This window comes from Rosa chinensis, chromosome 3 (assembly GCF_002994745.2).
Source record: "Rosa chinensis cultivar Old Blush chromosome 3, RchiOBHm-V2, whole genome shotgun sequence".
In the NCBI taxonomy this organism is placed as follows: domain Eukaryota; kingdom Viridiplantae; phylum Streptophyta; class Magnoliopsida; order Rosales; family Rosaceae; genus Rosa; species Rosa chinensis.
The window spans coordinates 27,855,168-27,927,256 of NC_037090.1; the positions used below are offsets into that span (position 1 = coordinate 27,855,168).

The 72,089-nt window shown below is 39.4% G+C and overlaps 2 protein-coding genes, 2 long non-coding RNA genes and 1 pseudogene across 5 annotated transcripts in view; 2 read left to right on the plus strand and 3 right to left on the minus strand.

Moving 5' to 3' along the window:
- Positions 1–16,509: 16,509 nt before the first annotated feature.
- On the plus strand, positions 16,510–18,933 carry LOC112193690 (zinc finger AN1 and C2H2 domain-containing stress-associated protein 11). The gene is made up of 2 exons (XM_024333915.2): positions 16,510–16,831; positions 17,960–18,933. The coding sequence occupies exons 1-2, from the start codon at positions 16,733–16,735 to the stop codon at positions 18,731–18,733; spliced, it is 873 nt and encodes a 290-aa protein (XP_024189683.1). The 5' UTR covers positions 16,510–16,732; the 3' UTR covers positions 18,734–18,933.
- A 4,175-nt stretch (positions 18,934–23,108) lies between these two features.
- Positions 23,109–24,940, minus strand: LOC112193272. Its single transcript, XR_002933819.2, has 2 exons — positions 24,744–24,940; positions 23,109–23,829 (listed from the first exon to the last, which is right to left on the minus strand). It is a non-coding gene; the product is annotated as an uncharacterized LOC112193272 (long non-coding RNA).
- A 1,275-nt stretch (positions 24,941–26,215) lies between these two features.
- Positions 26,216–28,554, plus strand: LOC112194920. Of its 2 annotated transcripts, XR_005808607.1 has the most exons (6): positions 26,216–26,451; positions 26,536–26,637; positions 26,723–26,808; positions 27,609–27,650; positions 27,762–27,829; positions 28,020–28,554. It is a non-coding gene; the product is annotated as an uncharacterized LOC112194920 (long non-coding RNA). The 2 variants fall into 2 exon arrangements; XR_002934196.2 differs by having other exon boundaries at positions 26,220–26,637.
- Positions 28,555–30,954: 2,400 nt separating this feature from the next.
- LOC112194382 lies at positions 30,955–42,451 on the minus strand (annotated as a pseudogene).
- A 26,206-nt stretch (positions 42,452–68,657) lies between these two features.
- Positions 68,658–72,089, minus strand: part of LOC112193625 (insulin-degrading enzyme-like 1, peroxisomal) — a 22,025-nt gene continuing 18,593 nt past the window's right edge. The window contains exons 25-26 of the mRNA XM_024333833.2: positions 69,702–69,824; positions 68,658–69,273 (exon numbers count right to left, since the gene is read on the minus strand). Of these exons, the coding sequence (XP_024189601.1) occupies positions 69,022–69,273; positions 69,702–69,824 (375 nt within the window). The 3' untranslated portion in view covers positions 68,658–69,021. The remainder of the gene's footprint in view (positions 69,274–69,701; positions 69,825–72,089) is intronic.

The following is a 72,089-nucleotide window of genomic DNA, read 5'->3' on the forward strand; positions in this document are numbered from 1 at the left end:
AATACTGACGTGGCGCGAGTCCTAGGGCTTATGTCAGCGGGCTTCTAGGCTTGGGTCAGTGGGCTTCTGGGCCTTCCTTTCTTCTCTCTTTCTTCTTCTTTTCTTCTTATTTCTTTTCCGCCGGTTCAAGGTGCAACTGCTCAGGTGGCCGGTTCACGTCTTTTTAGGCAGGTTTTTGGACTTTTTCTTTCGGTTCTTGAAACTTCAGATCAACAGGCTTCTGCTACCAAAATTTGGTGGAAATTGGAGGTCTGGAAGATGGTGAACCGATGAAATATTTGCTGTGAGTTGTATGGAGCTTCCGGTAGCCGGTTTGGTAGGTTTCCAGCCAGTTCTTAGGGTTCTGCTGCCAGTTCGGGATTCCTGGAATTGAGTTCTTCAAGGTGTGAGGTGGAGGCAGAAAAGGCTTCAAGATTTTGTATTCGGATTCAAGGTTTTTAGTTTCTTGAATCAGGGTTTGGCTATTTGTTTCAGGATTAGGGTTTCATACTGATAACGTGTTTAAGGAAAACTGAATTGGGAGAGAATTGAGTCGTACTTTCATTGATAATAGGGGCCTCTTTATATAGATGATTACAAGCATAGAGATAGAGTTGTACATGGAAACATAATCGTACATTGATTGGATATCTCCTAAGATTCTCCTAGAATATCTCTAATATAAACCTTATTTCAACTAGAGCAAGTAATCTCGAGTTTGGGCCAGACACATATTCTGGATTTACTTAAACAAGATGGATATATTTAGCCTTTGACTGTAGCTTCACCAAGGTTCCTTAATTCCAAGGTATAGGAACTCCATATCCAAGTTAAATGATCTTTGGGACTCACTCTGTTCAATCAATGCTGCTAATCTTTTGTTAAGGGAAGAATTGATATCCTCTATCAAGGGACTCATTCCATGGCTTCATGATCCACATGTTTCAAAGAAGAGCCAACTAACATCTCAAGGAAAAAGTTGATATCCTCAATTATATGACTTCACGATATAGATGTTTCAATGACTGATATCTTAGAAATAAGAATGTACAACAACTAGTACTCTATGAGTTGAACTCAAGGCATTTCATTTGCAAAATGCTGTAAGCGCTAATACCACCAGACCTAGCCTTAAGAGATTATTAATTTAATAGTTGTTTCTTAAGAGATTTTAAACCATGATACTCTCCCAAAGTTTTCTTCTAAATTTAGGTTTCATGGTTTTTTGTATGTCTCTCTTCAATATTGACAACATTAATGGGTCAGATGAAATATGTTTGCATGTTTACCATCTAAGTTGGCGTAGGTGGATTCATCAGTAGTACGTGCGTTTCTTCTTTGATCAGAGGGAAAGAGTTCTTATTTGTAGCCCTTGGAACGTCAACTATAAGATGGTTCTTGTGGGTGCCTACGTATGATTGAAGGTGTGAATGATTCATGGACTTCTTCAAGCGTTGTATGCTAAGATAGTTACTCGTTGGCCCTATTTTGATCTTCAACAAGAGCCCTATAAATGGTTAAGGGCTATTAAGAGGACTAGCTAAGGCTATGTTTCAAGGACTTTTTTAGCTCTTCCACTTATAAGCAATTAACTTGCAGGTGTTTGGTAAAGGTGAAATCATATACTTTCTATTTAAGTCAAGGCTTTTCTAAGCCAGAAGCATATGATGGAAAATAGGTAAAAAGAAAAGTAGAAGCAGCTTAGCATAGAATTAAATAAGATTTTTTAAATACAGAGTATAACCCTCATGGACTTGGAGAAATTACAGCCTGACCATCCTATTTTCCCCGTCATGGATCTCGAATCCTTATCGTCGTCTTCATTATCAGACGAGCTCAGGTGTTGTTAATTGCAATCCTATGACTCACTTGCCACACAAAATTCATACTCTATATTGGATGAAAAACAGTCGAATTTTTTTGTTAATTACGGTCTTATGATTCACCTGCCACATATAATTTTTTTCCTTTTCAGTTTTGTCCAATTAATTGTATATTCTTGCATTCCTATTATACCATTTGTAATAAATTGCGATAAATTGTCATCATAATTGACATAATAAGATATGTCAAACAAGATTTCATGGAATAAAGAATTTAATTTATTTTCTAAACAAGGTTTCCTAATATTATTATTTTTAATCAAAGTTTATTATTAGTGCATTAACTTTTATAAAATCTTTATATATTGATTTAAACACCTAACAATCCCAACGTTTCCTTCTTTTTCCTACCAAAATTGAATCATCTCTATCCTCCTCTCCTTATTCCATGGCTATCTTTTTTCCAACACATGCTTCTCATTTCTTTATTTTTTGGGTGGTTCTAGTTGGACCTCCAAATTTGCTATTTGGACCTCTCATACTTATTACACCTCTAATTTGCTTTTTAGAATACTTGAAAAGCTAAGTAGACATTCTTATCTTTACCAAAACACCCTTGAACATGAGATACAACAATTTGTTATTCTACTTTTTATCTGAATCTTCAACCACGAGAAGAAGAATGAATCAAAATCATATGATATTGCTCTCTTATGAATAGGTCTCTCCTCCACCAAAATTAATCAGAGAGTTCGTTCTCGATCCAGATATGTTGCTAAAATCCCTATAAATTTGTTAAAAGAAGGATTTCAAGGGTTTTTGGTTGAAAGAACGAGTACTAACTATATCATAATATTGAATGAATTTAATTTAAGAAAATTTCATATCAGATTATTTCGAATTTACTTTTGTATTAAATGATAATTATTATTTTAGTAAATTATAAAACTACATAGGCAATATAAAGAAATTCCAAAAAAAAAAAAATTGAATGTTATATTTGGGGAGGTTAGAAGAGCATTTGTTTTGTTTTTTTTTTTCATTTTTCTCTCTTTGTCCTTATTTGTCTTTTCATATGATTTGACAAAGTCTATCAATAATTGAAAAAAGTTGGAAGTCCAAATATCAAATTTGGAGGTCCAATTAGAACCACCCTTATTTTTTTTCTCATATCTGTATTTTTTGTGGGCTTCTCGCTTTTTAGCTCATCTTCATTTCTTACTAACCCGACTTCTTCAATTCATAGCTACCTTTATTATGGACTTGGTAAGAAGTTTTTGCTTACCTTCGATATAAATCGATTATGATGTTAGTCAATATTTGTTCTAGAATTTGATTATACGTTTTTATTTCACATTCATACTTATTTGTAGGTTAGATTTCACAAGTTTTAAAAAAATTCAAATTTTAAGTAAATTTCTATATCTAACGCTCTCTCGTTATCTTTTTCTTTCAATTCTCTTTCATATTATTTACCTTTTAATTAGGTATGGGTTTAATGTTAAAACCACTTTTTGATTAGGAACAATATTAAAACTACCTTGCTTTTTTTTCACTACCTTGTGCATGATACATTTTTTTTTTTTTGAGAGAAAATAGGTCAGCCCTTTCATTAGATTCAGCTAGTACAAAAACGAAACACCCCTATGGGGTCGACAGAAAGCAATCGTTCCTTAGAACCTCAAGAAACCCTATTCTAGAAGAATAAAATCTCAAAAAATCCCGAGTACACCCACCTTTTAGGAAATCCACGCACCATTATTCTAACAAAAACCAAGAAACCTCGAAGCAGACATAAAAGGGAAACAACTAAGGCACTGGTTTTTGCGATCCAAACAAAAATTAAACAATACTATGGGTCATAAAGACCCATTCCGTTCTAACCCACAAAAAGGTGGATTCCCACTCCCTAATTCAGTGAGCCCAAGAAAAAAGCCCACAAAGCATTCCAAAGCCCAAGTGGCCCAGTCCATCCATAGTTTGAGTGGAGCAATGGAGACAATGGCAACGCCGCCGCACCAACCACCACCTCCACATCCATCTCACCCGTCCATGCAGCCATTTCCGACTCCGTCAGCAATAGCCACCTCGCCCTAGTCATCACCACCAGACGTCGAATCCAAACCAAGGCTTGCATCCTCTATAGCAACGCTGACATCACGAGCCGCACCACCAATCCGCCACAAACCATCGCTAGTCTTGCCTCCATGCTCCCCATCGTTATCACGACGCCACCACTCAGATCGGGAAACCTGAATACCATAGCCACCAGTGTAACAAGAAGAGGACACCAGTGCTTCGACTGCTGCCTCCAACCCATCACTCCAGGCTCCCTACCACCGTCGGAAGTCAGACGACCCCGATCCACAACCCAGTCGCGCCGATCCAATACAAACCCTACCAGAACCACACCATTAGAGCACAGTCTTAGATCAGCCACCCAAACATCAAACCTACCATCCCAAACAGCAACCCCAGGGAACCCACACCAAGGCGTCTGCGATCCAAGATCCAAACCGATGCCAACCAGTCAACCACGATCCACGATCCAGACACGTTGATCCGCCTTAAACCAATATAGCTCAACTCCCTTGGAGCTCGACTTCAGATCAGCCATAGCCCAACTAGCACCCCCAGACATCCCCATCCAAGGCGGAACACCTAGTGCCAGATCGAAAACAGCAAGAAGAAATAGAGAGGTAGCCACAAGGCTAGCAATGGCCATGAACAAAGAGGTCTGGAAGGTTTAAGAATTTTGTCGATGGAGGAGGCCAACGATAACCCTAGCAGAGCGCTAGGTCAAAAATTGATATTTTGTGCATGATACATTTGCACTTTTGATATATACCTAGTACAAATATAATATCTTGAGGGAAATGTAAGATGCAATGATACTTGTAAAAGTAAAAATGGATTGGAATGGTCTACTCATTTCATTCATAACCCCTTTATATAGGGATAAGATTACAACGGAAATATCAATTACATTGATGATACTAAATGCTGATTGAGCTGTGATTTGTAATTGCTTGATTCGCTCTTTGTCTGTTTCTTTGACGAAGGCACATAATGTGCTTTTCCTTTAACACTCCCCCTTGTGCCAAGTCAAAGACGAAATGGTGCATGAGTTGTTGCCTCACTAAAAACCTTGCCAAGTAACAATAAAAACCCTGTGAGACAAAAATACACCTTGGTCGAAGGAAAAGAGCACAACGCACCTTTTACATTTAAGTATGACATGTGTGTGTTAGACTCCCCCTGACGTCTACACCTCCCTCTGATACTTACATTAATCAGGGGAGCTTGGAAAGTCTTCGCATTCCTATGCTTTTCACATGTTTCTCAAATATGGCCTTAGGCAATTATTTGGTGAAGAAATCTGCCACATTCTCCTCAGACCTTACTTGATTCACTTGAATCTTGAGGAGGGACTGTTGTTGCTGATTGTAGAAAAACTTTGGCGATATGTGTTTTGTATTATCACCCTTGATATGCCCTAGCTTCATCTGTTCGATGCAAGCTGCATTATTTTTATTAATGTAAGTAGGCTCTTCAGTGGTAGAACTTAAACCACTAGTCCTTCGAGCATGTGTGATGATAGCTCTTAACCATACACACTCACAAACTGCCTCATGTAGAGTAATGTAATGATCTCTGAGTGGTTCGAGGAGGTAGCCACAAGGGTTTGCTTGGTTGATCTCCAATATATCGTCATGTTCCCACTGGTAAATACATAACCAGGTTAGGAATGACCTTTATGTGGGTCAGAGAGATACCCAGTATCAGCAAAACCAACCGAAACGTCATTTGGCGTTTAGGTGTAGGGAGTGGCGCTTTTGCCATCAACATTTCCTTTAGGGATTGCAGTTCCATCTGCGGTCCCTCTTGTCTCTCTGTAGGGAAAGAACAGTCCCAAGTCAATGGTTCCTTTAGGTATCAGAAAATGTTCTTGATACCATTCCAATGACGCTGCGTTGGCGCTGAGCTAAATGTAGCTAACAAGTTCACTGAGAATGCAATGTCTGGTCCAGTAAATTGGGCTAAGTACAATAATGCACCTATTGCACTTAGATAGGAAATTTCAGCTCCCAACACCTTTTCGTCATCTTCCTTTGGACGAAATGGATCTTTCCTTGCATCCAAACTTCGACCGATCATGGGAGTGCTAGCAGGGTGTGCTTTGTCCATGTTATATCGCCTGACTTTTGGACATATGCAGACTGGTGGATTAGTATTCCACAAACTCGGTGTTCTAGTTCAAGGCCTAGACAGAATCGAGTTTTCCCAAGATCCTTCATCTCAAATTCGGATTTCAAATAGCTCGCGGTTTCTCTCATTTCATCAAGAGTACCTGTTATGTTCATATCATCGACATATACTGCTGCAATTGCAAATCCGGAACTTGTTTTTTTTAATGAATACGCAGGGGCATAATTCATCGTTCTTATATCCCTTCCTAATCATGTAGTCACTTAGACGGGTATACCACATCCGCCCGGATTGTTCTAATCCGTAAAGTGAGCGTTTCAACCTAATTCCAAACGCACTCCGTGGTTTAGAGTCACTTGACTTGGATAATGTAAGGCCATCAGGCACTTTCATATATATCTCTGAATCTAGATCCCCATAGAGATATGCAGTAACCACATCCATAAGTTGCATTTCCAGTCCTTCGGAAACTACTAAGCTAACCTAGTAAAGGAACGTTATAACGTCCATTACGGGAGAGTATGTCTCCTCGTAGTTAATTCCAGGGCGTTGTAAGAAACCTTGCGCCACAAGGCAAGCCTTGTACCTCAGGACTTCATTCTTCTCATTACACTTTCTGACAAAGACTCATTTATGTCCTATAGGCTTTACACTTGGTGGGGTTAGCACTACCTGACCAAATACCTGTCCCTTTGTCAGAGAATCTAATTCTACCTGGATTGGTTTATTTCATTTAGGCCAATCTGCTCTTTGTTGACATTTTTCAACAGAGCGTGGTTCGATATCATCGTGCTCTATGATTCATTGAGCAACAGTATATATCATCAATGTGTATGGAAGATCTTTCTATCAACTCATACGCACTCTCGTAATCCTTTGAGATTTCTTTGTTCTCTGGAATCATTTCAAACATCGGAGTGTCCTCCAGTATTGATTCATGGACATAACTATAATCAGAGATAATCTCATGAGAGGAATTCTATACATTGATGATTGGTTTGTGCCTTACTCACCCTCTTCTTCCTTGGGTGAGTGTCAATCGAACCAAGTGACCTCCCCCTCTTCCTTGGGGAGCCACGGCCTCAACCACACCTCCACTAAGTGCGGTTTCAGTGTCTCTATCTGCGGCACCGTGCCCGTTGTTGGTGACTTCTAACCTTGCAGGCACATTTGCAGCTGGTATATGTGATCTCGTCACTTTTGCGATATCAGTAAATGTATCAGGCATCGAATCTGCTACGTTCTGAAGATCGATTATTCTTTTCACTTCACTTTCACTTTGTGAAGTGCGGGGATCAAAATGAGACAAAGTGGGGACAAACCACGACAATTCCTGTCATTCCCTTGGAAAATCCTTTTTCCTATCTCCCCCTAACGACGGGAAGACTGTCTCATCAAAGTGATAATCCGCAAATCTAGCGGTAGAGAGATCGCCTGTCAAGGGTTCCAAATAGCGGATAATTGTTGGGGATTCGTATCCAACATAAATACTTAATCATCTCTGAGGACCCAGTGTAGTGTGCTGTGGGGGCGCAATAGGCACATATACTGCGCAACCAGATATGCGTAAGTGTGAAATGTCAGGCTCATATCCAGTTACCAACTGGTATGCAAAAAATGGTTGGCTAGCAGTGGGTCTGAAACGAATAAGTAAAGCTGCGTGCAATATTGCATAACCCCATGCAGATATAGGCAGGTTGGTGCGCATAACCAATGCCCTAGCCACCATCAGTAGCCTTTTGATGGTGGCTTCTCTGAGACCATTTTGTGTATGCACATGGGGTACAGGATGCTCTACATCGATCCAAATAGATATGCAATAATCATCAAATGCTTTTGATGTAAACTCTCCAGCATTATCAAGCCTTATAGACTTGAAAGGGTGATCGGGGTGGTGAGCCCTTAAATGTATAATCTGTGCTAGGAGTATTGTAGCATTTCTTGTGGATAACAAAACGACATATGACCAGATTGTCGAAGCATCCACCAGAACCATAAAGTACTTGAATGGTCCGCATTCTGGATGGATAGGTCCACAGACATCTCTTTGTATCCTTTGTAAGAATGGAATGTTTTGTTTTGTATCTTTAGCTTAGGAAGGTCTCGATCCTGTTTTTGCTAAAGAGCAGGCTTTGCAAAACGAGTGATGTGCCTTTGAAATAGTCAATGAGGCATAATGGGAGGGAGGTAGTGCTTCTGGTACTTCAGAAAGCAATGACTGCATTTGAGCAATCCTAGAACCGACACCTTGCAGTATGGCGGATTTTTCTCCCATTTTTCACTCGAAAGAAGGGATGTCCGTGTGAGTTCTTGAAAAATACAGATCATCATGTCACGACCTCGGTGCCATAGGCCGTCATGCAAAAGCCTGTATGAGTCAATGTCCCACATTTCATTGTTGGTGACAGTATAGGATTCAATGATCCGAATCGTAGTGAGGTACAGTCCACTAGATTGACTCATAAGTTTCTCTAAGATGTGTTTCCTTCCACAATCATTAGATGTAATATTAAGATATTCAGTTCCATTCTCACGGTGTGTTTTTACATGATAACCGTTGACACAAATTGCTTTGAAACATTAACAAGGTTCGATTAGCTCTTGGTGCATACATAGCGTCTTTGACTTTAAATATATCTCAGATTCTTTAGAGTAATTCTATTTTAGTAGAATGATAATCTTTTCATTCTAATAATAATTTTTTTCTCTAGATGTATTGCTTTGCATCTTTATATTGCAATTTCTAACCATGTAAATATGTGTAGTAAATAAATTTGAATAAATTCAGTGCTTAAGAATAAAATTCAAAATTTATTAATGAGCCAACGATAATCAAATCAAGGTCTCGTTCTAATTCATCAAACTATTATTGAAATAAACTTTAGGGAAAAATTCACCAACGGTGTCTGGACACTTAGGGGACTTTCAGAATGATACCTGAACTTATAAAGTTATCAATGTGATACCTGGACTCATTTTTTCGTATCAACATCGTACCTACGACCAATTTCCGTAACGGCTCCGTGACTGAAATTGGCCGTAGGTATCACATTGATACGAAAAAATAAGTCCAGGTATCACATTGATAACTTTGTAAGTTCAGGTATCATTTTGAAAGTCCCTAAGTGTCCAGACACCGTTGGTGAATTTTTCCCAATTTTGCACATGAGTCACTTAATGAAGACAAAATGACTGATTTACCCTCAAATTCTTTCTTTCTTTTCTTTTCTTTTTTTCTTTATTCTTCTTTCTTTCTTTCTTTCTTTCTTTCTTTCTTCTTCTTCTTCTTTTCTGGTTTCTTCTTCCCCTGATTTGAATCATCAAGATTCAAATCATCTTGCTCGTCCGATTCCCACCGCCGATCGCCGATCAAACACCGCCGCTGCGTCTCAATTCACCTTCATGCACCACAGATGTTTATGGTTCCCCTAACTTCAAATCCTATAGCAAATTGAAATTGTGGATTGAGGCTTCACCGTTCACTCCGAGTTCATCCCCGCCGCCGCCAATGACTTGACCACCACCACTCTCATTCTCTCCTCCGACCCCCTTTTATACACCATTGATCAGAAACTCAGACCCCGCCAGCCCTGCACTCTCAAATCACAGCTCCAATCACACCCCTCCATCCTCTCATTCTTCCCGACATGCAACACCACCTCCACACCATCCTCACCTGCAACTTCATCGGTTTAGCCGACAACTTCGGCCTCTAGTCCAACTTCGATCAGAGGTAATTTTCGGCAGACAAAGATTAACAACTTCGGCCTCAACACCATCCTCACCTGTAGAAAATTTGAGCTGTTCTTATTCACCAGCTTCGCCACTCCGCTGCTACCCACCATTGTGCCTCGCCGATTAGTAAACAAAGGACTCGGAGCCTCCACCATCGAGAAATTGAGGCTCACGTTCTGCGTGTCCTGCGCGGCCAATCGACGACCTTGCTAGGCTGGTCGTATCCAAGCCGGTCCTGCATGTCGTAGAATTGAATGGCGGTGTGGGCGACGAGCCTGATACTGCGATCCCTGAGGCCTTTGGTGGTGCAAACCTTGCTGTGGCTGTCCTTCCGGCCGGTGGCCCTTAGAATGTGGCCTTGAGCCTCCACGATTTCGCTAGCGGTGGAGGAAGAAGCAGTCCTTATCCCCAAACCCAATCGAGAAGCAGCGGAGGATGACGTTGTTGTGCGGTGGTGGAGGTTGTTGTGGTCAAGTCATTGGCGACGGCGGCTGGGATGAACTCGGAGTGTGCGGTGAAGCCTCAATGCACAATTTCAATTTGCTATAGGATTTGAAGTTGGGGGAACCAGAAACATCTGTGGTGCATGAAGGTGGATTGAGACGCAGCGGCGGTGGGAATCGGACGAGCAAGATGATTTGAATCTTGATGATTCAAATCAGGGGAAGAAGAAACCAGAAAAGAAGAAGAAGAAAGAAAGAAAGAAAGAAAGAAAGAAAGAAGAATAAAGAAAAAAAGAAAAGAAAAGAAAGAAAGAATTTGAGGGTAAATCGGTCATTTTGTCTTCATTAAGTGACTCACGTGCAAAATTGGAAAAAATTCACCAACGGTGTCTGGACACTTAAGGACTTTCAGAATGATACCTGAACTTACAAAGTTATCAATGTGATATCTGGACTCATTTTTTCGTATCAATGTGATACCTACGACCAATTTCCGTCACGGAGCCGTTACGGAAATTGGTCATAGGTACGACATTGATACGAAAAAATGAGTCCAGGTATCACATTGATAACTTTGTAAGTTCAGGTATCATTCTGAAAGTCCCTTAAGTGTCCAGACACCGTTGGTGAATTTTTCCCTAACTTTAAGACCAAGTAATAGTCTAATTAAGAATGAGGCATTATGCCTTCACAACTGTTTTTGGAAAATAAAGTAAATAAAGCAGATCCGTCAAAATCTGGGGCATCGGTTGCCTGAGCAAGTTCCTTGTTGCCATTAAAGTCTACAATTGTGAGGTTGACGTCTGTGTGATGGCCTCCTTCTTCCATATAGTGAGCCTCTTGTTCTTTAGACTCCCTATACCTCTTGTAATTGGCTGCTACTCTGTTGCTTGCTTGGCAGTTCTTGTACCAATGCCCAATGACTACACACCTATAGCATGGTTCATTGCCAACTCTATTCTGTTTGACTGAAGGGTTCTTAGGTGCCCTTTGCACCTTGTTTCCATAACCACTAGGGCCAGCGCCACCATCTTTGCGCCATACATTGGGAGGGCCTCCACGGCCCATATAATGACCCCCATGTCCCTTGCCACGTGGTGCATTGTTGCCACATGGGTAGGTATCAGCACGTCCAACCCCCTTTGCATTGGGGTTCTGTCCACCTTTCACTTTGCCATAATTAGCCTCTGGAATTTTCTTTGTCCCAAAAGGCCTGGCATTGTTGTTCAAAAGAACCTCATTATGCCTCTCAGCCACTTGCAGTAGGTTGATCAATTTGTTGAAGGTTGTGATTCTTTTGTTATCGTACTCCAGCCTATACTGGTTTGCTAGTATGATTACTGAAGTAGGAAAAGTGGAAAGAGTCTTCTGGATCATATCATCTTCTGTGATTTCCCTTCCACATAAATTTAGACGTGCCTTTAGGCGCAACATGTCCTTGTTGAAGTCATTGACCCTTTTGTAGTCAAGCAAGTGGATTTCATTCCACTGAACGGTCAGTTCTGGGAGCAAGGTGTCATGAATGTTCCCAAAACGTCCCTTAAGGGCATCTCACAGTTCTTTGGGTGTCTTCAACTGAAGGTATTCCCAGCGTAGGCTAGGATCAATATGTCGCCGCAAAAACATTAAGGCATTTGCTTTCACCTTATCAGACGATCCATCATCTTTGGGGTCAGTGGGAGTTTTGATGGTGGCAGTGTAGTCTCTTGCCACAAAGGCAGTTTCTACATCGGAAACCCAACAGTGGTACTCAAGTCCGTCTGAATCCAAAATGTCAAACTCAGGTCGAGTTGGATCAGCCATCTACATAAAACAAGAGAGAAGATATAAATTACGCAGTCATAAAGACATCCACGTAAATTATTTTCCAAACATATGAATTAGATTTCAAGAGCAAGATTCGTAATGGTCACATTTTTTCGATGCTATGTGAAAATACTTTATCACAGTAAGTGTGTATATAATGCGCATGAATTTTCATTATCATGGCAAAATGGAATTTTATATGTTGTATTACAAAAATAACTATAACACATTTAATAATAAATAAAACATAGCATATATAAAAATAAACTACATGACATGCTCAAATTGCACAAATATACAACAAAATATATGCTACATATAATTATAGCAATAATATATCATGCGTAAAATAAAAGATAAACAATAGCATAATATAAAGACATGCTTAGGAATAATTATATAAGAGCAAATAAAATTCACAAAACATGCTCACAATTGCATAATAAAAACATAAGCAATAAAATATAAAGCATGCTTAAACATAATTATAAAGCATGCTTAAATATAATGATATAAAACATAAATAATAAGGCATGCTTAAAACAATCAAAATTATCTAATTAAACATGCTTAATAACAAAATAAAATAAAATTCACATGCTTTGTTAAAATCATAAAATATAATAAAAACATACTTGATTTCGAGAAAATTAAACAATCCTATCGCACGCGCGTGTTAATGCAGGCGTTTGTAGCGATTTTTTTTTTTTTTTTTCCGGGTTCTGTTGGGCTGAGAATTAGCACTTTTTTTTCTTCTTCTTCTTTTTCTTCTGGGCCGCAGGGCCTATTTTTGTTTTCTTTTGGGCCGGACCAGCCTTTTTCTTTGGGCCGCAAGGCTTCTTTTTTTTTGTTTTTTTTTTCTGACCCTTTTTATTTTATGGGCTCGCCCTTTTTCTTTTCTGGGCCTGCTTTTTTTTTTTTTTTTCTCGGTCCTTTTCTTTGGCCGGGTCACTTTTTTTTCTTGCTGGGCCGGGTCAACCCGCCCTTTTTTTTCTTCCTCTTCCTCTTTTTTTTTTTTTTTCCTACTTCCTCTCTTTTTCTCTCTTCCTCCTCTTCTTTGTTTTCTCTGTGTTTTTTTTTTTTCGCGTCTTCTTCCTCAATCTGTTCTTCTTCTTTCTGCTGCTGGTTTGCAGATGGGGGTATCTGCAGCAGTGGAGCTCCTTGGGTAGTCTGGAGGTTGGGCCAAGGCTGCGATGGTAGGTCGCCGGTGTGAGGTGCAAGTTTAGTTTGTTGCGGGGATCGGTCGGCGGGAGCGGTGTCACCGACGCGGCTGCTGGGATCGGTGGCCGCTGGGTTTGGTGGGCTGCTGGGAGGACAGGCCGGTCTGGCTGAGCAGCTGCTGCTGGGATCGATGCTGCACGGAAGAAGGCTGCTGCTGGGACTGGGATCTAGTGCTGCTGGGATCCTCCGTCTGATTTGCAGATGGGACTCTGGTGCTGCAGGCGATGGCTGATTCGAGATCGAGATCGGGTCTTAAGTGCAGCGCCTGTCAGAGGAGATCGGGAAGTTTGGGTGACTTGCGGTCGGTGAGGGGAGCGTCGGTGAGGTGGACGGGGAAGAACTGGGCAGATCGAGGCTGGGCAGCAAGGTCTCCGGCGTGCAGGGCTAGGCCAAGTTGAAGGGATTTTTTTTTTTTTTGACAATTGACTGGAAGACTAGGGTTTTTTTTCTTGACTATTGGCTCTGAGCGTGCTGATAACGTGTAAAAGTAAAAATGGATTGGAATGGTCTACTCATTTCATTCATAACCCCTTTATATAGGGATAGGATTACAACGGAAATATTAATTACATTGATGATACTAAATGCTTATTGAGCTGTGATTTGTAATTGTTTGATTCTCTCTTCGTCTGTTTATTTGACGAAGACACATAATGTGCTTTTCCTTTAACAATTCTTTATTTTTACCTTTTTATTAGGAACAATGTTTTTTATTATTTTTTTGTTTGACATCATTACCCCTCATATTAAACATATTTCCTATATTCTTTAATAGTTATGGGGTAGTTAAGTCAAAATATTCAGTTATGTTTGACAAACCCTCTTAAATATAGTACTAGACCTTATTTAAAATTTTATATATATATATATATATATATATATATAGTACTAGACCCAAAACACACACTCTGTGACTCTATGTGTGGGTTTAATTTTCAAAAAAAATAATAATAATAAATAAATAAAATAATCATTGGAGAAAATGTGGGGAGTTTGGAAGTTCTTTTTTTTCCTCATTTGCTAGGGAAGTGGGAAGTTATAGAGAGAGAGACTTTTTTTTTTTTTTTTTAAAGAATTATAGAGAGAGAGACTTCAGGGGGGAATAAAGTGGAATTTTTTCACGTTATTTTGTTTATTACGATTATGTCCTTTGTTTATTAAAAGATAATTTTAGATAGGGTTATTGGCCCAATGCCCAAATTTGGGCTAATATATTCCCACTTACTCCACTAAGAGTTTTTTACTCCTACTTACCCATTTAATAGCTAAAAGACTATTTTAGACAAAGTTCAAATAGAAAATTACAAGCATTGCCACACTCACTCTTCTCCTATCTCAGACGTCGGGCCTCTCTCTCTCTCTCTCTTGATTTCGCTCTTGTCTTCCTCCGATCTCCAGCTCCATCAGTGACAGATCCGACGAGTTCCAAATGACGTCATCTCAGAGCCGAAGGCTCCTGATTGCCTGCATTCGGACAACTCTGACGATCTGATACATCAGCTGGTCGGCGTCCTCGAGTCCGGTTCGATTGAAGAGCAGAAGCAAGTGGCGATGGAGATCGATCAGGCTCCTCGCCAAAAACAAATCAAAAAACTGCCTCAAAATCGAGGAATACGGAGCGATTCGGCCGTTGATTTCACTCGTCTTCCTCTTATCTCCGCCACGCATTCGACGTCTGTGACGCCGACCTCTATATAAATCGACGTCTGCAACTCCGATCTCCTCCCCAACGACATCGTTTGCTTCAGGTATATCGTCCTCTTAACCACGTCGACGAGCTTCCTGTCGTCGACAATAGCGTTATGCACGCTTCCTGTTGTGGGCCGAAACCGGACGAACAGAGATAGGTTGTTGCGCCAGGTTTCGGATTTGTAACTGGAAAGAAGAGAGAAAAGGACCTGGGAGCCCGAATCAATTTTTTTTTTCATTGTTTGTTTTAATGAACTTTTTGTTGTTTGTTTTGATGAACTTTTTAATGAGTTGGCATCTGATCGACTAATATATTGTGTATATGTGTTGGCATCTGACTACAATTCAGCTCTAACATTTTACTTCTTCTGTGGTGGTATCAAAAAGTATGTGAAAATATGTAAAAATGATGTTTTAATTCCAGTTATGTACTAGAATAGCATATGTTTGTTGGATTTTATAAATTCATGACTAACTCTACTAATGATTTATTGAAAAATTGTTTTGCTGGGGCAATAAACATTTTATTTGGGGTAATAAACTTTTTATTGAGGGGCAATAAACTCTTTATTGGGAGGTAATAAACCTTTTATTTGGGGGGAGGGCAATAAAATTTTTATTGGAAGGCAATAAATTTATTATTAGGGGGCAATAATATTCTCCAGTGACTTATGAGATCTCCGACGACTTTTTTTGGGACCTCCGGCGAGATTTCCAACGACCAATGACCGGTGAAGTCTCTAATGACTTCTATTTTTAAGTGATAAATGGAGGGAGGGCAAAATTGTCTAAAAAATAAACAAAAAACAAAAAACAAAAAGTTAATTGGGTATTGGGGCAAAAAATATGTAATTTGTTGGATAAGTGGTAAATCTTATTAGATGTTTGGGTAAATAAGGTTAGTGTAGCTTAAATTTGGATAAATGGACATTTTCATCTTTGATCTAAGGATTTAGTCGTCTTTTCACGTCCACTTTGGCTCAAAAACTTTCTTCTCATAGTAATGTGGAGAAAACTACTCCACATTTTTTGTTTTTTATTTTTTATTTTTTAAAATTTCTATTCTTTTTCTTTCATTTTGTGAATTGGCCCTTTTCTTCTTCTTATATATTTCAGTTTAAATGTTTTTTTAATATTTGAGAGATATTTTGGTCAAGAAAATTCTGTTTTGGTTGACAAACTCTCTTATTTTAATAATAGTATGGATAAATACCGAATAATCATATAAAAATAAATATAATATTTAATCATCATAAAAGAATGACCAAATTATTAACTGATCAGGATCAATCTAGATTCATGTATAATCCGCTAAATTAACAACAGATCCGAATAGTTAACGGATTAATGGATCGAAACATCAATCCAAAACCGTCCGTTAACAACAGATTTGGACCGGATCTTGACCAAAATCTTTTTTATTGACGGGTCTTTATAGCCATCATCTTTTTCTTATGCAGGTATGACATCCTGGCCAGGTACGTAAATCGTATTGCGTGGTTACTTGTTACTGTTAGTAAGCCCAATGGGCTCTGATAAAAAAAAACACCGCCCACCAAAATAACGAATCTTCCTTTTTCTTCAAAAGCGTCTTTCTTGTCTCTGGTTTTTTTTTTAAAGGAACTATTTGGGCAGCGACTCGCAAAACGACTCTGTCTCTTGGGAGACCTCCTCAGCGTGGACTCGTAATTCCGCGGATTCGGTCTCTCTCTCTCTCTCTCTGTATCCGCGGAGACCAAATCCTCCGATTTCCGGATTTTCGCAATAAATCCCGTGACTTTAAAATCCCGCCATTCCTCTTGCTGTTGTTCATTTCTTTGATTTTGGATGGGAACTCCGGAATTCCCAGATCTGGGTAAGCATTGCTCCGTCGTCGAATGCCAGCAGATCGATTTCTTGCCATTCACCTGCGATAGCTGCAACAAGGTTCTCTCTCTTTTATCATCATATGAATTTTCTACGTCCATATTCAAATGAATGTTTGAAATTTTAATTCTGTTATGTGATTCGTTTGGTTGCTGTGGAAAAGTAGAATTTTCCAAAAAGAAGACAAGATTGAAAATTCAAACTCAGATTGTGGTGATGGTATTATAGGGGTGAGTAGTATGAATTATCATTTCTTTGAAAGATAAAGGTGAAGCTGCCGAAATAAATCTATTTAGGTTGTTCATTATACTCGTGTTGGGTTCTTGCAAGAAATGACCAGGAAATTTGTGATCTTGGAATGTGCTTGAATTGAAAGTTTTAACTTTTATGGATGACGTTTTGAACTGCTTTTCTTGTGAGAAACAGAGATATGATTTGGACTCATATTTGTTTAATGTTGACTACTTGTTGACACAGCATGACTAGCTTTATGAAATTCATAGAATTTGGTTGAATTGAATTTATTTATAGGTTAGTCGAAGTGTCCTTTTAAATTGCTATTATAATTTTAACTCTGAAGGTGTGCATTCTGCTGTGCTTGAATCACATTACTTTAATCCCGAGTGTGTTGTGTATTTTAGGTGAAGAAAAAGATGTTTAAGGGTATAAATCTCTGTTTGTATTTTTGTCTGTTGGGAGAGAGAGGGTGTTCCTATATTGCGTATTTTGTATTGATTAGCCTTCTTTGACCTTGTAGCTTCATAAGGATCAATTATTGAAAGTGTAATGTTTTGGAGGATACATGGGGGAGAAATTTGAAATTGATAAGATGGAGGTGAAATATTGTTTATGAGATATTAATTCTTATATACCTAGTTCTGGAATCCTATCAAAATTCAACACCTTTAATTTGTAATATTTTCCCACTTTACTACTCATCTAAATGGCATTGTCATGGTACTGATATACCATTAATGTATGCTAAGTTGCTAACTTAAGAGAGTTGGGGCTTGATGTGTTCAATTTGATTCCAAAGTTCTTATTTAGGTATGCAAAAACAACTATACCACACTTTCATTCGACCATTGTTCATCTTTCCAATTTCTGGATTATCATTCAGTGGCACTAGTTCTGCTTCTTGGAAATAGTTTCTTTTTTGCATATTGACATAAGACTGACACTTTGCAGGTGTTTTGTTTGGTGCACCGAAGCTACATTAAACACAACTGTCCAAAAGGCGACAGACAAAATGTCACTGTTGTCATTTGCCCCCTCTGTGCCAAAGGAGTTCATCTAATTCCGGATGAAGATCCCAACATTACTTGGGAGAGGCATGTTAACACTGATTGTGACCCTTCGAATTATGAGAAAGCCACAAAGAAGAAAAAATGTCCTGTCCCTGGATGCAGGGAGGTCTTAACATTCTCGAACACAATCAATTGCAGGGACTGCATGGCAGACCACTGTTTGAAGCACCGATTTGGACCTGATCATAAGTGTCCTGGACCTAAGAAACCGGAGGCAGGTTTATCCTTTATGGGTCTTTTAAGTAGAAGTCAAAAAGAAACATCAAATCGCAACCGTGCTTCTGCCACATCTTCCCCCAATTGGGGTAGCTTTCTGAGCGCAGCTTCATCTTTCAAAGCCTCAGCTGAAGCTAGTGTTGCAAAATTGAGTAATGAACTTAGCCAAAAGTGGACAACAAAAGATGGAGTAGGACAGAGCAGCAGCAGTGGGAGTAGAAACAGGCAAGTGGAGGAGTGTCCGCAATGTGGTGCTAAGTTCTCCTCAGTCACCACTCTTGTAGATCATGTACAAAAAGTTCATGAAAAGGGTGGCACCCGAGCAGGGGTGAAGAAGTTGACAGTAGATGTCTGCCCCAAGTGTAGTAAAGGATTTCGGGATCCAGTGGCTCTTGTAGAGCATGTTGAGAGGGATCATGGTGGTACTTCAAGAGTATAGGTATAAATTTTTTTGCAGAAAGTATTTGTATTCTATTGGACATAGCTCAGGTGATTCATACCGACAAAATGCATATATCTTTTGAGAATTAAGTCAAATTGTTTGCTGTTTTAGTTGTAAGGTTGGACACACAAATTGTTCCTTTGTGAATACTGATTATTTGTTGATAGCCAAATGATGTATTGCTGTTTCTGCTCTCCCATCTGTCTTGGAGGCCCCTCCTTGTGGTGCGCAAGTCTTGTTGGATGATGTAGCTGGGGTAACTAGGCCCTGAAATATTTTCATCAGCATGAAATAAATCCCTCGTATAAATACTCAGGACTGAACTCGAACTGGGAAATTGAGAGGAAAGCGTTTGATCGACTACATAATGAGGTTGCATAAACAAGTCTTTCGCAATCTCGGTATCTGATGTTTTGTAATTTGAAGGGGATCTGGATGTGCGAAATCAATCTAGCGTCAAAGTATAGCTCTGTGGTTCTCAATCAAGAAGTATCATCATAATATAAAATCAATATATCACTCTTCTACATACGTTAAAACGATTACGGTTTGGGAGAGTGATCGATCTTGATGACAGCTCTAATCCTAAATTAAGTGGCCTGATATTGAACGAAGCTGATTGAATTTGAACACCTGCTGCAGACTTCCTTCTCCACTAGAGACACCAAGTTTCTAGGGTCTTTTGACACTTCATTTAAAATCAAGTTTGGTATTTTGATGAGTACACTCTGATACCAGATGATAGCAGAAACATTTTTACACTAAAAACATGATTTCGCGTCGAAACTAAATGAAAAGACACTAGAAATCTCTAGCAAAACATGGGGGCACCCATGATAGAACAAAAAATTACTTCACTAATTCTGGTTTCTTTATTCAATACCTGAAAGCAAAAGAGCCATTCACAAGCAATTTCATCATCAAGAAGCATGTTTCAACACAGATCGAAAAGATCAGGTACTTTTAGCATGGTAACCCGACTATTCTTCATTATTTGTAATAACATTTTCTGGTATCATTCCCTTGAGCGTCATTAGACTTGGCTTATGTAATTTATTCTCAAATGATCCAAATGTGGCCATGGTAACTGTCTCCCTTTTCTCATCATAAGTAAAAAGTATAGCTCCCTTCCCTGAGTAAATCAAATCCATCCAAACCAGTTTGATCCCTCAAACGTGGATGACAATCCCTTAAAACTTTTAAGGGAATTATGATCATGCTTTTACTCCATTTTTGTTGCTTGAAGTTTTCTAACACCAAGATATTTATGGTTTCATCTGTTATATCAGCAACACATATGAACTTTACTCAAAACACACCACAGACTTTTGTCAAGTCTGCGAAAATTCCATGAGGTAGAGTAGTAGTGCTGAAACATTCTTTCCAAACATTCAAAGAGTGAACTTGTAAGCAATGATCTGTTCCAACAACTCTAATAGTTGCATCAACTGAATAATCCCGGAATCCTTACATACTTTAGTCCAGTATAATTTTATCGCCCGTTCACTCCGTGCATTCATCAGACTTTGGTTGTGAAGCATGAGGCTTCTCCATTGGTCATCCTTTCCAATGGTCATAACTTTGAAACACGGTTCAAAGCGATTTTTTTCCTTCAAATCCCAACAAAGGCGCACCACTTTGCACTCACGAGTGAATGAGTTAAAAGCAAAATCCATTGCATTAGTATACTGAGGGGGCATTAGGCAAGTATAACACAGGATTTCTGATACGAAAAACTCTAGAACTACAATAACTCTTCTCCAAGCACAAGCCTGGACAAGTTGAAATCAACTTGAAGTTTTCATCATCAGATTTGTTACTGCGATAAAAGTGGTCCATTGGAGTGCTCCGATCCATATGTTTTGCAATAAACTTGTCATCTTGAATCAAAGGACGCCATTGCTTGCACACACACCTGCACCTTAGCAAAGACTTGACTGGTGAACAACTCAAAATCTTAATAATGATTTCAAAAGGAAGTTCTGATAGTTTTGTGGCTACCAACTTTTCCTTTTAGCTCTTTTATATTGCAAAGCACCATCAGCTGCATATGGCATAATCCATACTTCATACACTGTTTGTGAAAATATCACTTTATTAATTTCCTATTTTATTCTGAGTAATTTGTTACTAATATGTTGTAGAAATAATTTTTGTTCTGTGAGCTCAATTGTATTGTTCTGTCTTGAGAAATTTTAGATACACACCTCAAACTACTTAACACACATCCCTATTATTGTATATTTCAAATCAGATTTTATAGGTAGGTTAAATGACCAAAATAGACATCTATGTATTAGAAGAAAAATAACAATAATAATAATAATCATATCTTCCTTATATTATTCTATAATTATAAACACAATGAATTTCTATACATGACATCCTCATTTAAAACAAGAATAAAGTTAGAAATCATCTAATTAAAATTTTTCTTAAATAAATTGTAATTAAATGAGGTGAGAGACCATATAATTTAGAATTTCGAAATCAATGGCATTAAATATTTTTAAAACATTTCGCTTTACTCCCACTTTTTAGTTCTTTTTTTTTTTTTAAAAGTTATGATTAGTCAATTTATTATCTAATATAAAACATCACAGGTATAAAACTTTGTAATTGTTAATTTGTTTAACCATCCAATGACAACTTCGTAGTTCCGCCATTGTGGAGAAACTACTGATACAGTTTTGGTAAAATGTTCGACTCAAAATTTTATACTTGATCAATAGGGTGTTTGGTGGATGAGAACTCAAATAATACAAAACTTATTTCTAAGCATCTATTTGAACTTTGAAGGGAACAATAATGAATCTTTATGGATTTCCCAACAACTAACACAAGTAATTAATATGGTCAATTATATATACTAATCAAATTAAATAGTAGCCTTAATGTAATTAAATAATAGTGTATTTCATGGTTTTTTTAGTTTAAGGATATTTTAGGTAATTTGGGTTGTGTATTTAGTAATATGTTAGAATGAGAAATTAAATGGTAGGTGTATAGAGTAAGGACTCCTTACTTCCTAAACCAACAATTTCTTTCTTAAACACTGTTTCAAGAATTTGAAATACTCATTCGACGAAAACAAGAATGAAAATAAAAAGAATCAAAAAATTTATTTTTTGTCAAAAAAGGAAAGAAAAATCTGAAAAGATAGAAAATAGAATTTTAAAATAGAAAAAAAAAAACCTCGTATAGAGAAATTGACCAATGTGGGGGCGGGGGAGGGGTATCCCCATTTGAAAATATCCCCAGATGGGGGCGCGGGGGCGCTGGGGAATCTTGAGGCAGGGGCGGGGGAATCCCCCGTTTGCTCATTCTTAGTAAGGAGTGTGTATTAAGTAATTAGGGGTGTGTATTTAAAACTTCTCTTTTTTCTTTTACTATTGCAGTTATAAATCCCACTCCCTTTTTCTTTGGACAATTGTTATCCTGCTCCCTGACTCACCTCCCACATTAGGTTTTACTTCTTTTATTTTTTTCCTTTATTATTTTATTTTTTTATTTCCAATATTTTCAACTACCAACATGTCCTTTATTTATCGGATTATATATTCTATAGTAAAAATGAAATGGTAAAATAGGTAGTCCAAAAATTTAACCATTCTCCATGAGAATTGGCTTGATTATTTTTTATCACGAAAAATTAGTTGTAGCATTTGAGTTGTTTATCAGATAAAAAAAAAAGTAAATATAACAATTACAAATTAGATTTTTATTGAGAAAAAAAAAATCCAATACAGCAATACCCACTATTTTCTGTGCAATAACCGTTTTATTCAATTTTTTTTTCAAAAAAAAAAATGGGGAGAGTATGTATGGAAAAAAGCTAGTATATCTTTGGGATGGAAATCCTTTGTCCTAAATTCTTGTCTCCTTCTCCGTCTCTCCATTTATAGGTAAACATATGTCCATTTGACCGCTATATCCTGTATATATGTGAAAAAAAATATTTGTATAACTGAAAAAAGCCAAACTTAATATCTTTGGGTTCTGTTTCAAAGTTCAAACGAAAACCTAATCCAGATAATCTTAGGGATGGGCTTCTAGATCCCAGAGGCTCCCCGGCCACAAGGTGACGTGGCCATTACAAATCATTAGCCCCATGATGATGTGGTCGGCCATTGTAGATCCCCAACCCCAAGGGTAAATTTTGATCTATTAGAGTTTGGTGGGGAACATTGTTGATTTATGTTAATTTTAATTGAGTAGGTTTAATGAGGACATCAGATCTCCCATGAGCAATCAACATATTTTTGATAGTGCAAATATTGATACAATTTGTAAAAGTTCATGCGTTTTTATCACTCTACCAAAGTTTTTTAAAAACTTGGAAAAGAAAAGTAAATTTGGCAATCTTTAAAAGTTGAATTGAATTTGGCTTTTTACTGTCATTTAGTTTAACATTTTTTCTTATTGGGCCACGTCACTCAGTTACGGTATACTATTTAAGCCATTCAGTCAGGGTTTCGCAAGTAGCCGCATCGTTCTAGATTTGAAAAGGAAAGTATAACTTTTCAGAATGAATAATGGTGCAGGTCAGAATCCACTTGACCAAATTATTCTGGAATTGAATATTGTGATAGATAGTTTATTGGCTCCCATGTTGGACTTCGATGAAGGGGCGGGTTTATTGGAACAAAATCACGATGTCCCATTGATTCGGGCATGCATAGGTCATATCAATGAATCGAGGGCTCAGATCCAAAATTCTTTTGTCCAAATAATTGCAGCACATGAAATAATCAATCCCGAGATTATTGAACATGCGATATTCAATCCAGCAATTATAGAAGCACAGGCAATAATCAATCTCGAGGAGTTTATAACTGCCCAGACAATAATCAATTCCGTCGTGCAGGCAATCGCTGATACTCGTGAAGTTATTGACACGGCAACCTTTGTTCTTCATAATTGACTACTGGAGGAGGTGCAACCAAATTAGCAAAACCCGATAGGTTGGGCCCTGATTCATTCTGGCTTGAGTCTAATGCGCAGAGCAATCCAGATAATCTTAGGGATGGGCTTCCAAATCCCAGAGGCTTCCCAGCCACTGATACGCTCAGAATGAGTGTCCAAAAATAACCCTGTAGAAGATTGTAGTATTAGTAAGTAGGTATCGTTCAGTCCAGTGATTGAGGGTACTCTTGTAAATCAACATCAAGCAAATGAGTATTATAAGTAAAGTATAAGAAAGTAAATCAAAGAACACAATGAAATATAAATTTATGTACGTACACAAGTATTTACGAAATTAATATATGGGGATTTTAAGGTATTTGAATTAAAATCTAATCTAATTGATCAATTAAACCAAGAATCAAGATAGAAGTAGGTGAATGAAGATAGTAGAGATTTAATTAACAACCATTAACACGTTAAACAAGTTATCAAACACAAATCACGAATCAAAATTTGCCATAGAAAGAAATCAATGAATAACAGAGATGAACGCATACAAAGTTCTTATTACTTTCCTTAATTACTTAGCAGGATGAACGCACCATTACTAAGCCTGTTAAACATGCATTGCTAGTCATAGAATGCTACTCACTAACAATAACACCTATAATGCATTAAGCAATTGTGGAAGTGTGATTGATTTAAGCAAAACAAACAAGTTGGAACACCATACAAGTATGCAAAACTCATAATTGATTTACTTAAGTTCATAAGTTTTCTACTTGGGAATTAAGACCTAGAACGCTAGCATCTTAATCTAGAAAAATTACACGCTTTTAATTCTAAGTTTGCAACCAAAAACATAAAACACATAAAGGATAAATTGAAGCACAAAAGCAACAATCATTCATAGGCATACCTAGCTTGAAATCGCAATTTGTAATCTAAAGTGTTAACACATGCTTCATGGTTCGAAAATTAAAATCAACTACATAAGCTTTAATCTTACAAAGTTTCGAATCAAACAAAACCAAATAAGAAGATGTTCTGAATTATAAACATAAGAAACTGAAAGCAAAATAAAGATGAACATGGATACACTTTTGAAGAACTTCAAGAACGCAAGATGAACTTCAAGAAGATGGAGGCTATGACAAGGATGTGATGGAGATGATGAAGCTTCCTTCACAGCTTCAAAGGTAGGAGGCCGAAACTTTGAGAGAGAAAAGGGAAAAAGTTGTGAAATTGATTCAGGATCTAAAAAATGATTTTTGATGTCTAACTCTCCCTATTTATGTTGTTCAGCATAGCCTTAGTGTCTTGATATTTCTCTACTTCTTCTCCATAATTCAACCAATAGAAATCCTCCAAAAGCAAGCAGAAATCAATTTAAATTAGGACTCTTCCTTTTGCCAAAATATCTCTTTTAGGTTGTAGAAGTCAAATTGAATTAGGACTCTCCCTTTTGCCAAAATATCTCTTTTAGGTTGTAGAAGCTGTTAGGTTAAAAATTGCACAGAGTGTAAAATGTCACCCAACGTAATTTTACTCATATTCATTAACAGAATAGAGTTTTAATTATTTCGGGTTCGACCCATTCAAGACAGAATGTGTCTCTTAATTACAATCCCTTGTTACAAGGGAACACCCTTTGATTCCATTTATAAAGAAACCAGTGTGTGGTTGTTTGTTTTTGCGGTTGCACCCGAATTTTGGAACGGGTTGCCTACGTACCCGGGAAGGGATCAAGCCACTCGTAGTTCAAGAGTTCCAATGAGTGAATGACCCATTGGAAGGCTTGGATTTTTGGAATAGGAATAGTGTTTAGGACGCGGTTGCATCTAGATTATTTGATTCCAGATTGCCTACATACCCTTGCGGGATCAAACCACATGTAGTTCCAGCCTTTGGGATTTAAATGGGTAGATGACCCATTTATTTTTTGGATTTGTGTTTGAGATATTTTTGAGGGTTTAGAGCCCTTGAATTTGTATTTGGGTAATTTGGGAATGATTTGATTTTTCTGGTGTTTGGGTGAATTTGACTGGTGGAGTCAGGGATTCGATTTGAATTTGTGGTTGCATCTAGTGGGTCGCTAGATTGCCTACATACCCTGTGAAGGGATCAAACCATTGTAGTTCTGAAGATTTGGGAATTTGGGCTTTTTCTTGGTTTTGTACCAAAAAGATATTTTTTAGGTTCCGAAGTATCTTTAACGAAACCAAAGCCTGGGTGTTTGGAAATGGAAACCCATAGCGTCATGTTTTGCCGAACTCTTCCAACGGGCCCAAATTTTGAAATGGGCTTCTTTTGTATCCTTGCGAATCATGTTCCTCGCTCCATGAAGCTTTCTCGGCCCCAAATTTAATACGGGGACACCCAATGTAGCGAGTGAACTCCGAGTCTCAATTTTTCTTGAAAAGAATTCGGGGAAGTATATCGAACTTTTGTTTTGGGCATCAGAGAGACTTTTCGAAGGCCCAGGCACCCATCGAACTGTTCAAAGGCCCAATCTTCCCAGAGTCCCAAATTTGATAAGGACACCCAGCCATAATTTCATTTTGTAAATTTCAATTCTCCTCTTCTTTTCGTTGTTTCTTATTCTTTTTCTCTCCAAGCATATCGCCCCATCTTATCCCAAACCAGGTAGAACACGAGCTCAATACTGATCTACTGCGAGGTTGAATTGGAGTTGGATTTGAAGACAGAAATCAACTTGGAGATGGGATTGAAGATAGAGTCGCAATTATATTCTTGCCCAAGGAGGATTTCAGAGCCTGCAATTGAGATTTCTGCACACAAACCGGGTGAGGATTGCATCCTTCATTTCACTCCTTTGTTTGATTTGTGTACAACAAAACTGAAATTTTCTTCTTGGTTCTTCCCATCAGCGACTCGGGGAATTGAATATTGTTTTCTGGTGTTGTGAGGTCGAACAAGGCAAAGTTACACCTTGGGTTGCGAAAGCAATACTCCTGCCTTTGACTCTTCAGGTGCGTTTGTGAGCATAATTTTGAAGAGGGAATGCTTGCTCCCACCGATAAGTCCCTGCGATTAACCCCTTTTTCTTTGTTACAGGGGAAACTTTACATCTCGTCGTAGTCCGGTAGTCAAAGCCTCTGGACTCCCAATATTGCTTTTGTTTTGGTGCGTCTGGTTTGGAAGTAAAGACTAGCTCCTTTTTTTTTATTATTAACTTTGCTTCTTTTTTTGTCTTTTCTTCTTTGTGGTGGTACTGCACACAGCACACTTTGCACAGAGAGAATGCATGATTAATTAAACATTCATACTTGGTTGTAAGATCACAAACCAAGATATTTCTTCCTCTACTTTCTCATGTCGGCACCTCTTGGATATTTCTTGCAATAATGTTGGTTCAGGACCTGTTGCCCTCTCCTTGAATAGATTTAATTTGGCTTTGGAATATGCCCTGAATGATAGTGCACTTTCAACACATTTTTGATGAACAATGAGCCAAATTGCCTCCAATTAAACCTTCAAGTTGGTTCTTGTCAGTCCACCTAGCGACTTTCATTACTTTTTTTTTGTTGACACCGCTTCGAAACTTTTTGGACGACGAATGCTTCCAAACTTGTGCACATAATTGGCTTTGAAGTTTGCAAATTCTTATCTTTCTTTCTTCTCTTGACACACTGCACCCACGAACACATACTTGTCAACCCTTGAGATCAAGTCTTGGTCTGTCTCATTTGGTTGTCTTGATCATTTGCAAATATAAGAACCTGTCCATTAAACTTGTCTTGGAATTGGCTGCCACAAAGAGTGTGATTAGTTTTGACAACTTGTGACCTGCCTTGCAATCCCACTACCCAGCTTTCTTTCTTGTTTGTCATCTTTCAATGTTAAAAGCCTCAGACTGTCTCTTTGGCTATTTTAGCTTTGTTCTTGGAATTAAATGCTTCAAAGCTTGTATTTAACTTTAACAAGTTTGTTTCCTGTGCAGGCTCAAGTCGGACCAGTTGATAGTAGTCACAGCATTCTAAAGGTGAGTTTCTTCTTTAGAGTATCAGCTGTTTCAACTTATTTGCAGACATTAAATTTAAAGTCTGCTGCAGAATTGTATTTATTTTGATAGCCTCTCTCCCTGGCTATACAGGTGGCCGGAGACAAGAACAGCGACTATACCGTAGCCAAGTATCAGAACTCCAGGATTTAAACTCAAGGGTGAGGCCTTCTTGTATTTACCCATTGGCTATTTTGAGAATAGGTGTTTTGGAATGGAGATCGGGACTGGCTCTTTTTGGCTATGGTATTTTGAAAGGATGCAGGGGGTAATTATATGTGGTGTTTAAGTGGAATTGACAGAGTTCCTGTGATTATAAGGGGCCCTCTGACAGTTCGGTGTATTAAACAGCCAAAACTTGAGGATAATATCGGCACCCTAAGGCACGCCGTATCAAAGTTCTGAAACAGTATTGGCACCATAAGGCACCGCCACCGGAGCTTTGAAAGCAGTTTCGGCACCCTAAGGCACGCCGAATGAAGCTCTGAAACAGTATTGGCACCTAAAGGTACCGCCACTGGAGCTTTGAAAGTGGTAAAACCATAAAGAGATGCAGACGGATCCTCCACCTTTGATTCCTATGGAGCACGCTGCGGCTTCTTCTGTCCCCTTTGCTTTCCTTCCCTTTTTTTTGTCTTTATGCAGTGCTTTTTATATTGCCACGATCATGAGTTTGGTTTGTATAAAACATAGAGTTTTAGAGTTCAACTTGGAGTGAACTACCTGGGGAACTTGTATTCCGTGAAGACTACAACTCTTGTATTTTGTAGTTGCTTTGTAATTTATATCTTGACAAAACAAGAACTCTGACGTCTTGTAAAAATCCAATAGACCAGCTTAATGACTCTTGTGCTTTTTCTTTTTGCTTAGAGTTTTAAAAGCTATCAACTTTGTCCATCCTTGTTTTCATGAGAGGCTTTTAATTTTATTTAAATAAAGAACTCATATTTTCCTGACATAGACGGGCCTCGTTGTAATTGGATGTGCGAATTTTTTTGTTTCAACAGAAGCCAAATTGAATTAGGACTCTTCCCAAAATATCTCTTATCTTCTAGAATTATCATGAAGCCACATGGTCTCCTAGTGCAAGGTTTCCTAGTATCATCAGGGCTCCTTATGCCACAGGATTCCTAGTTGATCCAGGATTTCTACTTCAACTGTGATTCTTTTTCCTAGTAGGATTAGGAATACTCTATTTCCTCAATTTCTTGACCATTTTGGAGACTCATTTTCTCCTTGCCTTCATTTCTTTCATTTTTTGCTCTTTATAGCTCATTTTCTTCGTTTGTAGCTCAAATGTACCTAAAGACACTAAACTAGGTTAGAAATGACAATGTTAAGAGAATAATTTAGAAAATGTGAGAAGATAAAAACTTGATGATGTGGCCATTGTAGATCCCCAGCCCCAAGGTAATACTCTTAACTTGATTCCTATTAGTGGGGAACAGTGTTGATTTGTTAATTTTGATCTATTAGAGTTTGGTGGGGAACATTGTTGATTTATGTTAATTTTAATTGAGTAGGTTTAATGAGGACAGGAGATCTCCCATAAGCAATCAACATATTTTTGATAGTGCAAATATTGATACAATTTGTAAAATTTCATGCGTTTTTATCACCCTACCAAAGCTTATTAAAAACTTGGGAAAAAAAGTGAATTGGGCTATCTGAGAAGTGAATTGGGCTCTCTTTAAAAATTGAATTGAATTGGGCTTTCTTTTGTCTTTTAGTTTTCACATTTTTTCTTATTGGGCCACGTCACTCAGCTAGGGTATATTATTTAAGTCACTCAGTCAGGGTTTCGCAAGTAGCCGCATCGTTCTAGATATGAAAAGGAAAGTTTAACTTTTCATAATGAATAATGGTGCAGGTCAGAATCCACTTGACCAAATTATTCTGGAATTGAATATTGTGATAGATAGTTTATTGACTGCCATGTTGGACTTTGATGAAGGGGCGGATTTATAGGAACAGAATCACGATGTCCCATTGATTCGGGCATGCATGGGCCATATCAATGAATCAAGGGCTCAGATCCGAAATTCTTTTATCGAAATAATTGTAGCACAGGAAATAATCAGTCCCTAGATTATTGCACATGCAATATTCAATCCCGCAGTTATAGAAGCACAGGCAATAATCAATCTCGAAGAGTTTATTGCTGCCAGATAATAATCAATCCCGCCGTGCAGGTAATTGCTGATACTGGTGAAGTTATTGACACGACAGCCTTTGTTCTTCATAATGGACTACTGGAGGAAGTGTAACCAAATCAGCAAAACCCAATAGGCCGGGCCCTGATTCATTCTAGTTTGAGTCTAGTGCACAGAGCAATCCAGATAATCTTAGGGATGGGCTTCCGGATCCTAGAGGCTCCCCAACCACAAGGTGACGTGGCCATTACAGATCCCAGCCCCAAGGGTAACACTCTTATCTTGACTCATATTAGTGGGGAATAGTGTTGATTTGTTAATTTTGATCAATTTTAGAATTTGGTAAGGAACATTGTTGATTTATAGAAATTGTCCATAACTTAACGATCATCAATTTCGTTGTGATAAAGCTTTTGAATATGGATTATATAGAATCAGTAAATGAAGGCCCAACTGAAAATTCGGGTAAAAAAGAGCTACTTGGTACTCGAACCCGAAGCCAAATGGGTTCGCTCCCAAATTGCTCAGTATAGAACCCCAAATCTCAATCGAGAACTCTGAACTCCAATTCCTAATTCACATCAAAACGCCACCGCATGGCAGCCCTAAATCCTACCCAGATACAGTTTCTGGTAACATGGGTGATCTCTAGGAATTCAAAGTCTTTAGCTTTTGTTCTGTACCACTTAAGAGATATGCAAGTTATACTGTTTTTTTTTTTTTTCACTTTAAAATCGAATTTGGTTTGGAAAGCAGAAGTTAATCTTTTTTTGCTTTTTTATCAATAGGAATTAAGATTTCAGGCTATTTACTACATATTTTGCAAGTGATGTTAATTTAGTATCATGCAATGTTCTTCAGGTTTTGGATCCTATGCTTCCCAAAATGTTCATTTTGATATTTATACTGAAATTTTGTGCAATTACAAAGGCATTACCGTTTTATGCTTTCTATATGACTATTCAGTGCTCATATCATCAGACATTTCTATTTCACTTGACTGGAAATAGTCGCTTCTGAAATTATATACATTGGTGATACTTAACGGAATTTTGCCAAGGATGATAATTTGAATACTCACTTCAACTGATATTGCATTGCTGGGTTTAGATTCATTGAAGTATTAAACGTAGCGTATTACTTGCCTTACAACTTACATTGTATTCCGGAGAAAATTGTAGGGAACAGTCTCATCTCCCACTCGGATTGTTGACCTCAGAGAAGATTATCCCAGATATGCATACAATGGAATTGTTGGTTGCACAACTTTGCTCGCTAATGCTTGTTTCAGTTTCACCAATCCTTTCAGTGCAGTTTTCGTTCCCCTGTGCGCTTGGTTGAAGGTCCAATGCAATCTCAAGCCTTCTTACAACATCATTCATGGAAGGCCGTTCAGTCCCATCATCATGCATGCAACTGATAGCTACATCAGAGAATATATTCAAGCACTTGGCTGCAATCTTACCTCTCAAACATGGATCAATGATTTGATCAAGTTCTCCATTCTGATGTCAGCTCTTGGGCCACTTAGCTAGGCTCGCTTGCCTAAGCTCTTCTGTATGTATCACTGCTGGCCTTGCACATAATACCTCGCACAAAACTACACCAAATGAGTAGACATCTGACTTCTCAGTTAGACATTGTCGTCGATAGTATTCTGGGTCCAGATACCCGAAACTACCTTTGACAATCGTGTTGATGTGGGTTTTGGACATGTTTGTTGTGCCTTTGGACAACCCGAAATCTGAAACCTTGGCCACCCAGTTGTCATCCATTAAGATGTTTGTGCTCTTCACATCTCGGTGAATGATGGTGCCATTCACACCACTATATATGGAGGTACTGCAATCCTCTAGCTGCACCAATACAAATCTGAAGTCATTGTTCCAGGGAAGAGGTAGGTTATTAGTGTGGTAGAGATGGTCATGGAGGGTTCCTTGTACCATGTAATCATACACTAAGATCATCTCTCCTTTATCAGTACAATATCCAGTGAGTGAAACCAGATGGTGATGACGGAGTTGGGAGCGCATCTCAATTTCAGTCTCAAACTCATGTACACCTTGGGATGATTCTAGTTTCAAACTTTTGATTGCAACTGAAGTGGCTCCACCATCAATGTGTCCTTTGTCTACATTACAAAATCCTCCAGCTCCAATGATAAAAGCATCACTGAAGTTGTTGGTGGCAGCTTTGATATCTGCCAGTGAAAAGTAGCGACATGGATAAGAGGTCCTGGGGGTTGTTGTAAACTTCATTCTCCTGTTGCCGGAGCCAGAGTTCTTCACTTTCCATATTTTCCTGAAAACCAAGTATCCGAGGACAGAGAACACATGCAAGTATGCTGGAACCTACACCAGCAACGAGGGCAAGCGCAGGAAATGACTTACTATGAGGTGTCATCCTTGGGTCTGGGTTGGTTCTGAGCTGGCCTTTTAAGTCAATTAGCTTGAAGATTTTGAGTCCATTCTTCGTTGCATCCCTATATTCAGTCAGCCAATCTGTTCGTAATGCTTGAAATACAATAGAGAGATTAATTTTTTTTTTCCTGGCTTCCAGGGCCAACCATGAGCAAGATGTAGTCTCTGTATGTCGGTATCCCATTTCCACCACTCCATAGAATTACGTCTTCTCCTTGTTCTGCAGTTTGATTGGCTAAGTAAATTACAAATGTCCTCTCTCCGCTCTTGGTAATGTTAGACTCAAACTCACAAAAATGCAATCTAACCAGGTAGGAGAAGTTAGAGTCTACAGGAAATGCCCAGGTGAGATTGAAGCTCTCATTGATGGCTTTGTTCATCCACATTGACTGACCTATATTGTAAACTTCTTTTGGAGCAGAGTACTCTGGAGTTTCAACAAAATTGAGCTCAATTGTATTGTTCTGTGCTAGCGCGCTGTATTTTTCACTCAAACCATCCAAATACGTGTCATCAGCAGCCAACCATTTTCTGTACATTCTTGTGTCTTCAGTAATGTTGATTGGCTTTCAGCCTATGTTGATTCGGTACACCATGTCCAGAGCTTTTGTTCTTTCGACTGAATAAGGGTTATCGCTGCCGATGGAACGCACTGAAGTGGTATAAAGATTGGTGGACAATGACACGATTTCAATCCCGTTGATGAAAGCATATGCATCATCTTTGCTGGATGTGAATGTGATGTTCAAGCTATGTTCTGTCTCTATGTTGACGCAGAATTCTCTCATCAGCGGTGTCTCCCTGTAAGCATCATCGGCAGTGATGTAAGCTCTAAAGTCTTTGAGGAGGATGCAGTCGCTAGCTGCGACAGAGAAGAGGGAGTTGGAGCTGTGGAAGTCCGGGTCTGAAGCTGGGTTGAAATACAAAAGGACGAACTTTTTCCCGGGAGAGAGAGGAATTCTGTAAGTGAATTTTGAGTAAGAAAGGTGGGCAGTGGTGTAAAGGACTTGGCTGGCGAATTGTGACAATGACGGAGGTGCTTTTCTGGCGTTACATCAAGCTCAAACCAAGGATCAAAACTAAAAACTATAAAATAAAAGATCATCACGAGTCCAGTAACACTGGTTTCCAATTTTGGAAACAAAGCTCAAAATTGGCTAAATCAGTATCATCTAGCTTCATTTCACTTCTGCTACTTGATGTATTGCTGGATGTAGACATTTCAACATGTTTTGGTGAACTTTTGCTTGATGAAGGACTGAATCAAGCTTGAACTCATAGTTGGGCCTGGTTCAAGCTGTTCATAGTTGGGCCTGAGCTGGGTTTCTTTCTTGGGACTGTTGGGCTGCAATTTTTTGGTTGGGTTGTTTGACCTAGACCCTATTTAGTTTTCTTAGTCTTTTCAATAATTCCCTACTTTCAGGGACAATCTAGGCACTTATGTGCACATAGTTTTATCTATGGGTCTTGATCTTGTCGACTTAATTCTCAGTGTCTCTAGTTGTACACCAATTGAGGTATCTGGGCGACTAGATTTACTGGGTCATAGTTAGGATGGGAGGGTCGGATCCTTCTAGCACCCCTGACATGGTACCAAAGGGGGATCCCGCTATGTCTACGTATTTGATTGTACAATATGATTAGATCTTTTTCTATGTACCACTGTGGGTACTACCACTATCTTCTTGTCTGTCTAGATGATAGTGGAAGGGTATGTAACGGCCTATTTTGGCTTATGAATATAGTTTTTTTTCGCCCGCAGGCGCTTCAAAAAAAAAAATCACTAACTTACCAATTGATGGAAAAAAAAAATAGAGATTGAATTTAAATGTTACTGACAAATTGTATCATACGTATTTACTACATCATATTATTGACATACCCTTCTATAAATATATGATTCTACATTAAGATTGATATCTGCCGTCCATGTTTCTTTTTCTATAGAGATCGTGTATGTGGTTGGAATAGCCACAATAGACGTAATTTTTCTAACGAAGTGTAGGTAGTGTAAGCTTTTATTTGGACTAGCATATAACACATAATTCATCAAGCACATGCATTTAAAGTTTACTTAAGAACAAGAATTAATGTTTGTACATTGACTACTATCTGAATCATATTACAATTAGGAAAGTGAATAAACATTGTAATGTGTGGAAATCTAATTAAGATGTGAAGTAATATTCACATAAGCATAATATCTGGTAATGTTTGCAGATTAGAGACTAACTATATGCAATTAGGATTCCTCAATGGGTAAAGATCCTTAAGCATTGTCTCCTATAAATTACATGGTCATCCCTGCTTTCACAATACACACAAGCAATATACTATCCCCATTATAGAGAGTATTGGAGATAGGCAGAAGATCAAGTTATCGGCATCGACACAATGACATCTTCTTCATCAAGTAAGTATTCCGGAATCATTGGCCTCTGTTTGATATATCTATGTTTGTGTTCTTATGGTGATATGCTATGTCTAAAGGATTATTTTACATTTGGTATCAGAGCCCCAGCATGTTTGCCTAAGAACCAACCAAAATAATTTTTAAGCATGCCTAAAGGTTTTGTCAAGAAAAAAAAAAGGAGGAAAGATTTTTTGTGTTGGGCCTGTAAAGAATTAAAAAAAAAAAAATCCGGAAGCCCACCATCAACCTTAAACCTAAAATCTCAGGAAAAAAAAAAATTGTATAATCTGTTTAGAAAAACCCAGTAATTATCACATAGGCCAATTACGACAAAGGTGGAATTTTATCCTTCAATTTGGTTCAGACTTTTTTCTTTTTTTTTTGAAAATATTGTTTTTTTAGGAGAAATGAAAATATTGTTTTTTTAGTTCTAAATACATAATAATTGTTTTTTTAGTTCTAAATAGAAACGGGTTGGTGCCCAAATCGAGCGCGAAAATTTGATTGGGAATAACGACATCGTTTGCGGAAGTCGTTCGTAAAGCGAAAATACCAATATAACCTTATCAGTTGTCTCCCTCGCATAACGCCCCATCTGATTTCAGCTCAAATCAAAAACCCCAATTCACAGCGGAACGGCGCCGCTTCCCACTCCAAATTTCGTTTGCCGAAGCTAGAACGGCAGAAGTAAGAAAATTGGTATCTGGAGGAATGCTCAGGAGTTGGAAGTTTGTAGCTTTATTGGGTATCATCACTTCAGGAATACGCAGGTGAATGTCCAAAACCATTCTGGAAAACCAGAAAATTGATCTCCTTTGTTTATGTTAGAAATTAATCTTCTTCAGGGCTTTCCCATATTTCACTAAGATTTGTGGTTCATTAAAGTAATTGATGCCAGTTATTTGTTTGAGATCTCTGTTTGTATTCACTAAGATACTCTGATTCTGTGTTATCCTTGATGTAGGGATATGATGATTTTGATGAGCAGACTTGGGGCAGCTCTGATGATCACTGGTATCTTAGTTTAGACTACCCTCTGAATTATTATTATTCACCCTCAGAAAATTGATTTTTATGAGCAGTTCTGATGAGAGTTCTACTAGATTTCTGATCACCCATTTGGACATTTGAACTAAATGTGTAGGAAATTTTGTCAATAAAGAGTCTTGTTACAAATTTTTTTTTTATTATTCTTCGCTTTCCAATTGATGACTTCTTATATCATGAGCAACTCTTCCATTGCATTCTACAGTACAAAGCTTCGTAATAAAATATAGTGCATTGGTGAAAAGTAATGCTAGGAATACCATAGGCATATAGAATGAAGTGTTGTGTGATTTATAAGTTGCACTGCATAAAATTGCATTTTATTGGTTTTCCTTACAATTAAGTACAAATATGTAATGTAATACACTTACCGGTTCATGATTCTGGCCAGATTGCTTTCGTTTCTTGAAATGATGCTCATCATCTTCCACTTGGGTTGTTAATCTCAGAGAAGATAGTTGCTGATATACATTTAATGGAATCGTTGGTGGCACAACTTTGCTCACTACTGCTTGTTTCAGTTTCAACATTCCTTTCAGTGCAGTTGATATTCCCTTCTGCTCTCTGCTGAAGCTGCAATGCAAGTTCTAGGTCCCTAACAACATCAGTCATGGATGGTCGTTCTATTCCATTGTCATGCATGCAACTGATAGCTACCTCAGTGAACTTATTCAGGCACTCAGTTGCAATCTTACCTCTCAGACTTGGATCAATGATTTGATCAAGTTCCCCATTCCGGTAACAGCTCTTGGCCCACTCAGCAAGGCTAGCTTGCCTAATTTCCTCCGCATTTATCACAGCTGGCCTCGCACACAACACTTCACACAACACTACACCAAAGGAGTAAACGTCTGACTTCTCGGTCAGACGTCGTCGTCGGTAATATTCTGGGTCCAGATACCCGAAACTGCCTTTCACCAGAGTGCTGATGTGTGTTTTGGACATGTTAGTGGTGCCCTTGGACAAGCCAAAATCCGAAACTTTGGCCACCCATTTGTCATCCAATAAGATGTTTGTGCTCTTCACATCACGGTGTATGATGGTGCCCCTTGTACCACTGTGGAGGTACTGCAACCCTCGTGCTGCGCCAATACAAATCTGAAGTCGATGTTCCCATGGAAGAGGTGGATTATTGGTCTGGTCTAGATGATCGCTGAGGGTCCCACATGCCATGTAATCATACACCAAAATCATCTCACCTTCATCATCACAATATCCAATCAGAGACACCAAATGGCGATGACGGAGTTGAGAGAGCATCTCAATTTCGGTCTTAAACTCGTGAGCACCCTGTGATGAATCTGGTTTCAGCCGTTTGATTACAACAAGGGTTGCCCCACTATCAATCCATCCTTTGTAGACATTGCCAAACCCTCCAACTCCAATTCTAAAATTAAAGTTTTTAGTGGCAGCTTTGATCTCAGCCAGTGAAAAATAACGACACATATAAGTCGGTAAAGATGACCTATGGGTCTGCATTGACTTCTTTGCCTCGTGGCTGGATCCAGAGTACTTAACTTTCCATCCTCGCCTGAAGGCCAAGAATCCGATGACAGAGAGCGCAAGTATGCTTGAAACTACACTCGTAACAATGGTAAGCATAGTAGAGTTATTTTGGCTTTTCTGTCTTTTCACTTGCGGTGGTATAGGACGTGAATCGATATAGAAAAACGTTCGGGCCTTATATGAGCCATCTGAGTCATTTAATTTGAAGATTTCTATCCCATTCAGGATTCCATCGTTGTATGAAGTCAGCCAATCTTTTTGGAATGCTGCAAGCGTGAGAAAAAGATTTACTTTCCTTTCATCTTTAACGCTCGACATGAAGACTGTGTAGTCTCTGTACACTGGAATCCCATTTCCACCACTCCATTGGATTACATCTGCTCCTTCTTCAACGTTCTCACTATCTATGTAGATTTGAAATCTTCGGTCTCCATACCGAGTAATATCTGGTTGAAACTCACAAAAATGCAGCCTAATGAGGTAATTAAAATTAGAATCAACAGGAAATATCCAGGTGAGATTGTAGCTCTTGTTGATGGTTTTGTTCATCCCCATCGATCGGCGCGTTTGGTACACTTCAGCTGGTGCTGTGTACTCGGGTATTGTGGCAAAATGGAGTTCAGAGCTACTATTTTGCTGTAGAATGCTGAAATGTAAGCTGAAATCATCCAAGTAGGTTTCGTCCTCACCTTCCCAATTGCGGTACATGCCAGTGTCTTCATTGAATGAGAGTGAGCTTCCACCAATGTTGATTCGGTAGACCATCTCCAGAGCAGTGTTATTTTCTATGGCCGAGGTAATTCCAATTCGGTGGTTTTTGTATGGAGAGTAGTAAAGATTGGTTGGCATCGAGACAATTTCTATTCCGTTGATAAATGCATATGCATCTGTGCTTGGACTGAAGGTGATGTTTAGACTCTGTTCGTCGCCAATGTTTAAACAAAATTCTCTATATAGCGTCTCCACCCCATTATCATCCGCAGTGACAAAAGGATTGAAATCGTCAAGAAGGGCAAAGATACCGGCTTTGACGGAGAAGAGAGATTTGGAGCGGTAGAAGTTGGCATAGGAAACAGGATAGAAATACAAGGGAATGAACTTTTGGCCGGTAGTGAGATTAAATCGGTTTGTAAAACTGGATTTAGAAAGCCGCGCTGTAGTGTAAGGCACATGGCTGGCGGTGGAGGAGGATGAATGTGGTGCTTTTCTGACTTGGGACGTGTTACCAACTATGGGGGAGAATATGGAATTGACATCTCCACTCCAAGTTTGGTTATCATACCTGTTGAATTGGTTGCCGGAAAAGCCACATGTGACAGTGATGTCTTCCACAGGAGTGTAGATAGGTGGTGAATCTCAGGCCACAAAGAAGGTAAAGACTTGCAGAAATGAGAAAAGGTAAACCGGAGTGAGAAATGATTTCATGGTAATAGCAAAAGGAAAAGCTACTTATAAATATGTATTATGTCCGGCTCTGTATTTTTGATTCAGAGATCGGATTTTCTTGATTTGAAGTTTGACGTGATCACCGAATTGCAGGCCAAAATATGACTTACATGTATTCTCAGATATATTTTATTGACGATCAACAGCAGTCAAGATATAGACTTTGACTAGTACTATCATTGAGTAAAGCACGGGATTGGCAAGCAAATTATTATTGTTATCAATGTTATTTTCTTGACGAGTCAATAATCTTTGGTGATGTTGCTGTTGATGTGGATGGTCTTCGTTGCATGTACAGATCAATTGTTATTGATATCATACCCTGGTTTCCGGTCCTCAAAGTGTGCATTTGATTTTGAGTGAATTACAATTTTTTGCTCAGATTAATTTCCTGATCAGCCTAAAATTGGTAATATGCCAGTCGGTTATCTTTGTCCTCTATGGCCAGTAAGCTTGTTCTGTTAGTCTGCTTGATATCAGATCGGGTTTATTTCAATAAATAAAACAATCAGTCATTTGGACTGAATTATTGGAAACATGAGTTTATTTATACCAGAAAGTTTTATGGCATTGTTCATCAACTTCATCATTCATTTACCTTTTGAGAAAGTTCTCATTTTCAGGGTATGTTGTTGACGTTATAGCACCATTCAGCCAAACCGGATAACTGAAGTGGATTTGCATACAAGCAAGACTGGTTGTTGTTGGGGAGTTACATTTTCCCCTTCGCTGGTATGTTAGTTTGAACAACCCTTTTTTTAATATGATCTACTGATGGGACGGTAGACTATTATACTAGCATTCATAACTCCCCGTCCTTTTTTTTTTCTTTTTCTCTTTTTTTTTTTTAATGAAATTTGAACCATATGTGTTGGAATTTATACAGAGAAAAGTCTTCTTACAAATGTTTTATCATTCTTCACTTTCTGAATGATGAACGACTTTTTGTATCATATGCAACTCTTTTAATAAAATGGTCATGACTCATAAGAACTGCCAGTAATAATATAAGTGTTTATTACAAATTGAGCTTAAAACTTAAATAACATATTATGATTGATCTGGTTTCCTTGAAATGATGCTCATCATCTCCCACTTGGATTGTTGATCTCAGAAAAGATGGTCGCAGATATACATTTAATGGAATCTTTGGTCAGAAAATGCTCCCTACTAGTTTCAGATTCACCATTCCTTCCAGTACTGTTGATATCCTCCTCTCCTCTCTGATGAAGCTGCAATGCTACCTCCAGCTCCCTCACAACGTCAGTCATTGACGGCCGTTCATTCCCATTATCATTGATGCAACTAATAGCTATCTCAGCAAACTTATTCAAGCACTCTGCTGCAATCTTACCTCTCAAATTTGGATCAATGATTTGATCAAGTTCTCCATTCTCATAACAGCTTGTGGTCCACTCAGCCAGGTTGATTTGGCTCATTTCCTCTGTATGTATCACAGCTGGCCTTGCACACAGTATCTCACACAACACTACACCAAATGAGTAAACATCTGACTTCACGGACAGCCGTTGTGTACGGTAGTATTCTGGGTCTAGATACCCAAAACTCCCCTTCACAATCGTGCTAATGTGGTTCTTCGACATGTTGGCCTTGCCCATTTTCGACAACCCAAAATCTGAAACCTTGGCCACCCATTTGTCATCCAATAAGATGTTTGTGCTCTTCACATCTCGGTGAATGATGGTGCCTTTGGCACCAGTGTGAAGGTACTGTAAACCTCGTGCTGCACCAATACAAATCTGAAGCCGCTGTTTCCAGAGAAGAGGTGGGTTATTGGTGTTGTATAGATGGTCACTGAGGCTTCCAAGTGCCATGTTGTCATAGACCAAGATTATCTCACCCTTGTCATTACAACATCCAATCAGAGACACCAAATGGCGATGACGAAGTTGAGAGAGCATCTCAATTTCTGTCTTGAACTCGTGGGCACCCTGTGATGAATCTGGTTTCAGCCGTTTGATTGCAACAAGTGTTGCCCCGCCATCAATGCATCCTTTGTATACGTTGCCAAACCCTCCAACTCCAATAATAAAAGTATCATTGAAGTTTTGTCACTTTTGTGTTGCTGCCCTGATCTCTGCCAATGAAAACGTACGACACAAATAAGTCGGTGAATATGACCTATGGGTTGGTGAGTTCTTCATACTGTGGCTGGATTCAGAGTCCTTAACTTTTCATCCTCGCCTGAAGACCAAGAGTCTGAAGACAGAGAATGTAAGTGTGCTGGAAACTACACCAGCAACAATGGCGAGCAGAGGAGTCCACGTGTTTAGACTTTTTGGGCCTTTCACTCGGGGTGTTGTGGAGGGTGAATTGGGATTGGTATCGGCGATCTTTGAGCCATTTGAGTTAAGCAGTTTGAAGATTTCAAGCCCATTCAGGATTGCATCGCCGTAAGACGTCAGCCAATCTTTTTGGACTGTCGCAAGCGCGAGAAAGAGACTTACTTTCTTTTCATTTTCATGGCTAGACATGTAGACTATGTAGTCTCTGTACACTGGAATCCCATTTCCCCCACTCAATTGGATTATATCCGCTGTGTCTTCAACGGTTTTATTGTCTATGTAGATTTGAAACACTAGGTCTCCGTATCGGGTAATATTCGGTTCAAACTCACAGAAATGCAGCCTAACAAGGTAATAGAAAAAAGAATCTACCGGAAATTCCCAGGTGAGATTGTAGCTCTTGCTAATGGTTTTGTTCATGCCCATTGACCTTCCTGTTTGGTAAACTTCTTTTGGCGCAGTGTAGTTGGGTATTGTGGTGAAGTTGAGTTCAATGCTGCTATTTTGCTGTAGAATGCTGAAATGTAAACTTGAATCATCCAAGTAGGTTCTGTCATCGCTTTCCCACTTGCGGTACATGCCAGTGTCTTCAGTGTTTGAGGGTGAGCTTCCTCCAATGTTTAATCGGTAGACCATCTCTAGAGCAGTGTCGCTCCCGATGCTTAATTTGAGTTTGTCATTAACATAATCTATCCCAGTGCTATTCGCTGGTGAGTAGTAAAGATCCGCTGGCATGGACACAATTTCAATTCCGTTGATAAGTGCATATGCATCTTTGACTTTGCTTGGAGTGAATGTGATGTTTAGACTCTGTTCTTTGTCGATATTCAAACAGAACTCTCTGTATAACGTGTCCACCCCATAAGCATCCGCAGTTGCAGAAGCATTGAAGTCATCAAGTAGGGTAAAGTAATTGGCTTTGACAGAGAAGTGAGCTTTAGAACGGTAAAAGTTGGCGTAGGAAGCAGGGTAGAAATACAAGCGGATGAACAGTTGGCCTGCAGTGAGCTGGTTGAATGTGTAAGTGAATTCAGAGTGAGAAAGCCGTGCAGTTGTGTGCGGCACTTGGCTGGCCATGGAGGACGACGAAGAAGGAGCTTTTCTGACCTGGGATGTGTTGCCAATGATAGGGAAAAGTTTTGAATTTATATCTCCCCTCCAAGTTCGGTTATCATACCTATTGAACTGGTCGCGGGAAGCGCCACATGTCAGGGTGATATCTTCCACCGGAGTATAGATAGGTGGCGAAGCTCCAGCCACGAACACGAGGATATGCAGAAACAGGGACAGGTACAGCGGAGTGAGAAATGGTTTCACTTTCATGGTAATAGCAAGAGAAACAGAGGGAACAAATCCCGAGAAAGATGAAGGTGCAGGGAAAGCTGATGAGCTGAAGTTTAACATGATCATCAAAATTGCAGGCCAAATTTTCGCTGCATGTACTGGTTTGAACTTTGAAGTTTGGCGATCAACATCAGTCAAGATAATAGACTTTGACAAGTACTACTAAAAACTTATTTGTTATTTCTTTTTGGTGATATCAGTTATCTATTTCCTTGTGCAATTCTCCGATTTCTATACTAAAGTTTGGATAGTACATGGCTGACCAGGTGTGGTTAGCACCTCCTGACCAGGCTTTGGGTACTCCTCTAGGTGTCTCACACGTGTCCTTTTTTTTTTTTTCTTTTTCAACATTTTTCTATCTTTATCTGTTGTCCATAATTATCAAGCCTGCAATGTAAAATCCTAAAGCATAGATCTAGCCTTCAACATGCCATATTTCACCTAACGACATCCTGTCTAAACGGTTATTTTCGGGGCGTAATCACTGCTGTTCTAGGCTTTTTGGATCGTCAATCTTAGCTTGAAACTAGTAAACAGATAAATTGCAGTATTCAAAACTTTAAACAAATATTTTCAGACTGCATATTGGGCTTCATATAGAACTTATTTGTCAAACATGATTACAGAAATTCAGAGCTGTTGTAGTATATATGATAATGTCTATCTCATGTATAGAATAGGTACTTGAGAATAAAGAGGGATGCTTAAGTGTAAAGATAGGTATAGTGACTTGTATGATAAGCTTTATGCCAAAGGGGAACAAGCATGGTTATCTCTATCATCACAGCCACAATGCCACATGAGAAAAGCTAGAAATGGAGTTGTCATCCAAGTTGTATCATTCTTTAAGCATCTCACATCTCAATTGTCTTCCTATAAATACCTCATTGAATGAGATGAATAAACACACTTGAATCCCCATTCTCTCTGCAACATTACTCTCTCCTCTCTCTCTGTTATTTTTGTTCTTGTCCTAAAACACGTTATCAGCACGAAATTGCTCTAGAATTAGGATCGAAATTGGAAAGAGTAGAGGTAATTCATAATTCGATCGAAGTCATTTTTTCAAACCTACAAAAAACCTCCAAACCCTAGCACATATCAAAGCCCTTGATTCAAGAAGCCCAGAACCGGTTTCAGAACCGCCAGAACCGGCCGGAAACAGCCTGAACCGGCCACCGGAAAAATTGAACCGCTGCCGAACCGCTGTCGAAGTCCTGCCGAGGACCTGCCGAGCACCTGCCGAGAGCTCCTGCCGAGGACCTGCCGAGCATCTGCCGACACCTGCCGAGAGCTCCTGCCGAGGACCTGCCGAGCATCTGCCGAGACCTGCCGATGCACCTGCCGAGGGCCTGAGCAGCAGCTGCCGAGGACCTGCCGAGCATCTGCCGAGACCTGCCGAAGCACCTGCCGAGGGCCTGCGCAGCAGCTGCCGAGCACCTGCCGAGGGCTTGCGCAGCAGCTGCCGAGCATCCTGCCTAGCAGCTGCTGCCGAGCAGCTGTCGACACATCTGTCGACACATCTGTCCGGCGACTTTTCCGGCAACTTTCCGACAACTTTTCCGGCGACTTTCGGACAACTTCCCGGCAACTTTTCCGGCAACTTTCCGACAACTTTTCCGGCGACTTTCAGACAACTTTCCGGCGACTTTTCCGACAAATTTTCCGGCGACTTTCTGGACAATTTTTCGACAACTTTTCGGACATTTTCCGACAACACTATTTCCAGGTATTATTTACTAAAAGTTCCCGTTTTTGAGTTTTTACTCCTTTTTCTCTCTCTTTCTTTTTCTCGGGAACTTGTGGTAAAAAGGCGGAATTATAGAAATTCACGCTAAACGAACTAAGAGCGTTCGTAATCTATGAACTAAGAGTGTTCATAATATTCGGACTAAGAGCGTCCGCAAGCATCTATTTATGAATTAAAAGCGGAATCGTGGGGATTCACGCTAAACGAACTAAGAGCGTTCGTAATCAATGAACTAAGAGTGTTCATAATATTCGGACTAAGAGCGTCCGCAAACATCATTGTTTTGGTCTAATCCAAATATTCTTGAAAATTGATTTCTTGGTAGCATAGCTCGGAAATCTTATTATTTTAGTTTTCGTGGAAGTTTAAACTCCGAAACTAATATATCTTCTCTTCCTATTTTTCAGGATGTCGAATGAACCTAGACTCGACTTTCCAATACTTGACTCCACAAGCTCGGAATACCATGGCTGGGTAACCGACGTTGAGCACCATCTCACTGCAAAAGGGATATTGCCCATAATACAGGCACCTATCCAGGGCCTTGTGTTCCAATGAACACCCACAAAGCATGCTCAAGTACTTATCTTGATGCGACGCCACATGGATAAAGCTCTCAGATTAGAGTACATGTCGATCAAGGATGCAAGAGACATATGGGTAGCGCTAGAAGAGCGCTTTGGCAATATCCAAATTGCCTCCTCCCTTACTTGAAGATTCAGTGGAACAATATGTGCCGTGGAGGTCGCACCATGAGACGTGGTAGTAGCAGCAACCCTCCTAGGGAATATCCATAACATGGACAACCTGCACCTCAAATGAAGGGAGGTAACCATAATGACATGTGTTATCGATGTGGATCAATTGAGCATTGGCTCAAGCAATGCCATACAAGTACCCAACTAGCTGAAAGCTACAAGGAGTATAGGTAATTGAGAGAGCAAGAAACCAATCTTGCTAAAGATGAAGATATCAATCTTGCTGAAAGTAAAGATGGTAAAGATATCACTCTCACCACTGAGGACTTCAAAGCTGCAAATAAAGAGCACGAGGATGCCGCAGACTTTGATTAGAATAGTCCTTTTCTATTTTCCAATAACGGCAAATGTGCCTTAGTCAATAAATGACAAATGTATTGACTCTTTCTCATGTGATGTACCCAATGAAATATGATGTCTAGGAAAGTAATTGAGATCAGGGTATTTAAGCGAGCCTCGCTCCACCAACATCTCTCTACTTCCCTGGTCATATTTCATTGGAATTACCAAACGGATTGAGCAATTACAATTTGTATAAGTTTGATTGTATTTTGGAATAGACTTTGGAAACTTTGATGTAATCATTGACTATTTTCCGTATTAATAAAGTGTCGCATCATTATTCAATGTCATGGACATGTGTTAATTTCCGAACTTTATTACTTGAAAGATATAAGAGCCAATGGTTTTCATGTGAAAACACATTGTAAGAATGGACAAGAGTTCCTTTGCATCGCCTCTAATGACTACGGACATAAACAAGTATTAGAGAAACTTATGTGTCGCTCTAGTGGGTTGCATGCAACCACTATTCGAGTCATTGAATCAAACCATGTCATCAGAGATGACTTATGGGATTCTGACACATATAGGCTTTGGCAAGACCGTTTGGGATATCCAGGTCATGATATGATGTTCCGTATATTAAAGACTTCACGGACATCCATTCCTCAAAAAAACGAAAAAAAGTACGAACCAAAGATTGGTCCAAAGAGTTACTTCGTTTTGCAAAGCTTGCTTTTTAGCAAAAGATAGGATCAAGACCATCCTATGCAAAGGACACTAAATAAAATATACCATTCTTGCAAAGAATCCAAGGTGATATTTGTGGACTTATTCAACCAACTTGCAGACGTTTAAATATCTCATGATGTTGGTTGACACGCAAACACACTAATCACGTGTTGTGCCATTATCCACCTGTAAAAGCTACGTATGCTATACTCCTAGCACAAATCATATGACAATGGGCTCACCCCCTAGATTCATATGACAATGGGCTCACCCCCTAGATTCATCCTTCAGTCAAATAGATTTGACTATGCTAGAGAGTTTACATCGAAGACTTTCGATGGTTATTGCAAAAGGACTGATGTTAGACATCACATTCCCATATACACGCCCAAAAGGTCTCGCGGACATAACTACGATGGTAGTTCAGACATTGGTGATGCACATCAATCTTCTTATATCCGCTTGGGGTGATGCAATATCGCATACAACTATGCTAATTTCTCTACGACCTACCGCCACTCAATGTATATCTGCGTTACAGCTAGTGACTGGGTACAAATATTTTGTACTTACGCACATTTGAGTGAGCCATTTATGTGCCAATTGTGCTGCCACAGCGCCTATGGTAGGTCCTTACAAATAAGTGAGCAACTTAGTTGGATTTGACACTCCAACAATCGTCCGCCACTTAATGCCCTTGCAAGGCGATCTCTTTCCCGTTTGATTTACGGATGTCACTTTGATGAGACAGTCTTCCCATCGTTAGGGGGAGATAAGAACTCGAATGTTCAGCAGGAACGACAGGAATTGTCGTGGTCTGTCCCCACTATGTCTCATCTCGATCCCTATGAAAAGTGATGAGATCACACACATTTGCTGCAAAAATGCCTGCAAGGAAGGACGTCCCTATAAGAGGACGTAGCACCACCCTACACAGAGGTAGGCAAGGCGCCAACGCCATAGAAAGTGGCACTCTGGTGTTACAGGCCATGGCCCCAGCTAAGATGCGTGGGAAGCCTGTGGATTCGAAGGATACTTTGGCACAATCCTTGAATCATCGACACTCAAACATCCGTCTTATGAGTATCTTCCGGATTATGGTTATCGTTGGGGGACGCCTCAACGTCAAAACCTATTTCTGAGAATATAGAGCTCTATGAAAATTACACTAGTGTACATAAGACGTGGAATAGAAACTCCATCATAATTGATGATGTATTTGCGCATTTTGATGCACATGAGTTTGTTGAGATCGATGATATCGAACCACGCTCCGTTGAAGCATGAATACCAACGTAGAGAAATTTGGCCTAAATGGAAAAATGCGATCCAGGTTAAGTAAGATTCTCTAACGAAGAGGAAGGTCTTTGAGCCAGTGATGCCAAACACCTCCTTACATAAAACCTATTGAATAATAGGTCTTCGTTAGAAAGTGTGTTGAGAAAAAGAGATGGAAATCTCGCCTTATGGCGCAAGGCTTCTCACAAAAACGCCCTGGTATTGACTACGAAGAGACATATTCTCTCGTAATGGATGTCATTGCACTCCACTACCCTATCAGTTTGGTAGTTTCCAAATAACTGAACATGCAGCTTATAAATGTGGTAACTACGTATCCATGTGGGGATCTAGTTACAGAATATACATGAAAGTTCATAGTGAAACTTTGGTTACCCAAATCAAGTGGCTCTAGACCACGGAGCGCGTTTGCAATAGAGTTGAAACGCTCATTAAATGTGACTACTTGATTGGGAAGGGATATGCCCGCGCGTTTCCATAACAAGTTTCGGATTCTATCGCGGTTGTCATGTTGGACATGATCTTCATTAGAAGCCCTTAAAAAGTTAAGGGAAACCGCTGAACACTTGAAATCCGAGTTTGAGATAAAGGATTTTGGGGGAACACGATTATGCCTCAGTTTGGAACTTGAGCATCGTGTTGATAGATGCTTAGACATTTTGACAAAGGTCAAACCTTCAAGCACCCCATAATCATTCGTAGTCTTGATCCTGAAAAGGATCCTCTCCGTCTGAAGGATGATCAGACGAAGATGTGCTAGAGGCAGAAGTGCGAATAAGCGCATTGTTGTACTTAGCTCAATGCACAAGACTGGACATCTCGTTTTGACATAAACTTGTTAGCTAAAGGTATAGCTCTGCGCCAACGCGACACCATTGGATTGGTGTAAAAGATATCTTTCGGTATTTGAAATGTACGATCGATATGGGCTTATTCTATCCCTACAAAGAGATGATGGAATCAGACCCATCACACACCAGAAACGCCGCCAAACGCTGGCCTGCGTTTTCTATCTCTACCCCAAAATGACAATAGTGTTTTTGGAAGGTTTTACTGATATTGGGTATCTGTTTACCCATACAAAGGCCTTCCCAGACTGGTGAAGTGTTCACCATGGGTAAGACCGCGATATCTTGAAGGTCTACAAAATAGACCTTAGTCTCTATATCTTCGAACATTGCAGAAATTATTGCTCTTCACGAAGTAGTTCGTGAATGTATATGGACTGGATCCATAGTTACGCATGTTCGAACAATTGTGGTTTGAAGTCTACCACAGATGAGCCTACAAGCATTTAAGATAATGCTGCTTATTTTGAAACAAATGAAGCAAGGCTGCATGAAAAGCGACAACATTAAGCATAAAATCAGCAATAACAGACTCTCCTCAAAGATCAATAAGAGGGGGAGATGTCTACATATATGGTCTCGAAACGTGAAGAGTGTGTTGTGCTCTTTTTCCCTTTCGACCGAGATTATTTTTTGTCCCACAGGGTTTTTATTACTCGGCAAGGTTTTTAATGAGGCAACGAGAGAAGCACCACGTTTGGGAGACACAAAGGAGATGTTGAAATCAGGGGGAGTATTCAAAAGCATACCCACTTAACCATCGTGTACTCTTTTTGTCCTTCGTCCAGGGTTATTTTGTCCCACTGGGTTTTGTTACCTGGCAAGGTTTTAACGAGGCACATCTTTAGCATGGTCGCCCCACTTATACTACATCCTGAAGATGTTTTGATTCAACATATATGCTTTTACTCATCTTTTCCCTTCGACCACGGGTTTTTCCACTGGTTTTTCGGGGCAAGGTTTTGTTGCAGCAACTCTATTTGCATCCCTCTCGTAGACATGTTATCTACTTATGATGCTGATAAGAAGACTCCACTTATCTCCGAAGCTGTGATATTACTACTCCACACTCATGCGCATTGTGCTCTTTTTCTCCTTCGACCAAGGTTGTTTTTTCCCACAGGGTTTTATTACTTGGCAAGGTTTTTAACGAGGCAATTTCGAAGCGCACGGCCTAGACAATACTATTGACATGAAATATCCAAGGGGGAGTGTTGTAGTATATATGATAATGTCTATCTCATGTATAGAATAGGTACTTGAGAATAAAGAGGGATGCTTAAGTGTAAAGATAGGTATAGTGACTTGTATGATAAGCTTTTTGCCAAAGGGGAACAAGCATGGTTATCTCTATCATCACAGCCACAATGCCACATGAGAAAAGCTAGAAATGGAGTTGTCATCCAAGTTGTATCATTCTTTAAGCATCTCACATCTCAATTGTATTCCTATAAATACCTCATTGAATGAGATGAATAAACACACTTGAATCCCCATTCTCTCTGCAACATTACTCTCTCCTCTCTCTCTGTTATTTTTGTTCTTGTCCTAAAACAAGAGCCTCATTCTCTGGTAAACAGCTAAGGAGCTGTTTAGCTATCCATAAGAATGATTACAGGTACTTACTTGTAATGAAAGCACACTTCACACTACGGCAGGAAGGAAAGAGCACACTGCTATTCTGGCTTTTTTAGAGAATTTGATTCTTCTCAATTTCCTGTTCTAGGAATTTTTGCGAATATCTAACTCGTCTTTCTCTCTTCGAATGCCTTCTAAGAGAAGCAAAAGCTCCTTATATAGGGAGCGGAACTCAAATTACAATTAAAAACCACAAAATGTACAGGACGACTCCGTGATCTTCTGCTTTCTTGAGTGCTCCTGGTGGTGGAGGTCGGACGGGGAAAAGCAGATTCTTTGGTGAAATGTTTTTCACCTGCCTTTTTGAAAAGCAAAAGAAACTTTTGGGAAAAGTCCAAAAGTGCTTTCGGTGCTTTTTACACCTGCTGCTTCACATGTTCTCGTCTGTTTCTGAATTGTGACCAAGGACAAACTAGTCGTTATCTGCCTGGGCCATACGAGCAGTTGATGCATTATCTTCGACATCTGTATCAACATACATTTTGTAGTGGTTGTCTGTTTCCAGCCTTTCAATCCACTGTAAGCATGTCAGTGTCGAGTCTATCTCCTTCTTTGTGAGAGATAGGAACAGGTCGCTGCTGATTACGTCAGGATGATCGTAAGCAGTGATGATAGTATTTTCTCCTGCTGCCAAGAAGGTATTGTTGATATCTTCAGAGATGATCTTTTTGATATATTCCAAGGCCATGGCTTTCATCCATGGGATGCTTGAGTTTGGCTGGCCATTGTAACCAACACAGGCGGGCTGCAGATATTTCCTTTGGATAATTCTCACATAGTGATATGGAGAAATATACTCAACCTCACCGTTTACCTTCTGGATCCATTCTGGAGGAGTGGATCTGAACTTCAGACGAAGCATGCAGTCATTTTTTCTAATATTCTTGACTGTGTTGACAATGATAAGGGGCAAGCCTTTGAGATCATCATTTGTTTTAGTCCACAGATTATGGACAAAACTATTTTCAACAAGCCAAAGCTTGTGTTCTTGAGGATGTTCACTTTGAACATTGACCAAGTATCTTTCAACGTATGGTCCTGCTATAATGAAGAGAGTTGGAGGAACACGGTCTTCAGAATTGTGACTTCCTATCAGATTATGGAATTCATGCCAGTCTGATTCATTAAGTGCCATGATAGGAACCTTAACACTTTCTGGATTTTCGAGGAAGTGAATTTTTTCTTTTCTCACAGCACTCTGCTATGTATGAAGTTCTTCAAACTGTGGTCTAGCATTCTCATAAAGTTCTTCAGCTAGTGCAAAGAGTGCTGGAAACATTAGACCACTACTTCTTTCCTGAAAAGCAAATAGGAGATTATCCAGGATTGCCTTCTGGTGATAAGCTAGTCTCCTGCCAGTTCCGAATACAGGAGTATCAAACGTTTGAAGTTCATAATTAAAAACATTTATTACTCTAGTTGGAGTAGGTTTGCTTTTTGGCAAAGCAACAGCCATCAGCGGTCTTGATGAGCCTTTACCGTTTGCCGTTTGAGACGGGCTAGCCAATCCTTTACTCTGGGATTGATCAGTTATGGCTAGTTCTTTTGGACTTAGCAGAAACCTTTTGAGGATTCTTTCTTTGGTTTCTTTGAGATCCTCTTCAGGCTCATGTTCTTTCCCAGTTCTTCTGCTTTTGGGATTACGACCTTCGTTATCATCTTTTTGGCTGAACATTGCCATTTCTCTGGTCAATGCGTCTGGAAGATAATTCTTGTTTCCTGCAATTAATTCAACATTATAATCATATTGGTTAAGAAATAATTGCCAGTTTGCTAATCTTCCTCTATCAGCAGCTTTATCAAGTTTGAAATTTTTGAAATTCTTTACTCAGGCACAATCGGTGCGAACAGTAAAAGGTTTTCCAAGAAAAGCTGGAGAATTTTAAATTGTTTTTTTGACAGCCAAAATTTCTTTTTCCCCTGTGCGATAATTCAGTTCTGCAGGGCTGAACTTGCCGCTAAAAAATTTGCAGATCTTTTCAATGTTAGTTCCAGGCGTTTTTGCCAGAACCACACCGTACCAATAATTATCGCTGGCATCTGTTTGGAGGATAATTTCATCATTCTCTTCTGGTTGTTGAAGAGGAGGGAGGTTTTTGCAGAGATTTTTTATCTGCTTCACAATTTTTTCATCATCTTCTGTGAAGTTTCATTTTCTTTTGGAACTCGTCTTAGGAGATAACATTGCTGTTAACCCTCTTTTTCTAGATGAGTTCGACATCTTGATAATTCTAATAGCAGACTCTGATATTTCTCATCAGAGGAATTTAATAGAGAATTTAATTTCTCTAATAGCAATTCTGACATTGTCCCCATAGGGGGATTCCCATTTGAGCTATTTTACAAGCTCTGATACCAGTGATTTGCGGATCTAACCAATGCTCAAATAATCATGAGGTTTTTGTTCCTCTTCAAGCACATATAAAAGATTATCAATACTTTGCTCAATTCTATAGATGCTTGTTTGAATTCTATAGATGGTTTCCCAATAATTGAGAGTGTTTCTGTTGAGATTATCTCTAAAGAGTTTCAATTTTCTCAACTTTTCTCTTTCTATTTTTAATTCTTTGCTTGTATTTCTACAAATAGCAAGTAACAACAATTGAAATTATAAATAGTAAAATTTTAACTGCTTACCTTTGAGCATTGAGGATGAATTAACTGCAACATATTATAACAAACAAATTCAAATATGGGCCCACTATGTTTCCCTAATAATAATTGTAGAGGAAATAAACCTGCAGTAGATTTGAGAGATGAGTTAATAAAAGAAATAAAAAGGGGCCAGACAAAAAGGTCTCTTAGGTGTAAGGTTATGAGTGGTTATGGACAGCCTTTGCTGACCAGCCAGCCAGCGAAGTTTTTTCCCTAAAGTTTTCCATTTTAACTTTTAAGTCCTCATATCAAACGTCAAGGGTAGGAAACTGCATCCGAAACCTCAGTGGAAACTTTATTGCCTTTAAAAATCTCCGACCGTTCATGTAAACATCAGCTTCAGTGCATATATGTAAATATTTTTCTTCTTCTCTTCTCTCTTTGTTTTTATTTTTTTTATAAAGGTTATCACAATCACCAGCCACGAGTTGGGCGACAATGTGCAGAAAAAGGTAGGGAGGACCAAGAACTGGTTTCATGCAATTTGCCGTACAAAGGCATTTGTTGGTTAGGTTCTTCATGATACAAATTTGTGTATGGTTGGGTTTCTCTGATTTCACTGATTATAATTTCTTGAGTAGAAAGTGGGGCATGATCATCAAAGACTTGCTAGAATATAACGACGCAATGGGGTTGACGAACCTGTCCTCCATAAGCCATAACTTATGCGTGTTGATCGAGCTTGGTAAAGGTCATTTTGCACATGCATCAGCTTTTCTCTACAAATTGATGATTTTCGTGTGAGGTCTATCACAATCCCTGAGCAAATTCTACCCCCATACTGGGGCCGATGACTTGTAAAGTCTTGTGAAGTCATTATCAAACATAAATGGTAGGAAGCTGTATTAGAATTTTGAGCTATTTACCAAAAAGGTCATATTAGCTGGTCAAAGCTCCATGCGGAGTGGTCCACTTTATTTGGACCGTGCGGACAGTAGAAACTAGAAAAACACGGAGCAGGGGTCATTACCAAAACAAACAGTATAATTATTATTTATTACGAAATTGCCACCGTTTATATTAAATGGTTTTCAACTGTATACCTTTCGTAAGTCCATCTTAAACCAAATTGCCAATTAGTATTATTATTTGTTTTTTTCCAGAAAATGATTGAACTCCTCACTTCTCACTTCTCACTTCTCACTATGTTAAAATCTCAGTAGCAATAAGATATGACTACTGACTTCAGTAGCAAATAAGACATGCATATTGAACCTCAGTAGCAAATAAGACATGCATATCGAACCTCAGTAACAAATAAAATATGACTACAAACCATAAATAGAAGATCAGGTACAACTTACAGGCTCACAAAAAAAATATGATATGCCTATTGACCCTTTTTTAGCAAACATATATAACAAGACTACTGATTCTTTCCGAAACACTAAGAGAGAGACTAATTTCACAGATCCCATTGCCAAACTTGGCCATCACAGACAAGCTCAAAGCTGGTTTTGAGCGCTGCCCCTTTCAGCTTCCTCAGCTTTCCTTCTGGACAATTTGGGTTTGGATTGTTGTCGTCAGGTTCAGTTGTAATTTTTTTTTTTTTTTTTGAAAAAAAAACTGCACTACTATAAAAACAAGTCCTTTCACACGGATAAATTCTGTGTAAATACATTAAAATACACACGGAAATCTGTGTGTATAGGTAGTTTCACACAGTACAGTCACAGATTCACAATTTGTACGTGTTTTATCACTTTCACACGGAAAACTTGTCTGTGTGAGCTATATTAGGTGGTCCCATATGAATCAATTATATTAATTTTCAAATTTACAAACATTTAATCATTAATTTGGAATTTCCAGGTTACATATAATTCATCAATTTATTGAATTATTCAAATATTTTGATATTTATTTTTAGGCCTTCCATTTATTTTCATGTTGTTTTGGGTCCTTCGTTGAGATTTTGCAAATCTGGGATCTTTCCTTCATCATTCTTCATTGAGATTTTGCAAATCTGGGATCTTTCCTCCATCGTTCTTCATTGAGATTTGCAAATATGGGATCTTATGGCAGTAAACCATACACAAGTGTTGTTGCAAATAAGATCCACTTTCAGAATTCATCTCAACTACTCGATCGATCTCTGACGCAATATGGATCAGTAAGTTTGAATCCAAACAAACAACAAACCAAAAGTGATTATATATATCTTTATGAATCTCGATCTATTTGCCGAGGTCGATGGTGTCGATCTGTTTGCCGAGGTCGATGGTGTCGATCTGTTTGAGGCGAGAAAGAATCACAAGAAAGAGCATAGTTGATCACGAGCTCGAGACATCAATTGAAAACCCAGAAATTCATGACAGAGTAAGAGACAGATCGATTTAGGCATCAACTGAAAACCCAAACATTAAGGGAAAGTTGTTTTCAACGAGAATCACAGTTCAACCTTTGAGGAATTTTCCACATTCGTTTAACCAAATCGCACCTTCCAACCATGTCAGACCCAAAACCCAGACTAGTCTGTTGCATCGGCGACGTCCACGGCTTCCACACCAAGCTCCAAAATCTCTGGTCCAATCTCGAAATCTCCATCCCTTCTTCAGACTTCGCCACTGCCCTCGTCATCTTCCTCGACGACTACTGCGGCCGCGGCCTGAACACCAACGAAGTCCTTGACTTCTTCATCGCTCTCCCCTCCAGATACCCACGTCAGAAAGACGTCTTCATCGCCGGAAACCATGACTTCACCTTCGCCGCCTTGTTGAAAGTCCTGCCTCTGCCACCGGACGGGTCCGAGTTCTGCGAGGGGTGGAAGGAGTTCAAGGACAAGGAGGAGAGAGAAAAAGATCTGGAGACAGAGAAAGGGCAAGAAGATGTAAAAAAAAAAAAGAGAGAAAAGAAAATAACAAAGAGGAAATCGGAGAAAGATATGTGAGAAAGAGAGAGCGATGGAGAGAATAAAACACAGAAATCTGTGTAAAAACAAAAATAAGAAAAGGATTCACACGGTAGTCTGTGTGTAAACTGAAAAGAAAAATATTAGAATCTTATGCTTTTACATATTCACACGGAATACTGTGTGTAAATTAAATTTACACTTATTTGACATGACTAAAAATGGGTACCGGAATCTTATTATTCATATTTTTACACAGATATCCGTGTGAAACAATATATCACACGGAAAACAGTGTGAATTTTTAATTTACCCTCTGACAAATTTACAGGATTCTCTGAATTATACTTTATTTCACACGGACTCCGTGTGTAAATTGACTTGAAAAATATTGGGTCCCAGTTTGAACCTTATGTGGCCACAATAGTCTGTGTGGAAAATATATACACTCAGATTTCCGTGTGAACCTCTGTGACAACATTATCCGTGTGAAAGGACCTGTTTTTCTAGTAGTGCTGTTAGAGCTTTGTCTCCCCCCCCTCCAAAAAAAATTTTTTAATTATTTTTTTGAGAAAATAACTAATTTGATTTATTAAATGATTTATTTCTATACAATACATCAACAAATGACATAATGAGAGTTTTAATAAGAGATTTTGTCCATTTATCCTAATTCTCGGGTCAATTATCCCACTTACCCTATTAAGTTTTTTTAATTCCCTCTTACTTATGAAGACTCTAATAAGGTATTCTCTAATACGGTAATACCTAATTATGTTTTTTGTTTTATTTTTTATTTTTTTAGACTATTTTACCCACATCCATTTGTTACATAGAGAGAGAGAGATAGAGAGAGAGAGAGTGTGTGTGTGTGTGGAAGAGAGAGAAGCTATAGGAGACTTCGCCGAAGTCTCGTCACCGGCCATCGGATTCCTGCCAACGATCGCCGGAACCCAGTCATCGGTTGCAGGATTCCGGTTACCGGATTCTGTTCATCGGTCGCTGGAATCCAGTCATCTGCCGCTACCCATCGGACTTCTCTAAAAATTTCGCCGGAGGTTCCAAAAAAGGTTGCCGGAAAAGTTTATTGCCTCCCAATAAAGGTCTATTAGGGGGCAATAGAGGTTTATGAAACCTTACCGGAAGTCCCCAAAGAGGTTGTCGGAGATCTCTTAAGAGGCCGAAAAGGTTTATTGCCCCCCTTAATAAACTTCTATTACCCCCCAATAGACCTTTCGATCGCCGAAATTTGAACTAGTCTCCTTAAAATTAGACAAATAAAATTTTGATTACGGAAAAAAAGAGGTGATTACATCAATTCAAAACATGTATTACCCCCCAATAGAACTTTAATAGACCTGTATTGCCCCCCAATAGAATTTTTTTTTTCTTCTTTCTTTTTTCTTTCTTTCTTTCTGGGCCTTGTGCCCCTATTTTAAGAACTAGATTCCACTAAGAACAATTTTTACTACTGCTGCTATCATGTCCATTAAGAACGATTTTTATTGCTGCTGATGTACATACCAGACTGTCACAAGGTTTGGCGCTATCACAAGACCCCACAAGACCTCCCAAGTACCATATCTTGGGCTGGGTCCAACACTCACCATGATGGTGTTCACAATGGACGACACCTTGGATGACAAAGGCCTCGAACCTCCCCGGTAGAGCTCATTAAGGTATACACCAGAACCTGCTATAACCGCAAAGGGATGAACTACATCCCACATCGAAGAAATGGGAAACGCCTTTCCCATGCGGAAGTATATAAGTCAGACTCAACCACCTCCCAAGGACCCCTCCAATAGAACTTTAATAGACCTTTATTGCCCCCCAATATAATTTTTTTTTCTTTTTTCTTTTTTCTTTCTTTCTGGGCCTTGTGCCCCTATTTTAAGAACTAGATTCCACTCAGAACAATTTTTACTACTGCTGCTATCATTTCCATTAAGAAAGGTTTTTACCGCTGCTGATGTACATACCAGACTGTCACAAGGTTTGGTGTTATCACAAGACCCCGCAGGACCTCCCAAGTACCATATCTTGGGTCGGGTCCAACACTCACCATGATAGTGTTCATAATGGACGACACCTTGGATGACAAAGGCCTCAAACCTCCCCGGTAGAGCTCATTAAGGTATACACCAGAACCTGCTATAACCGTAAAGGGATGAACTACATCCCACATCGAAGAAATGGGAAACACCTTTCCCATGCTGAAGTATATAAGTCAGACTCAACCACCTTCAAGAAGGCAATAACTTCTCCTTCATTACTGTTACTCTGTCAAATTACTAATAGAACCTGACTTCAACATTGGAGAGGCATAAACTGTCCAGTACGGTTTATATCTCTGACGTTGTGTGCTCTCCTTGATAGGTTCCCAGTGTTATCTTGGTACCCATTAGCTGGTATAGCATTCTGTCTTACAGCGGATGGTGCATCTGCCAATCTAGTTGCCACCCAGAGAGTTTGAGAAACCTACCGCTGCCCAGTGCCCACTTTGCTAATGCTGGAGCAACCAGAACATCCGGTAACCGACCCCAACATAGCACTCCTCGTACAGATGAGCCATACTTTCGCGACCTTACAAATAAAGGTAGAAGCAAGCAAAAACTGAGAATCTTGGCACCCTTTAACTACCTTTGAGGATCGACTGGGCCTTTTCACTTTAGCGGTCTGGAACGCTGTCTGCACAAACGCTGCCAAACCACTAAAAATTGACTACATAAGAGTGGGAGACCCGTATCAACATTTACAGGCCTTCTGTTCACAAACGAGTACCAAGGGGCCTTTTGTTCACAAACGAGTACCAAGGGGTACACGAATGTGGCCTGCTGCAACATGTTCCAAGAAACACTACCCGGGGAGGCTTTGAGTTGGTTCTACGAGCTACCGGCAGGTTCTGTAGGATCTTTCAAGGGATTGGCAAACAAATTCATTGCACGTTTCATTCTGTGCACGGATGGAATTAACATTCCAATGAAATTACTAAAGGTACAGCAAGGAGAGAATGAAACCTTGAAATCATTTGTCAACAGGTGGCAGTCGGTCACGACCAAGTGTCGGGACCTAAACAAGGAATTGGTCGAAATGGCTTTCAAGTGAGGTTTAAGACCCGCAGACTTCCTCTACGAGATAAATCACCACCCCCTGGCAACCTATGACGAGCTAATGGCCACCACCATCCGACATGCGCAGGCAGAGTTTGAAACATACGGGGACAACGTGAAACAAGAAAGAAAGAAAGTATCAACCACTTCGGTCCTGGTGGCAAGGGAAGAGCCCAAGAAGAGGGAATGGACCCAAGAGAGTGGCTGGTCAACTTACCCAGCAAGTAAGCAGGGCAAGGAGTCTTCACCTAGAGCCAACGAGTACTCAACCAAGTCGTATCACCAGGAAGAAAGACCGCAACAACAATATCCCAAAACTGCACCCTACCCAGATATTCTTAGTGCTTCATACGAGACCATTTGGAATGAGAACAGAGATGAGATACTCGGACCACCACCACGGAAGTTTCCAAAGAGTAAGCTTACTCAGCGTGATACCGGAAGATTCTGTAGTTACCACAAGGATGCCACACACAATACCAACCTCTGCATGGCTTTAAAGAACACCATCGAGTCGTTGGTACAGAATGACAAACTTCAACTGTAACGTCCCGTATCTCAATTTTCCCGTTTACTAGTCATTTGGACGGTAAACGATAACTACTTTCACTTTTTACTTTATTTCGATACTTTTAGTGGCCCTAAAAGTCGACTTTTTGATCGAGTCAAAATTTGAGGAAACTTTCTACATGAAAATTGTAGAGGACGTTAAACCGAGCGTGTGCATATGTGGTACGTAAAAATCGGAGTTCGTATGCGAAAGTTATAAGCGAAAAATTAATGTTACTGTTCATGGTAAGTTCATATATATATGGAAAGTTACCACGGTAGGTTTCCATTTCCGGAAACCCACCTCGGTAACTTGCCATCTTTCCTTCCCCGAGCGTGTTCTCTCCCTCTCCTCTGCAACTCCGGCGTCCTCTCAATTTCGGTCACCTGGGAGCGAGCTGCGACCATCATCCTTTTCCTCTCCATATCCTGGACTTGCCTGCGGTGGTAGCTTGCCGTTTCTTAGCCGGAAATCGATGAATCGAGCCCAAGAATTTTATTGTAGCAGTTTTGAGTCAAAGCCGATATCTTCCAATTCCGGCCATCTCCAGCCACAAAACCAGGCATAGTAGAAGCGCCTCGAGCCATTTGTCATTCCTCTCAAGTTTCATGCATAGATTTGTAGTGTGGAGGCAGAATCAAGCAAAAACCCAAATTCTAGGGTTTTGAATTTTCTGGAACTTGTTGGAGCTCTTCAAGGTAAAATTGGAACTTGTTGTAGTTGAGAAAAGTGTTAGGTTTGATGTAGATGTTGCTACCAAAATTTGGTGGCCATCGGTGGTGGTGGCCGGTGGCGCATAGGCCTCACGTGTCGTCACTGTGGGTGGCGCGTGGTGGCGCGTAAGGCAGGTTTTTGGCTTCTGTTTTTATGCTATTAAATTCTATAATTGATGTAGAGCTTGAATATGTGATGTTGGTGAAGATTGGAGAAGTTTTGAATTGATTCCAAATTTTCCGAAATTTAGGATTTCGATTATCGATTTACGAGAATCCGACCGTCGGATATCTCTCGGTTCTTACTTGGAACCTTTAAGATAACGAATTTGTATTAGAGGTAAAATTTGGGTTGAATTCGAGAAGAAGTGGAGAGATGATTTATGAGGATTTGATTTTGGGAATCGTATTTAATTATTGAATAGTTATTCAAGGAAAATAATTGTGTACAGGGCGACGTACCGAGTTATTGCTCGACGAAGGAACTTATATGCGTAACCGCCTGAATAATACTGTGAGTGGACTTTTGTCTTAAATAAGGATGCATGCATTTATTTTTTCCGAAATAATAATTTAATTATCATTTTATTCATTGAGCATGATATTTTGGTTTGGATTATAATTTTGGCATTGTTTTTCCATATGAATTTTGGATACGAATTTATTATGCTCGGATTTGGGGTTATGATTTATTTTCGGAAATATGATTTAATTTTCAGAGATTAACTATGATTTATTTCAATTGTGTTTTGGAAATGGGATTTCCCAAGAGGATTATAATTATCTATTATTTCTCGCCTATTTATTTATGAATTTGAGAATATTTTGGCGTGCGGGGCCACGTCATTGGAATATGTATTTTCTCGTGAGATATTGGGGAAGCCTTACTGATTTTCGAGTTTTCGTATGATTTTAACCCACCATACCTGGGTCGTCATATTTATTGATAGCTAGCCTATTAGTACTCCTCCCTGCTTACTATGTGTTCGTGGGTGAGTAGAGCAGAGCATGGGATGCTCCAGAGTGTGGGATGCTCCGACCCAAGCTTGGGAGGCTCCCTTATTTGTATGGTGAGAACTTCTTCCCCATATTTGATTGATACCTTCAGCTAGCGGGGCTAGCTCGATTTCTTTTTACCAGCGGGGCTGGAATGTTTTCACGAATTTTCGTGTTGCGAGAAATATGTTTTTTCCACATTGCATGCATCAAGGTTTTTAAAAGATGAACATATGAGAAAGTATTAAAGCTTTACTTTCATTTGAATTATCTTATTTATTTATTTTTGTCCACTCACTCTAACGTGTTTTAAATTACTTTCCCCTGGGCCCTTCGGTTTCAAATGCCCAGTTTGCAGGCGAATTAGTGGAGGTCGGGCGTACATGGCATTTGAGGCATAATTGTCACTACTTCCGCATTGTAGGATCCCTTGATCCTTTACTCTTCTTTTTATATCCTTGTGTATTAGTATTGCTCTGATAACCTTTGGGATTAGTATTGTTAAGTTGAGTTTTGTGAAAGTGGAGTTGATGGTAAATGGGGAGCAGGGTAGCTCCAGGAGTATAAGGTTGGTTTGCTTGAAGTGTTTTATGCGTTTTACAGGTTGTGGGTAGTCCACTTTCGGGGGAAGTTCTGTCCAATTCTTGGTATAATTCCTTCTAAGGTGGGCCCCGCAGGGCCTCTTCGAGTTTCAGGGTGAAACCTGGGGCAGGTCCTGTCATCAACGGTACTTGCTTGCCAAGTAAGTGGGGATTATCGACGTATACGGATAGATACATGGTGGGGGATTGAAGAACCTACATCCACAAAGGAAGAAACGAAGTACAAGTTCTGGGGCACGCAGAGGTTTTCAATTTCCACAAATCCAGGAAGGAGGGCAATATATCCAGGTGGAAGTCAATCACATTCCTGGAAGAAGAAGAGGGAAACCTCAAGATGCCCCACGACTACCCTTTTCTCATAACGCTACAAATGGATCATTATATCACCTCCAGGGTATTAGTGGATACCGAGGCGTCGGTCAGTGTGCTATTACGTAATGCTTACAAGGCATTGAATCAGGGACGGGCAAAACTGTCACATGACTACGAACCCCTAATCAGCTTCTCTAGTTACATAGTCCAACCACTAGGATCTGACCACCTGTCAATCGTGGTGGGAGAAAGTCCAAACTCGTCAACTATCAAAATCAAGTTCATCGTGGTCAACTGCATTTCGTCATACAACGCGATCTTAGGGCGCCCAACATTATGGCGCCTTAAGACTTTCGTGGCTGGCCATATGTTTATGATGAAAGTTCCAACCCCGGTGGGAGTAGCAACAATCAGGGGAGATCAGGTGGCAACAAGACATTGTTATGCGTTAACGGTTTCCCGGGGTAAGGGAAGAACGGAGATGCTATTGGTAATAGAGCCCTTGTTTTCTGATAGATACGAGGACCCCAAGGATGATACAGACTCAGACGAAGAGTGGCCCGATGCCGTATAAGACATTGAGGAAGTTGTCTTATCGGATGCGTACCCGGACAGAACAGTTCGAATTGGTGCAAAGCTGAGTCCATCTGTCAAGATAGTCTAATCCAGTTCCTGTGAGCCAACTCATTTGCTTTCACTTGGTCGTACAAGGATATGCCCGGTATCCCTACGGATATGGCGATGCACAACCTCAGCATCATCCCTTTCTCGAACCTGGTAAGACAAAAGCGCAGAGCTTTCAACCAGGACAAGTACAAAGCCATATAAGCAGAAGTGAAGAAGCTTCAGGCCATTAAATTCATCAGGGAGGTGACATACCCGAGATGACTCACCAACGTAGTCATGGTACCCAAGAAAACAACAGGATCCTAGCGCATGTGTGTCGACTACACAAACCTTAACCGAGCCTGTCCCAAGGATAACTTTCCCCTCCCAAGGATCGACCAGCTCATAGATTCCATAGCAGGGTACCAGCTCCTCTGCTTCATGGATGCTTTCAGCGGGTATAATCAAATAAGGATGAATCCCGCAGACAAGGAACACACCGCCTTCACAGCCGACAAGGGCATCTACTGTTATCAGGTTATGTCCTTTGGACTAAAAAATGTTGGGGCCACGTATCAAAGACTCGTCAACTCCATGTTTGTTGATGTCATGAGTACCATCATAGAGGTGTATGTGGACGACATGCTAGTCAAGAGTCTCATCGGTGATGATCATGTCACAAACCTGGCAATCGTTTTCACCATCATCCTACGCAACGGTATGCGGCTAAACCTGCAGAAGTGTATCTTTGGAGTCGAGGTAGGGAAGTTCCTCGGCTATATCATCAACCACAGGTGTATCGAGGCAAACCCTGAGAAGGTACTGGTCATTCTTGACATGACATCCTTCATCCTCCACAACAAGGTCCAATCCCTTACCGGCAGGATAGCTGCCTTTTCACGATTTGTATCGAGACTCACAGACAAGTGCGCACCTTTCTTCAAATTGCTGAAGACACACCACATTGAGTATATCGCCTGGACTGTGGAGCATGAGGCTGCGTTTCTGGGTATTAAGGCCTACTGGGCTGCTGTATCGTTGTTATCAAAACCCATTCCAGGTGAAATGCTCTACATCTACTTTGCTACATCTTGAATGGCCGTCAGCTTAGCACTCATCAGATGGGACCCCGACTCAGAGTACCCGGTGTACTATGCAGGCAAGGGCAACACCAGTGCTGAATCACGATACCCGGACATAGTGAAAGTAGCTTTAGCCTTCCTAGTGTCTGCCAGAAAGCTCAGACACTGCTTTCAGGCACACTCAATCACAGTCTTCATCGACCACCCATTGAGGCAAGTACTTCAAAAGCCAGAGACTTCGGGCAGGCTTGTCAAATAGGCCATTGAATTAGGAGAATTCGATATTCACTACAAACCCTAGACAGCCATCAAGGGCCAAGCAGCAGCGGACTTCATTTCTAAGCTAATCCCCACCCAAGATATGCCCACTCAGAAAGAGGACCCATCTGCCCCATGCCCCGAACCACCGAGCACCTAGCAGCTCTATGTTGATGGAGCATCGAACAAGAGAACAAGCAGAGCGGGTATGTTGCTCATCAACCCGGACGACCAAATTTACGAGTACGCTTTAAAATTCTCTTTCAAAGCATCCAACAATGCAGCTGAGTATAAAGCACTCATCGCAGGGCTGCAAGTGGCCCGGGAGGTAGGTGTCCAGCACCTCCACATCTTTAGTGACTCGCAGCTGGTCGTAAATCAGGTTAACGGGGACTTTGAGGCCAAGGATCCCCAAATGTTATCTTATCAGACCCTCGCCAAGGCACTAGTGCAGCAATTTACTAGGTTTACAATTACTCAGATACCAAGGGCGAAGAATAACAAAGCAGACGCCCTCGCCAAGCTTGAGCGGCCCCGCAAAGTACTGCCTATATATGGTACCACAAAGGTGGAAACATTGGACAAACACAACACTTCGAGGACGGTATCAGAGATATTTGCCATCGAGACCACCTCCTCATGGATGGACCCGGTACTCAAGTCCATGGTCGACGGCCTTACCCCAGAGGACAAGGTTGAGGCTAGAAGGTTACAACTCAGGTCAGCCTGGTACACGATACTGAACGGCAATTTTATAAGAGGGGTCAGAGCTTCCCTAAATTCAAGTGCGTCACGGAAGACGAAGGCCACAAAATTCTCAAGGGTATACACAAGGATGTTCGCGGTAACCACGCTGGGGCATGTTCCTTGGCACATAAGGCCCTCCATGCTGGGTACTTCTGGCCTACAATGTCAGCATTAGCTGAAGCTGTCTCAAACTCCTGACATAAGTGCCAGATGTACTCCAACATCCCTAGGGCACCGTCGATTGCTCTTTCCATTTTACTAGCACCATGGCCCTTTTGTCAATGGGGACTGGACCTCAGCTGTAAGCTCCCTACGGCAATGGGACAATTCAAATACGCCATCATAGTGGTGGACTACCAAACTAAGTGGGTAGAGGCTGAACGCCTAGTAGCCATCACAATAGAGAAGGTCAAAAATTATTGTGGATAGATTGTTGATTTGGGGTCCCAGACACTATTGTCATGGACAATGGGGCACAATTTGATAATGACGAGCTACAACCATACACTAGCAATTAAGCTATGTAACTTATGTAACCGAAAGGAATATTATGACATTGATTAGGAAGAATCAAACGTCAAAATAGGAATGACATTTAAACTCGGTAACTTATGTAACAGAAAGACAATATATATCTTGATATTGATGAGTAAATCAAAACGGAAGAAAGCAAATAAGGAACCACCATAATTGCATACTTTGAACAAATGAATGATATATGAGTAAACTGATGAAATCTTTGTGTCAATCACAATCAAAGAGAGTTAATGACTATTGCCATCTGCAATTAAAGATCCAATGGAGGTTTCAAATATAGCTGGTATTTTGAAATATTCTAACTAAATTCCAACAAGCGGCACCATGCGCGGATAAACATCCCGGAATTTTAACAACGGTTGGTAGACCCCTTACCCACAAGAGTGTGGGAACTGAAAGATCGAAAAAATGAATTGGCAAGGACTGGTTACGAGCATATTTGTTTTATGTTATATTTAGGGTATTTAGTTGACTAGGTAGATCGAGGCCGAACCGAAGGCAGAAATGGCTGAAATTTCTACCACTACCATATATTCATATGCGAACAACATCCGACGGTGCATTTAAAAAAATTCCACTCCGTCCCCCATTTTGCTTATGGAGGGTAACAAGCCTAATAAACAAGTTAATACAACATTACTAGGCATATAAGGATTACGTGCGGTCCAAAAATTCTAACATGGAAATTGATCAATCTGAAAATTCCCATATGTTTATACAACAGTGATAGGTATTGTCTGAAAAAATTAGGCCGATCCGCCTTGAGTAAGGCACCCAACGGAGTGGTCAACGCTTTGCACACGCAAACTTCCCTAAGGGGAGCGGCACCATGCGCGGACAAACATCCCTTAATTTTTATATCCGTAAGTAGACCCCCTACCCACGAGAGTGTGGGAGCTGAAAGATCGAAAAAATGAATTGGCAAGGACCGGTTACGAGCATATTTGTTTTATGTTCTATTTAGGGTATCGAGTTGACCGGGTAGATCGAGCCCCAACTGAAGGCAGAAATGGCTGAAATTTCTACCACTACCAAATATTCGTATGAGGACAACATCCGACGGTGCATTTTAAAAAATTCAATTTCTTCCTCCATTTTGCTCATGGATGGTAACAAGCCTAGTAAATAAAGTTATACTACATTACTAGGCATATAAGGATTATGTGCGATCCAAAAATTCTGAGATGGAAATCGATCAATCTGAAAATTCTCATATGTCTATACAACAGTGATAGGTATTATGTAAAAAAATTAGGCCGATCCGTCGTGAATAAGACACCCAACGGAGCGGTCAACGCTTTACACAAGCAAACTTCCTTAAGGGCAGCGGCACCATGCGCGGGAAATCGTTATGGAATTTTGACATCCGTAAGTAGACCCCCTACCCACGAGAGTGTGGGAGCTGAAAGATCGAAAAAAGTGAATTGCCAAGGACCGGTTATGAGCATATTTGTTGTATGCTCTATTTAGGGTATCGAGTTGACCGGGTAGATCGAGGTCCAACCGAAGGCGGAAATTGCTGTATTGTAACAGGAAAAAAAACACAAAAAAGAAAAGGAAGACGATTTTTGGCCATTGAATATATAAGGTGACGAGAAATTTTATTAACACACACCTATTTTCTTAATATATTTCCATCAAATTTTTTGTTGGACATTGTTCTCTCATTATGCCTCTTTTACCCTTTTCCTCTTTCTCTCTATCCCCACCTGCAACTCTTTGTTTTCTTATCCGGCCGCCTTTGCATATCATGTTCTATATAAATCTGGCATAAATTTATAATACATCAATCCAGTGGAATGTAAAATTATATACTTTGAAACATATTGTTTTTTGTTGCAGCGATTAACTAAAAACTTATAGCATCTCTACACTTTCATCAAACAATTATTATAAACCAAGATGATCATTGAGGTTTGATTAATTCATCTGTCCATAAAGATCAGATTGTTCTTTTAAAGAAAAAAGATCAGATCGATTGTCCAATTTGTTCAATTTGATAGACATTAAATTGAAGAATCATTCCAAGACGAATGAGGTTTTTGTTGGAGAGGAAAGATCCCACATTGGAAAAGTGACAAATAAAATATAACGTATAAGTGGGTGGATCACACCCAATTGTACCGATGCCTTTTGTGATTAAAACTCAACACCTAATGGGTGGTTAAGTTGTGACAGTATCGGTATAATGGTGGGCCACGGGCCACGGGCCACGCTTGTCGTTGTTTAACATGGTATCAGAGTGGGTCCCTCTCCAATTACATCTCCAATTATCATATGTCCGAATTTGGGTTCCTTATATTGCCAGCAGAAAATTTGGAAAATTCCGATTGAATTGTTACCAAGTGTCCGATAGGGGGCGTGTTGGAGAGGAAAGATCCCACATTGGAAAAGTGACAAATAAAATATAACTTATGCATGGATCACACCCAATTGTACCAAGGCCTTTTGTGATTAAAACTCAACACCTAATGGGTGGTTAAGTTGGGACAGTATCGGTACAATGGTGGGCCACGGGCCACGCTTGTCGCTGTTTAACAGTTTTGAGCTCTGCAACCCAACCCCCGCCCACCCACCCTAACAAAGATGTGTGAATAAAATTACCCTAAAGTGACGATTTTATTGTATAATTTGTATTTTTATGTGGCAAAACTCGTATCCACAATTTGCAATCTTTTGATAGAAGCTAGTTAATTTAGACTTTAAGTCTACTGTTGGGATTCTACATTTTGAACAAATTTTTTCTTTTTCACTTGGTTCTTGCTTGTATAGAAAGCTAAGCAATGAATAGTTCTCTCTGAGAGGAGGAAGGAAAAGTTATTACGTACATATTTTTAGATAAATAAACTTCACGTGAGCTGCAATGACAAATCATAGTCATTTTCTTGGAGACACTCAAATTTCACAAAAAAACTTTCACCGAGCTATTCTCTCTGAACTTTTAGTTTCCACTTGTTTGACACTGATTGTCTTATAGCTTTATAGGAGATTGCATCTAGCTTTTCTTGTAGTCTAAATCTATCAAAAATGTCTAACCAAAGATTACACATGACGTCTTATGTCTAGCTTTTCTTTAGTATAAATCCATCAAATAGGTATAAATGAAAATCTATCGAAAAGGTCATCGATATGGATAACTTATATTAGGTGATATGGAATCAGGATGACTATGCAGCATTTACGTGTGGGTTAACTTGGTTCTTATAAAAGTAATATGAGTTCCATAACCAAAACAAATTGACAACAGTTGGGTGGTTCAAAATGCTTATAAACACATTTGCAAGATCTCAATATTCTCATGTGAGATTTTATATTCTCAACAGTCACCTATTTTTTTGGGGGGATGACAACAAGATACATAATCTAAGTAACTTCAGCCGCTCTCCAACCCAACCGATACAGAAAGGACAAACCACGGAACCCGCAATCAAAACCTTGAATTAGGAAGAAGCTGACATCCTCGAAAATACAATTGAGCACCAGAAAGAGAGATATGTTCATTGTCATCAGCATAGACTAGGTAATCTATCTAGAAATAAAATTAAGCTTAAACCTAAAGTGACCAAAAACTCATCTGTTCTTTGCCCTTCCTTTGTTCGTGCTAAGGCCTAGTCAAGACGCATGAAGAGTTAGACCATGAGTCTATTCTTTATTTTCATTTTTCTTTTTCATCAAATGTGAAATTATTTAGACAGTAGCTCCCTCTTCTCGCACCCTTCTGGGTTGGGTTATTATAAAAAAAAAGTTGACATCCTTTTCATAAAAAAAATTTTCAGTGTATTTGAGGTCCAAAAATTTTGTTTGTCATGTGATCTGGTATTTTAGTCTCCCTTTTTTTCGGATTATTAAATTTTAACCACACGCAGTTAATTTGAAATTGATGAATTGAAAAGATTTCAAAGAGACCATCACAGCAGAGACAAAAATAGCCGATTCCCAACCATTACTATGACTCCATGTGAGCGCCATAAATATTGTAAATGTAGAAAAGAATAGTTGCCAGTGTCTAAATCAGGTGCAAGTTGTAAAAATAATTGGCGTCTAATTGAGGACTTTATAAAGATTTAAGCCACATGCAAGGGCAGATTCCGCGTTTCTTATTTGAGGATGACTTTATTACAGAACAAATTCTTGGTAGCTCAACATAGAATACAAAGAATATAACATTGTTGAATGGGACAAGTTTCCATTTTCTGTGGAAAAAAATAACTAAAGATACAAGGGCAATGTTTGTCACTGTCGAATCTCCTAAACTTTTTCTTCGTTGTCAATGAACTTCTTGAGCTCTCTTTCTGCTGCTGTCAACAATCTTCAGTATTCTCATACAACTTTGTCGAAGTTGAAATGAAGAAATGTCATTTGTAATTCAGAAATCGTATTCTGAATCGTCTACAACTTCACATGACCAAAGTTTCCCTTGAATGAAGCATAAAGAGGCTGTGACCTTCTGAAAGTGAATATATCATCGATTTTGACAGTGCAAGGTTGCACTGGGGAGCTTTTATCTGATGCATACTCAGATGAATGAGGATTCCCATATACTCGTACACTCAATGTCCTCTTACGAGGTGCCCCAACTTTTATATGCTCATTATAAAACTCAATCAACTCTTGTTGTGTAAGCTGCCTCAGTGCTGCAATCTGTTCAACACCACCATTAATCAGGGATTTTTTTTTTCTTTTTTCTTTTTTGGCAAATTACCAATAAGGTCAATTCTGCAGACAACTATACCCAAAAACTCCACACCTTTTCCCTCGGGGTCAAAACTACAACCTAGAAACTAATACACACCAGTCCAATTAGAAAAGTATCACAAGCACTAGTATTTATGATGGCTTTTGTCTCTCAGTTAGGGTCAATGACATAGTGTGAAACTTATAATTTGGACTGCAGAGGAAGAACAGTCACATGGATTAATGCCCTGATGAGGACATTATATTATTCAATGGTATGAAATGAATTGATACCTTGCATTATGCTTGCACAAATATATATGCTGACAAGTTAGATTCCTTTTTCTTTTTTTTTTTTGGAATGACATGCAGAAAAGTTAGATTGATATCCATACCTCTGCTTCTTTACGATCAAACTTGAGGGTCCCATCAGAAATTTCCCACCAATAAAATCCAGCTTCTTCCCTCAAGTTCTTGTGCTTCTCAAGCTTCATATCGATCAAAGTATTTACATTGCTCTACATAAACAGTTCAGCAGCTAATTATCGTGGAAAAAATCTGAGCCTTTTAAGACTCGCAAACATAAGTTATATCAGCTAAAAGAATGAAACACAAAGGAGGTCTAGATCAGGTCACTGAACTGTACATATATTATGTCCTCTTCTTACCGTGTGGAAGAGTATTACAGAAGTTCAAAGAGACCTACTAGGTGACCCCTTAACCCTTTCATGCCTGAAAAAGCCAATTTTAATTCAGTTTGCTGACCATCTTAATTGCGATTAGTTCAATTGCCTCATGTGGCGACGTGGAACAGGGGTTTCACACTAATCGCTCTTTCTTAATGAGTCAGAATGCTAGTTCGACTTTCTCAACCAAAAGTCGCAATTATTTGAAGACTTACATCATCTAGTCAAATAAGATAAAGAAATGAAGACTAGATCCTAGTTGACCTTGTAAGATCAAATATGGACATAACACATATCATCATAAAGTAATTGATGATTAGCTTAATATCAATCCTAGTTTAACATGGATACAAACAGTAAATCAATACTAGTGACTTAATGAATAGTGTATCAATTCATTAAGGATAGTAATCTATTGCTTAGTCTACAAGGAAGGCTACAAGTTGTGATACATTAAGAATCTAACTAGGAAACCTAAACCGATATGGATAGCTTTAATGGGAAGCTTCTTGAGGGTTAAGTCTCCTATATATACAGATGAATTGGTCCCTGATTACTACCGACGTTTTGCATATTGTTCTGTCCATTGAGAAGCAAGTTGGTAAGTAACAGAAGGCTATATTCAGTGTTCGTGTTTGCAGTTGCATAAGATGGAATCCATGCCAGTAATTGCTGAAGGTAAGCCTTAATCCCTTTTATGATTGTGTGCATATGTTGTGAGCATGTATATGGTTATTTTACAATTGGTATCAAAGCATAGGCTCACAAGTATCAAAATCGTTTTAGGGTTTTGCAAAACAAACACAAAAAAAAAAAAAAAAAAAAAAAAAAAAAAAGGGTTTTTGCTTTACGGACCAAGTCACTGATCAGGTAACTGACCATGTAACTGGTCATGTAACTGATCAAGGTAAGTTACTTAAGTCAATTGCTGCATCTGGTTAAATATCAAGTTCACGCTTCCGCTGTGATTTTTAGCAGCAAATTGGGGAAAAAGCAAAAACAGGTTTTTCTGTGAAATTGATTTCGATTCATAGCATGATAATTGAATTTTGATTGTGCTCAAGAACACTAGTTGCATTCCCGGCGTGCGTTAGGTTAGAGTAGATGGTGACCGGATGAAATTTACAATTTCTTGATTGTTCTGTGGTTTCTTGGAATCGAAACAATTTTGATTGTGCTTGAATATGCATGATGAATTAATTGATGATATGGTATTGTATCTGTGATTGTGTAAAAATTGCATGAAGAACAAAAATCTCCCAGATTTTGTTTACACATTATTAAAATTGACAGATACGAGAGCTTAATTTTCTTACAAGGATGAATCTGGGTAGAATATAAAGTTAAAAGCTCATGGGTTTTGTGGTTTTCTGTTGGCATAAGTGATTATGATGCACAAAGCATTCTTCATTGATGTTGGCAGAAAACGATGATCAGGTAACTGACCAACTAGTCAGGTCACTGACCATGTAACTGGTCGGGTCACTGACCAAGTAACTGGTCAGGTCACTGACCATGTAACTGGTCAGGTCACTGACCATGTAACTGGCCAGGTCACTGACCATGTAACTGGCCAGGTCACTGACCATGTAACTGGCCAGGTCACTGACCAAGTAACTGGTCAGGTAACTAATCAAGTAACTGATCGAATAACAAAACTGAAATTGTGTTTTGTGTTTTAAAACTATGCCTCAGTTTTATCTTCCAAAGAAGTGGTCAAGTATGGTTTTAGAATACAAAACAGCAATATGCGTGCTTGATGAAAATAAATACGGATACTTAGAAATTTTTCTTCTGTCTAAAGATGTGGATAAATTTCTTTGGATAACTTGTTTTCATTGAACATGGTATATTGATAAAGAACTCCAGGATGTTATGCTTCTGCTCAAAAGTGTTGCTTAACATTATTTTTGGTTATGGACTGATATGAATGCAAGTATGGATTGTTTAGGTTTTCTGTATGTTCTTGTTTTGGTTGCTTAAAGCTAAATAAAACACAGAAAACTTAAAGTTATTTTCTTTACAAATTGAGAACTCACACGAATTTTTGTTTTGCTCCTTAGGTAACTCTTACATGAACTTGAACAGTGTCTTGAT

Excerpts from the sequence above, each read along its gene's own strand:
- LOC112193690 (XM_024333915.2), top strand. The coding sequence starts at position 16,733 with ATGGGAACTCCGGAATTCCCAGATCTGGGTAAGCATTGCTCCGTCGTC. Across the intron at positions 16,832-17,959 it reads CCTGCGATAGCTGCAACAAG|GTGTTTTGTTTGGTGCACCG; the intron begins GTTCTCTCTCTT and ends GACACTTTGCAG.